The sequence below is a fragment of the Gallinula chloropus genome, assembly GCF_964237585.1.
Source record: "Gallinula chloropus genome assembly, chromosome: 11".
NCBI lineage: Eukaryota > Metazoa > Chordata > Aves > Gruiformes > Rallidae > Gallinula > Gallinula chloropus.
Window position 1 is genome coordinate 15,463,613 of NC_140096.1, and position 68,249 is coordinate 15,531,861.

At 53.5% G+C, this 68,249-nt stretch overlaps 4 protein-coding genes across 5 annotated transcripts; all 4 read left to right on the top strand.

Moving 5' to 3' along the window:
- The first annotated feature begins 2,509 nt into the window (after positions 1 to 2,509).
- LOC311195809 (phospholipid-transporting ATPase 11C-like) lies at positions 2,510 to 28,512 on the top strand. Of its 2 annotated transcripts, XM_084269236.1 has the most exons (9): positions 2,510 to 2,565; positions 3,301 to 3,394; positions 3,651 to 3,826; positions 17,556 to 17,669; positions 19,306 to 19,395; positions 23,595 to 23,675; positions 24,686 to 24,794; positions 25,402 to 25,513; positions 28,051 to 28,512. In XM_084269236.1, the coding sequence occupies exons 2-8, from the start codon at positions 3,385 to 3,387 to the stop codon at positions 25,428 to 25,430; spliced, it is 609 nt and encodes a 202-aa protein (XP_084125362.1). In that variant the 5' UTR covers positions 2,510 to 2,565; positions 3,301 to 3,384; the 3' UTR covers positions 25,431 to 25,513; positions 28,051 to 28,512. The 2 variants fall into 2 exon arrangements, with proteins under 2 accessions (XP_084125362.1, XP_084125363.1); XM_084269237.1 differs by lacking the exon at positions 2,510 to 2,565 and having other exon boundaries at positions 2,975 to 3,394; positions 3,685 to 3,826.
- A 1,085-nt stretch (positions 28,513 to 29,597) lies between these two features.
- On the top strand, positions 29,598 to 30,132 carry LOC311195762 (transmembrane gamma-carboxyglutamic acid protein 3-like; the record flags this gene model as incomplete). Its single annotated transcript, XM_084269189.1, is given in 3 exon segments — positions 29,598 to 29,802; positions 29,805 to 29,918; positions 29,921 to 30,132. Coding segments are annotated over 3 exon segments (531 nt in total).
- A 1,979-nt stretch (positions 30,133 to 32,111) lies between these two features.
- LOC311195639 (mitochondrial fission factor-like) lies at positions 32,112 to 41,856 on the top strand. The gene is made up of 7 exons (XM_084269054.1): positions 32,112 to 32,182; positions 35,051 to 35,263; positions 35,798 to 35,961; positions 36,738 to 36,826; positions 37,765 to 37,926; positions 41,149 to 41,227; positions 41,672 to 41,856. The coding sequence occupies exons 2-7, from the start codon at positions 35,074 to 35,076 to the stop codon at positions 41,801 to 41,803; spliced, it is 816 nt and encodes a 271-aa protein (XP_084125180.1). The 5' UTR covers positions 32,112 to 32,182; positions 35,051 to 35,073; the 3' UTR covers positions 41,804 to 41,856.
- Positions 41,857 to 46,534: 4,678 nt separating this feature from the next.
- On the top strand, positions 46,535 to 54,266 carry CNGA2 (cyclic nucleotide gated channel subunit alpha 2; the record flags this gene model as incomplete). Its single annotated transcript, XM_084269075.1, has 6 exons — positions 46,535 to 46,647; positions 46,846 to 46,956; positions 47,457 to 47,615; positions 51,032 to 51,139; positions 51,560 to 51,666; positions 52,843 to 54,266. 6 exons carry the CDS (start codon positions 46,535 to 46,537, stop codon positions 54,264 to 54,266), a joined length of 2,022 nt encoding a protein of 673 aa, XP_084125201.1.
- Positions 54,267 to 68,249: the final 13,983 nt, after the last annotated feature.

The window sequence follows — 68,249 nt, forward strand, 5'->3', positions numbered from 1 at the left end:
TTTGCGGCCGGGAGCGGGGTAAGGGAAGCGGTGGGGAGGGGGCCGGGGGCGGGGGAAGGGAAGCGGTGGGGAGGGGGCCGCGGGGCTCCCGGCCGCTCCTGCCGGGGACCGCAGCGGCATCTCACCGCCGTGCGAAACCCCTGGAGCGGGGAGGGCGCTGCCCGCGCTGCGGCTCTGCACGAGAAGTTGCCTTTGCCGGGGGAGCCCAGCCCTCCTTTTTTGCTTTCCCTTTCCGTTTTTCCTTACCTGTTTCCTTTCCTCCCGGAGGAAGCCCCCAAAGCCGGAGGAGGGCGCTTGGCAGTCCCTGGAAGCCTGCACCCCACATCCCCTGCCATAGGCCGGGCGAGACGCGTGGTGGCTGTTGTCAGGCTGCTGCTTCGCCCCCCTCAAATAACCGTTACAAACCCTCCCGCTGCCACATAAGCTACTTCGAGATTTCACCGTGACCTCATTTGCTTGTCCCAAACTCCTTTAATTACTCATTTTTTCCTCTTCCACAGCAAGTGTGGTTAAAGAAACCCACCGAACCCCAAACAGCCGTGTTTTAACATCGCTCCGGGCGCTCCTGGTGTGTCATTCCTGGCTCAGCGTGTAGTTATGGAGTTGCTGGTGTTCAGGCGGTGAGCATCTCCTAACGGGCGCAGCACGGAGGTTGGGGGTCCCTTTCTGGAGGCACCGGGGTGATGGGTGCTGCCCACGAGGCCGCAGCCACGGGGATGTGTGTTCATATTCGCTTCTGGTTTTGAGCGCGCTGGCTGCCTGGGCAGGGCTGCCAGGCGTCCAGCACAAGGGGCTTGTGTCGTCTTTTCTACCCTTTGGAGACAGCTCTGCAGCGGTTTTTTGGTGGGGGGGGAATGGTTAACTTTCCTGTCTGTAGGTCAGATTGCAGCTGGAGAGTTTGGGCTAGCCCTGCAGAGAGCTCACCGCCTGCCGCTGTTGTTTTGCAGACCTGGGGGCAAAGATTTCGGGTCTCATCTCTGTGCCCAGAGTTTCTGACTTTGAATTTAGCTCCTGATGCTGCACACTCCCTCCCTTGCAGGAGGCTTTTTCCACAGGCGTATCGTAAGGCATTTGGGGTATGAATCGTCTCTTCTGGAGCCACTGGGTTTGGCTAAAAGCGTTTTTAGGTGGCAGCCTCCCATGAGCAGGTACTGGCGACCCGTGGAGGTGCCTGGCTAGGCCCCAGCTCCAGGATCTTCCTCGTACGTGAAGCAGGATCCCTGTGCCATGGGTGGTCTCAGCGGTCCTGCACCAGCTCCACATCACCTCTCACGGTCCCTTGGGGACATGTACTGCTCTGGGGTGTGAGGTCCACCAGCGTGGAGAAGAAACAGTCCCAAACACCTAAGGTGGCAGGTGTCTGTAACCCCTTTGTTCAGGGCTGAAGTGATGCAGTGTGTGTTTGGAGGGTTGCTGGTTAGAGGAACAGCTCTGGGGCCTCTGGTGCACACCAGGGTGACTGCAGTTGCTGAGGATTGTTGGACACCTTTTTCCATCAACCTGCTTTGTGAGTGGTGTTTGTTATCGGGCTGGTGTGGGTGGCACAGGCTCCCCCGGCTGCGGGCAGATAGCAGCTCCTGCCATGCTGCCACAGCTCTGCCCCATCCCCAGCCCTGCGGGTCTCCCAGGAGCTGGCAGGGGTTGGGTCTGTCCCCTCTCTTATCCCGTGGTAGGGAACAGCCCACAGTGATCTCCACAGAGGTATCCCCGAGTTGCCATCTCGCCCTCGGTCCCATATGGACAGCGTGGGGCTTGAGGCGATGCTCATCTCACAGCAGTGGCGTTGCAGAAAATTCACTGCAGTTTTTAGAGGCTGCAGATTATCTGACACTTAAGATCCCATAGGGCTACTCAGACAAATGTTGTCACCTCTCCACGGCGTGGTCTCTGCCAGAGGCTCATAAATACTGACGGATATTAAAAACCCTGGTTGCAGATGTGTTGCACAACTCAGGCACGATGAATCCGACGTTATCAGTGCGACATGCAGCTCCGTTCCTCCCTCCTGTAAACTTTCTTATCCTGGATACGGTGTGAAATAGGATGGTAAAAGAGCAAGAGGGGCAGGGTGGTATACGTGGGTCTGCTTTACTCCCCCAGGGGACAGACTGCTCTCTGCAGAAACAAATTGGCTCCTGAACTTCAATTTACACCGGTGAAATCATCCTTGCTGAAAGGGGAGTTGGGCCAGGATCTCTGCGGGGACGCAGGATTGAATTGCTGTGGTAAATCCACTTTCAGGAGATACTGTCAACTTGAAATGTAACTTCAATTCTCTTTTTGGAAACAGATTCTGGCATCAGAGTCTCATTTTCAGTCTTGGGCTGTTTGTGTGGCTGCTGTGGGGAGGATGTGAGAGGAGGGCAGGGAGGTGTCCTGGTGACCAGGGGAGGGTTTGTGTCTACCTCCTTGTGCCAGGCTTCTTGCAGGACTGAGCTGAATGCTGCCCACTTCCACAGCTGAGTGGCAGGTGCCTGGGAAGAGCGGATCACTGTGGTGCTCGTCAAAGGCAGTGTGGTTTTCTTCCTTAATATCCCAGGATTCTTCTGGAGCGTATGGACAGAGGTATGTCTGGGCTGTAGCTATGCAGCATGGTTCTGTTCAAGCCATGGGGCTGGTGCTGATTTGGGCTGTTGTGAGAAAGGCAGAAAAAGCTACCAGTACCCCCCTTGTTTGCCATTTTTTTCCCCCTTTTTTGTTTTTATTTAAGGTTGGTCTGGAAGAGCCCTGGGAGCTGTCCCGCTGCTCGTGGCGCAGGAAGGCTGGTGGGTGGGCAGCACCCCAGAGTGCTCCCCGTCCTCCCAGGGTGTGTGGTGCTGGCCAAGCCCGCAGACTGGTGCCTGCCTGTCCTGGCATTCCTGCCTGGATCTCCTGCAGTCAGTGCAGGTCCTTGCTCTGGCTTTTTCCTGTTCTTGTTTAAAATCCAGGATAAGTGAGAAAATAACAAACAAACAGTCCTTAACCGGGAGTAAGATTCTTCATCGTGTGTGTTTGTGCTGTGTGTAACAACAGGACCTCAGTTGTGTTATTCCCTTTTAATTAAATCCTTTGGGGTCTGATCCTCTTTGCAGCCTGTGCCCTGGTAAATCTCTGAAGTTTAGCAAGTGCTGGACTGTTCCTGAGCTGCTGGCTCTCAGGAGCATTTGTTTGATGTAGTGGGAAAGAAGATGCCTCTTAGCTGGGTGTGCAGTGCTTGTCCCTGGGCTGGGCTTGTGTTGTGACTGTGCCTTTGCCATGTTGTAGGCTGGTGAGGATGTTCCCTTGCTGGTCTTCCCCTTGGGCTCTCCATCTCTGTTGCAGGAATGCCAGTGATGGAAGTACCCCCTGGGAAGGAGCTGGGCAGGTCCTACCTCCAGGAAAATATCCCCATGAAGACCTAACCAAATGGCAGGAAGTAAGAAACAGCCCATCTTCTCTTTTTAGAAGGGAAATAAATTCTCTGTGCCTGCGGTTGGCCATGGGGTGTAGGTGAGGAGGGACAGAGGATGCAGAGACGCAGCGTGGGGGTTCACTGCTGCTGCCTCCCTGGCCCCTGCCTGCCTTGGAGGATGCTGATTTACACTCCAATCTGTAGTTTTAGCAGCAATAAAGTCTTATTTTGGGATACAGAGCACATCTGTGATTTTCTTTCATGCTGGCTTTTTTTTTAGAGAGCGTGAACCAAACATTACTGTGTGATTACAGTTTCTGTGCTGCCGAAACCCGGGAACCACCTGGAATTCGGGAAACTTGCCTGGACTTCGGGGAACGGCGGCCGGTGCGGCTGGACCAGCCCGGCGGAGGGGACGCCCTCGGACCCGTGAGGAGGATGGAAGCCCTTACGAAGGTCGTATCAGAATTACATAAGCAATGGGGTATTGATTGTAAAGCTAAAGATTTTACCCTCGTTATTACGAGGCTTTTACAAGCTGGGGTTATTGAGCAGCCGGTGGATATTCTCCACCCTGCAGTGTGGGATAAATGTACCAAGGTCCTGGCCGAGGAGGCTATGTCTTCTGGCAAAGGGAAATACCTTTTATCGTGGTTTAATTATTCACCGTGGCTGACCACTTTAATATCTACTCTAATCGGGCCTATCACAATGGTCATAATAGCGTTAATTTTTGGACCCTGTATACTCAACAAGCTCGCATCATTTGTTAAGAGTCGGTTAGAGAAGGTTAATATTTTCTTTCTAGACAACCAACAGATGCTTTAAGAATGAACTTATAACTACTATCTTTACTATCTTGTACTATCTAGTTGTCCTTAGTATGAACTAATAACTACTATCTTTACTATCTTGTACTATCTAGTGGTCCCTAGTATGAACTACTATCCAAATTACCTCTATCCTTTACCTAGTGTGCCTTATACTGTCAGTATTACAAGCTATCAGAGTTATAAGCTATCATTACTATAAGCTATTAGTGTTGTAAGCCACTTTGCACTTTCAGTAGATCAAGTAAGCATAAAGGGGGGGGGGAGATGTAGGTAGTTAGGGTCTGGCGTTCGGAAGATGTCGTGCTGTACAGAAATCTAGGACCTTTTAAGACACTGCTAGAACCCTGCTAGGACCTTCTCAGGAATTTCTTAGGTAGCCAATAGTGTTAAGCCTATGATGTAAGCAGGAGGAAGTGATGTCATGAATGTAAGTTATATAAGGCTGTTGCAACGACCAGTAAACGCCATTTTGCTGTCCACCACATTGGTGTCTGCATGCTGATGGCCCGAGTGGCCAGAGTGTGGCTGCCGTGCCGTTACTGAACCAGGTCGCCACGCCGTGAACGGCGACACTGTGCTAATAAAAAAAGAGGAGCATAGGTAGGAGGAGGATGCCTTGAGAATCGCTTTTTCCCTCCCTGATCCAGCCACGCTGACACCTTGAGAGTGAATCTGTGTGTCCTGCGCAACAGCCAACTTGTGTAAGAAGCGCTTTGCTTTCATTAAAGTGACAAAATCCTCTGGCAAAAGGGATGGGGCTGGGGTATCTCTGTGACACTGGGTGGCAGCTCTGCTTGGAGAAACCCTGTGCTCGGGAAGAACGTGGATTTTAACCTGAATTTCTCATCAGCGTTGCTGGAATGTGTGTTTAACATCAGGGTTCCGTGTGCCATGGGCCAGTTCCCCTATAGCAGCTGCAGGCCAGTCCCTTGCTTGACCACAGAGATGACAGTGGAGGCTGAAAACTGGGAACCTGCATCTGCAAAAAGGCTCTTTAGCGAGGCCAAAATCCCTTTTACATGTCTTTACCCTGGAAAACGGGGATGCAGGAGTGCCTCAAATTCCTGTAACTGTTTCTGTTTAATGTTGCACAGCAGTCTCCTAACCCTAGCCTTTCTTCCCAGAAATAGCTCAACCATTTGGCTAAAAATAAATAAAAATCAAGCAAAAAACCGCCGCCACCCCCCCCCCCATCCAGCCTTGGACTTCATTGAAGTGTCCATGCGTGCAGCTAAGGGTTTGGAGAGGTTAGCAATCACTGCCAGGAGGGACTGAAAAGCACTGGGCAAACATTAATGGGAAGTGGTGCTGATAATTAAGCCTGTGGTGCACAGGAACTTTTCTGAGGAGAATTACAGGTGTTTTGAGGCAGTTTAGTCTCCACTCAAAACCGTTTTTGAGGGTGTTTTTTGTCTCCAGTTGGTGTTTCACTAGAGAATAACGATGGTTGTCTGGGCTGTGTGGGGAAGGTTGGGAGCTGAACTGCCTCGAGTTGCAGCTGAGGGCATGGCAATTTGCTTTTAACAGTAAAAATTGTAAAAGCAAACAGGCCATCTATTAATAGCAAGCTTTTTAGCCTAGCCTTTAATTCCATCCTGTTGCCTTTGGTTTATGCACTTCCTTTCTGACTAAAACTGCTCCTTGCTGGCTGTAACTGTTGATGTCTTCTCCAAAAACGTTCACTCAGGGGATTTTACAAGGGAGTCTCCTGTGTTGAGCTGCGTGTAGGAAGTGGGTGCTGAGGCTGGAGGGCAGCGTGGAGGCTCTCCTCAGCTGGTTGCTTTGGTGGTCTTCTGCCCAAAAGCATCCCCCGGGTCCCTTTGCATGGGGGAGTGGCTGGCAGCTCTCACCCTGTGCCTGGACAGGCTGTTTCTATCACAGAAGATACCTGTGGGTTCAGACTGAAACCGGCTGCTTGTTTCACCTCAGAAATAGTTCTGTGTGCTTACTGAGCTCTGGTCTGGGGAAGGAAGGGCTGGTTTTTGCTGAGCAGGTTTTGCTGGCGCTAGGCAGAGCGTGTCATGGGCTTGACCTGCCCATGCTCTTCCCAGCCAGCAGATCCATGGCCACACCTGGGCTTTGAGCTCTGCGGATGCTGCACAGGAGCCGGGAGAACCCTGCTGCTCACCTCCTGCAGCCTTTGCCCCCTCCTCAGCTCCCTCATCTCTTACAAGTAGACAGTATCTATTCTTCTCCCTATTTTAATTGCCAAGCACTGGTGAGGGTCAGTGGTTTTTTAGTGCTTTGCAGAGGTTTGCAGCTGTAACCTGCCGGGACTGTGTGGACACTGGGCCGGTCCCCAGCAGCTCAGGGTGCTGGGTGGTGGCTTCCAGATGGTGATGGACCGATGCCACGTGGGAGCCCCACGCCACTGGGTTGGTGCTGGCAGCCAGTGCCGTAGGAAAGACATTTTGAAGTGTGCTGTGTTCAGGCTGTGTCTTGCCTTTAGGGACACTGTGCCAGTCAGAAAGTATCCCCTGCTCACTGGCAAGGGGTAATAAGGACACAGCTGCTCATGTCGCTGATGACTATAAACCATCTCTGTTATTAGTTATTATTACTGTAAGATACTCTCCCTCCTGACTCACTGTACCTTTCCACTGGCTGGCTCTAACCCCAAGGCAGCCCTGGGTGCTTTTGATGTAACCACTGTGCTGCTGCTTGCTGAACTGCACCTGAGCAGCAAGTTGTTCACTACTGTTTACCTGAGTAGAAAATCTCCTGGCTGAGATTTTATTTGGGCAGTTTGCATTTTGCTGTTTGCAATAAACTTGACTCCAAAGCTTGTGCATGGAGCTGTTTGGTTGATTGCCATCGCCATGTCGAGGTAGGAGAGTGATGCTGGTACTGCCTGTACACCTCACAGGATGAGCAGTAAGTGACAAGCTGGTTTAAAGCTTAATTTACTAATTTGTAGCCTGGGGAAATGATGAAACTTTGTTGTTTGAAAAGGTCTCCTCCAGCCCCTGCCCTTGCCTGGCTCCTGCCTGGCAGCAGAGTGGCTGCTGGGTCAGGAAAAGCCTGTTCTGCCCTGAGGCTGCAGTGATTTCAATACATATATATATATGCATTAAATATACATGTGTGCAATATATACACATTAAATATGCATGTATGCAATATATAGAGATGCATTAAATATATATCTTTATTTTTGCTTATGGGCTCTTTCCTGGCCTTAGCCAAAATCCAGGATGCTGCTGGGTGGTGGTTGGCACAAGGCCCCACTTCAATGGCTGTAAAGTGTGTTTGGACATCAAGCTGTGTGCCCACTGCCTGGGAGGAGGAGCTGGTCATTACACTAACGAGTTGGAAGGAAACAGTCCTGGGTTAGGCTCTTCCTCCCCTCCATCCTTCTTCACACTCTCCTAGGAATGCTCCTGCCACGGATGCTGCTCACAACCAGTGCTGTGTAAAATCAATCTTCTTTAGCTCCTTATGCAATTCCTTCCACACTTGATTTGTGGTGTGTCTGTCTGTCTGTCTCTCAGCTGCCTGTTGCATCTTGCTTTCTCCAGTATTTTTTTTCCCAAAACTTGGGTTTTGGTTTTGTTGGAGAAGGAATTCCAGCCTAAGCCAACTCGGTCTAAAAGCATGCCCGATCCCACCACCCAGCTGTAACTGGTAGTGTTTGTGCTTCAGACACATTTGTCCTGTTCTGCCTTATGAAAGCTTACTGCACTTATTTTTGATCTACCTGTTTGTAAAGGGGGTTGTTTTTTTTTTCCTCCAGCAGAAGGGGAAGGAGGGGTAAGCACCTGCAAGGCTATCAGAGCCGGGTATTTAGGGACCAAATTGGGCTCGGTGGTTTTTTGCTCCCAACTTTTTGTGGCCTTGGAATGAGCAGTGCTTTGCTGTGGGCTTTTCATCTCTGAGTTCAGCTGAATATTGCAGGACCTGTAGGTGAAAGGACCTTTGGTCAGGCCCTGGCGTTGCTTTCCTGGGGTGGTATGTGGAGGGCTTGGTAATTTCTAGCTGTGTATGTTGAGAGGGTCAGCAAACAGTGTTTAGGTCTGGTCTGTCTTAAAAGTACACTCTATACCCCTAAGAGGCTTTTACAAGGCGACTTAGGTAGAAAGAAGAGGCAGTGCTCACTTGGTAGGTGTGATCTGTTTGTGGTGGTGTGGCGATGCGCTGATTTGCAAAGTGGGGATCCTGCAGTAAAGGGCCTAGAAAAGCTGAGTAAGGTGTGCACCAGGCAAGGCTAGACAATTTGAAGCATTTCTCTGGTATTGCAATCCAAGATCTTTTCAGCAGTAATAAAAATTAAGTACCACTAGACTACAGCGACACCGTGCTCTGTCGACTGAGCCACAATTGGCTTGAGAGGGGGAAAAAAGCCAACCCTTTACTGCTGGGAAATTAAATGTAAGGGGGAAAAAAAAACCCCTCTACTTTGTGAGCAGCCCTGCCATCTTTTATTGTTATTTCTGTGTAATTCTTCCCCAGTGTTTAAAGTCAAGTGGCTGCTGCCTGTAAGGACCAGAGGTGATGTGAGGTCCAGAGTTCTGCCTTGAGGTTTGGGGGGCTCAGGCTGCACAGGGGGCACCTGCTCAGCAGCAGCCCCACGTTTATGTGGGCTGCAAAGCCAAGCTTAAAACGCTACAAAGTGAAGCTTAAAATGCCATATTATTTTCTTTTGGCTGGCAGGGTGGTGTTTTGCATGCCAGTTTTGTTTACTCTTGAGTTGTGAGAGTTGTTTATTCTCCCCCCACCCTCCCCCTTGCTTCCTTCCAGCTCACCTTTTCTTATAAATGTTTGCTCAGGGAGGGAGCACAGTAAAATTAGCTGCAATGCCCAGAGGGCTGTGTTCCTTCTATCAGCCAAACTACTATTGTGGAGTGCATCACTTCCTTGAGGTGGTTTCTTCCAGTGCAATTGAAAGTGGGACTTTCCACTTGACAAGTCCCATTCCGGTAACTGCAGGGTGGGAAGAGGAGATGTGCAGAGAGAGGAGGTCTTAGTGAAGGAGCTTGTCGTGGTAACTCTTGAGTAGGAACGCCCTTATCCCAGTGCTGGTCCAGAGAAAGCAACTGATGGGGTAGGGATGGCTTTGAGTCCTCTCTTGGGATGCTGTCCTCTCCTGCGCAGGATGGGCGGTGCCGTGATGGAGCACACCAAAACCCCTCAAGCACCAAGCCCAGCATCCCAGGGCCACCTCGGACCTCATCTCTGTGTCCCAGGGGATAAGAAGAGTTCCCTCCCAGTGCCAAAGCTGGCTTAGCTCAGCACTGGTGCTCGGCCATTCCCAGACAGCATGTGCTCTGTTGGAGCTGCTCTCCGGCCCGGCAGGAACCGGAGCCAAAAGGATTTCTGGAAGATAAGGGGTGCTGGGCCGAGTGCTGAGGGTTTCTGTCCTGTCTGGGTAGGATGCACTCATCCACTCTCACAGTGGGACTGTGTCTGCAGCCCTAAGGAGCAGTCTGATTCCTGTAGTAACTCCGGATGGGCTCTGGGGTGCGTGGAGCTGAGTTTGGCTGTGGAGTGAGGGGCTCCAGTAGGTGTTTTCTCCCTCTCTTCCCTCTTTGATCTCCTGCTACTTCTGTGGAAAGATTTCTCAGCAGTGGAGCAAGAGGGGGGTTAGAAAATGGCATCTCTTACTTTCTTGGAGTAGAAAAACTTCATCTGAAGCAGTATGAGGGAGCAGCATAGCAGCACTTGGGGACCTTGGGTATATGTTGCAGGGGCTCGACCACAACCACTCTGGTATGCTGGTGTTGGCTTGGTCATCTTCCCCTCAGCCCAGACCTGCCCTACCATCTGTACTGGTGGCTGTTATATGGGAAATACAACAGCATCACTGGGGAAACCTTGACCTGGAGGTATGTGGGCTGGACAGACCTGGGTACCAGACCTTGCTTCTGGGTTGCTGCTGTGACACACACCCTGGCCATGGGGTCTGCAGCCTCTGCCCCCTGCAAGTACAGGGCTGGGTGGACTTGCCAGGGAAAAAGGAAGGAAGTTGCTCTGGGAAATGGGCTTCTTTCTGGTCAGCCAGCAACCTGGCTCTGAAATGCTGGGAAACCTTAAAAAAGGGGCAAAATGCTTGTATGTGGCAGAGGTCAGTGTAAGGTCAGTCTGAGCTGGGGTGGATAACGTGGTATTTAGGAGTTGGTTTTTTTCTATAACTGGAGAGCTCAGGCTTTCAGAGGACCAGAAAGCAATGGGAAAACCAACAAATTATAGCCCTGCTGCCTGATGCAAGCACTGACAATTGCAAACTTGGACATTTTCTTCCAGTTTACTTTTATTTTTTCCCAGGGCAAATCACTGCTCTGAAAGGGTTCACGGCACTGCTAAAATAACTGCTGTTCAGCAGACATAGGTGCACAGCTTGGGACAGGGAAGGGAGGGAGGAAGAGGTTTGAAGGCAGGAGAACCTCATTGTGTTTGCTTTGTGACCTCTGCGAAACATTTGGGCTCTTATTCAAAAGTCCTCTTTCTGTTCTTGAGCTTGAAGTGTTCCTATGGGCCTGAATTTGATATGCTGGCAGTGTGCTGGTCAGAACTTTTCTTTTGGGCTGCCAAAAATAAAAATATGCTGCCTGAATGTTAAGATGAGCAATGGTTTCATAACCCTGGCTGCCAGTGGGGCAGGGGAGGGGAAAAAAAGAGTGGAGATCCTGACAAGTTCCAAAGGTTGGTGTTTGGTTGAACAGGAGCACCAGTTTTTCCCCAAAGAGCAGTGCTGAGATAAAGTTATCCCAGTCTGGAATAATCTGCTGGCTTTGGTCTGGGTTTGTTTGGCTTCCTGTGTCATGTGTGGCCCTGACTTTGTGCAAAGTGAAGCTGTGATTAGGGACAGTGGTGTGTTTGCTGGGTAGATGCAGTACAGTGTGATTTGCGGGTAGGCTGCCTTCACGTGGAGAAAGTAAAACCACAACCAAACCAAGCTCCACACCAGAAAAGCTCTTTTTGGTGGTTACCCCGTGTGGGGTGCTCCCCAAGTCTGTAAATGTCTTGTGTGGGGAAAACACTCGTATTTCCTCTCTCCACCCTTCATAAATCCTTCAGGTAGCCCTTTCCCTGTTCTCTGCTTCATGACGTGTGTGTATCAGCTTTTATCAGAGGCTTTATTGGCCAAGTCAGCTTTTCCAGGAAACTCAGCCTTGTTGGGCTCTGCTGTTCTCCAGCCCATCGTCCTTGGTGAAGGTGACTTTCCTGCAAGCCCAAATGGTGGGACAGAGGGGCTCAGGCTGCAGCCCTTCATGTTGCTGGATGCACCTCAATTTACATCAAGGATGTGGTGCTCTGGGTTGATGATGCTCCTCTGGAGCGCAGCATCCACCACCTTGTTGTCTCCAACGGGGAGCCAGGGATGAGGTCTGGGTGTTGAGCCCCATCATGTGCTGACCATGGGTTTAAAAAAGTATTGATCCTTTTTCCCAGGGGTTCTCTTCTGCTCTTGCTTGCCCTGCTCAGTCTGGGGGCTCGCGTGGTTAACCCACCTTTGCTGGCACCAGCTTCCCCCAGCAGTCAGTCCTTGGTGGTCCTCTTTCCTCTCTAGTTGAAATATGAGTGGGAGCTTCAGCTGCAGTGGAGGAGGAGGAGGAAGGCCAGTTGAAACTTCAACTTTTTGCGTTCCCAAGGTCCTGTCCTTCCCTCTTTGGGATGAGCAGCAAGTCTGCTCCAGTGGGACGGGAGCTGGGCGCTGTGCTCACCTCCCGCCCTCTCCCTGGGGCCGATGGGCTCCTGGTATTTTAAACACAATGTTATTTGTTTTGGGTGGTGTTTATTTTCCCCCCCCTGAGGACTTGCACATGTTATCGATCCTTCCCCTCAGACTCAGGGCAGAGCAGTGGGGTCGATCCCAACCGACGGAGTTCTCTCAGATCAGATCCGCCTAAAAAATGTGGTCGGTGTGGGTAAGTGTATTCCAAGCTGCTAAATTATGCAGGTTTTTCTCAAAGCATTGCTTGTACTCACATAGAAATGACTAAGGACAAAGAGGAATGTAAAAATTGGCAAGAAAAAGGTCAATTAAAACAAAGATATTGGTTGGGCAACGAGGATGTTATGCTGAGCAACTTCCTGAGGCTGCTGGATGGTTTGGGAAGGTGCTGGTGAATCTGCAGAGGCTTTTTAGAAGGGTGGCTGTGTTTTTCTTGGTTCTTGTGGGGATAAATGAAATGGGGGCTGGAACAGGCTGCGTTGGGAGGCGGTGTGACTTTTTGCAGGCTTTTTTTGTAAATCAGGTCGTCTTCTCTACTACTTTTATGATAAATGGAACAATACGGGGAGTGATGAGACTTTGAGCTGCTCGTGAGATCTAAGCCAAGTAATATGATTTAATCTTCCTCCTGCATATATTGAATATAAGCTGTGATTTCATTTAATGTTTGAGCTTTGTGCTTGTGCCCTATAATTATCTCTGGCTTTAGCAGATGACTGGGTTTTTTTTCAGAATGCCTGTGGTTTTTATTGGCCCTTTATTTCTATGAGCTATTTGTGTTTACTTTCTGGCCCAACGATATCTGCAGCAAACACAAAAGGAGTTTCTTTTGATTAGTTAGTTCTGGTTTAGGTGTTCTCTGCAGCTACAGTAAATCAAATGGTAGTTTGGGGTTGTTTGGGTTGGTTTCTTTTTTTCCCCTGCTGCTATTTTGTTTTCTGGAAATGGGGCCAGCAGGTAGCACAGACACTTGTTTGCCATATGGGGATATAATTAAACTCTGCATTCTGCAGCCGCCCTAGAAATAGCCTGCTCAGAGCACAGGTTCACCCCTCCTGTTGAACTCTAACTCCATTAATTTTTACCCAGGCTTGCTAATTTTTACCCAGGTTTGCAATTTTTATCAAGCTGTCTGGGTCCTGTACATAGTGCTGTGGTGGGTGCCCAGAAATTCTGGAGGGTGAAGGAAGGGGAGCCTCTCTGGGAGGTGGACAGGAGCTTTGTGCTGGGGTAGGACACGTCTGTGGGAGAAGGACACGGAGGAAAAGATGGGAGGCTTGCCCAGACTCAGGTGAAGAATTTGTGGAGTGCTGTGGGCTGCAAACGTAATTCTGCTGTCTACGTAACGCTCCAGCAACTTCGAGCCCTAAATTATATTGGGTCATTAATTGCATCTGTAGACTTTAACCCTGGTCTGATGCCTTCAAACTGTACATCTTCCTGACTCCTCAAGGAAAAGTTTACAGCAAAAAGTCAAACCTCAGCTGACTGCCCATGGGCATATCGATGTGTTTAGATGGGCTTTTAAAATCTGGGTAACAAGAAAAGAGCTGCTATCCCTGATGCTGCCTCTTCAGAACTGCTGGTTCTGGCAATAAGTGGGGTTTATACGAACCTGAAAGTACAGGAAGGTTGGCTTACATCAAAACATCTTTATCTCCTGTGATTTGTGCTCGATTCTTTGCCTTTTGTCTTCCAGCTGAGCTCCTTTGGGAGAAATCTGATTTGGATGTCCTGCTGAGTGGTTGACTCACTGATGGGCTTGGTTAGGCAGGAGAAGTAGTGGAGCAGGAAGCTTGAATTGTTGAGGAAGAGACCTGCATCTTTGGGACTGGTCTTCAGGTGATGCAAACAGGATAGTGGCTCTTCTCAAAAATACCTCCTCCTCTTGACTGCTGGGATGTGTGATGCCCACCCTGCCCCCTGATGCTGCTGGAGATCTTCTGGGCTGCTGGGTGACAGTATGGCAGAGTAGCCTGTGGTCACCTACCAGCATCCCCACATCCTTATAGGCTGAAAGAACTGGGGCTGTTCAGCCTGGAGAAAAGAAGGCTAAGAGGGGATCTTCTTAATGTTTATAAATATCTCAAGTGTGGGACACAAGGGGAAGCAGCCAGCCTGTGGAAACAAGACAAGGGGCAATGGCCTCAAGTTGGAGCACAGGGAGTTCCACACCAATATGCAGAAGAACTTCTTCCTGGTGAGGGTGAGGGAGCCCTGGGACAGGCTGCCCAGGGGGTGTGGAGTCTCCTTCTCTGGAGAGATTCCAGCCCCGTCTGGACACTGACCTGTGTGACCTGTTTTAGGGAACGTGCTTTGGCAGGAGGGTTGGACTCAATGAGCTCTGGAGGTCCCTTCCAACCCCTACAAGTCTGTGACTCTGTGATCCTTGTGGCCTGGTAGGAGGATGCAGCACAGTGTCCCAGTGCGTGGTCCTGAGGCTGTGGGCAGGCTGGCACTGTCAGTCTTTATGGACAGCTCTGGTTCTCCTGGCACTCCTCAAGTCACCACAACTTGGGCAGAGGGAGGTGATCAAGTCCTGATGGGGAGGATGCAGTTGTTCTCCTAAAATCCCGTTGCCAGCTCCGAACAGCAGCAGAAACTCTGGGTTTTGCCTGCGCTGTCTGACTCCTGCACCCAGCAGCTCGGGCTTTCTAGAACCCCAGCAGGCAACAAGGCAGCTGTTTGACTTGTATCCAAGGGATATTTTCTTCTTATTTTGCCATCAGAATTACAATTTTTGATGAAAGGCAGTCGGGGGGGGGGGGGGGCAAATAATCTAAATCCTCTCCCTGCTAATCTGCATATTTTATAACTTCCCCAAAGCCTGGCAGTTACTGCCTACCTCTCCTGGGAGAGCCGTGATTAAGACGTAGCAATCTATTAGCAGTCCGGCGAGCTGTTTGAGGTGAGCTTGTCAAAATAAGAGCTTTTAATTGCTGAGCTGAGCCAGAGTCCCCCACCGTGGTGCTGTGGTGGTGGTGGTGTGTGCTGGTCTTCTGGGAAGTGGAAAGAGATGGAGATGTGTGAAGCTGTCCTGCTGCTCAAGTGGCTGCGCGGTGGGGTGGGCAGGAGAATGGGAAGTGAAGTGGCAGGAGCAGTGGGAGTCTGGTTAGAGCGTGTAGTGAGGACTTCTGCCTTCGCCGTGGCCACTGAGGGCTCTGACATACCATGGAGGGGGTTGCTGGCAGCTTTGTAGGAGATGCCTCAAAGGAGTAACCGAGGAGGAAGTGAGGGGTAGAAGCCCACCTAGGAGTTGTTGGTGATGGCTTGGTGGAAGAGCAGTGGGCTGGGTTAGCTGACACCGCACCAGGATTTGGCTCCTCTTTAGATGCTCCAGAATTTCCATGGCTAACTGGTCTTGCAGGGTAAATACTTGTGTGTATCTTTCTGGGAGTGTTTTAGCCAGAGCTTTGCAGCTTCCGTGCCAATGCTTGTGTTTGCCAAGCCCTCACCCCTCCGCTCCTTCCCCTGCGCTCCACCCAGGCAGGGAAGCTCTGCCCAGCCTGGAGGGATGCTCACAGGCATGCCTGGCTCCAGCTCCTCCCTGGGGACAGGATGGGGGGCTTGGGGACAGCCTCTCGCTGCCCCAGGGCAGGGTGTCTAGACCTGTCGCTGCCACCCCCAGCAGATATGTCAGGGAGCCTTTTTTTGGTGTCTCTAGTTCAGATGATGCGCTGTTTGCTGCAGGGAGTGGTGCTGAGGCTGGGCCCGGGCTGAGGTGCTGGCATCCCCAAGCTGGGAGCATGTGCCTGCCCAGTCTGTGTTTGGGGAGCCAGTGGTGTGCAGTGGAGGGGTGCTGGCGGCTGCTGCTGGTTCTGCATCATGCAGGGATGCTGGAAGCTGTATTCTGCTCAGTGCCTCTGGAGGTTTGAGGACAGCTATAGTGGGAGTGGTCTGCACACCAGACCGGGTTTAGGCATCATGTAAAAACACTTCTCTAATTTTAAAGATGCTGTGGATGTGGGTGGGGAGAAGGGAAAGGAGATGCTGCTGCTTTCTTCGGGCAAGCCCTGCTCCTGGTGCAGCAAGATCCATTCAGCTGCTGCTGTTCCAGGTACGTGAACGGGGTTGGCTTTAATTTTTATAGTTTATTTTTTGTAAAGCTGTCCCCAAGCAGCAACTAATCCCAGGTGTTGCTGTCTTAGTGTGGTTGTGTTCAGAGGACCTTTTCTCCAGCTGGATTTGGCTTGCAGGTTGATGGACTGCCTGGGATGGCCCCTTTGGACAGCCTGGCTGTTGAGCTGGACCCAGGGCATGCCAGGAGCATCCACCCATCCACGCTGAGCCTGCGATGGGCAGCTGATGTGTTCTAGCGATTTGGCATTTTTGGCACCTGCCCTGGTGGGGTTTCAAAGCAAACAAGCTCTGGGGTTGAGGATTAATAAGACTAAGCAGAGCATGAACAGTATCCGCTGGTGTTTTAGCAGCCCTGCTGCCTGCTAATACCCCTGAACCATAAGCAGTGACAAATGTCTTCCCAGCTCATGCTTTACAATCCAAAGCCTCAAGTCTAAGAGAACCTTAGCCTGGCCTAAGAAGGCCCATTTTTTCCTCCACTCCATCTCTTAGTGGGCATTTTAAATTGACTTCATAATTCAAAATTCAACCTTGCAAAACGCTTCCTGGGGTCTCCTCCCTTGGCTGTGAGTGTCTGTGGCAGGGACGCTTCATTACGTGCAGAGTGGATCTCAGACTGTTAAACTATTGCAAAGTTTCATTTCCTTTGAAAACAGACTTTTCTGATCCACCAAGGACCTTGTGTGTGCTGGGCAGCCCAGAGCTGGAAGCTGATGGAAATAGAGCCCACGGTGTTGACCCAGCCACCTGAGAGCCTTCCCCAGGGCTGCAGGCACAAGTGCTTTTTATAATGACATCATAGGAAGTTGGAAACTTGGTATTTGAGTTGTGTTTAAGTAGAAGAGCATGTTACCTTTGGTATATTGAAGTGTATGTTTACTCTGTGGCGTTTAACAGGCATTCCATGGGATTGGGAGGATCTCTCTTTAATTTCACGGGTGCTGTGACCTCCCCTGGGAAGCCTGCAAGGGCTGTGGGGATGGCAGGGGCTCTGCTAGAGCCCTGTGTTGCCAGTCACAAGTATTGCTCATGCAAGGGATGCTCACCTCCTACAGAGCCACACTGCTTCCCCTCTGAGCTTATTCTGCTGTAATTCCCATCATCCTTGCCCCGGCTGCTGCGGAGCAGAGGGACTGTTGTCAAGCCCCCGTGACACTAGGTTATCATTCACTTGTGACATCTCATTCTGCCTTAAAATAAGACCCCAGCAAGATGCGCTGGCATCCCCAGCACCCTGCACATCTTTGGAGTTTGCGATGTGAAACAGGCTGCTTTGTTATTTCTAGTTTGAGCTGAGATTTATAAAGTAGCAGAAGTATAATTTCTTTTTAATTGTTTTTTAAAGTTAAATCCTAGGTCGGTGTGCACCAGTGTCTTCCACCATTTTGGGTGGAAATGAGAGTTTGACAGGAGAGCAAGTGTGAGGGAGGGTATGGTTTCCATCGTCCTGGGGTCCTGGAAGTGAATTTCTGAGGTTCCAGCTGCTTTATTTCAGGTGAACAGCACGGTGTGTTCAGGAGCTGGAAGCTATCACTACACATATTTGACCTTTTTTGAGCTAGAAGCTAATTTTTTCTCCTCTTTCTGATTGCCCTGACAGTGTGCTGGGGAAGAGAAGCGGGTTGGTACACGCACCGTGGTGCTTGGGCACCAGCCGGTGTTGGACACGTATGTGGCACAGAAGCTCTGCGACAGCAGGATCGTCTCCTCCAAGGTGAGCTCGCTCCACGTGCATTGTGTGCCTGTATTTCCTCCTCACAGCTTCACCCTCATTTTATTTGATGGCTGGATTTGAAACTGAGAAACTCTGAATCCCCCAAGGATGGGTGTAAAGGTCCCTTTACAGGTGGAGCAGCCCGGTACGTACCTCGTACCACAGCTCCAGCCTCATTTCTTCCAGTCAGTCCCAGTGGGGTGTGTATGAGTTCATTTCTCCTAGGCTGAATGAGGATTTTGTGGGTTCTTTTTTGTGTGGAGTTATTTTTTCCTTGTTTGGGGTATTTCTTGGTGGGTTTGTTTGTGTTTTGATGTTTTCTATTATTCCCCTTGGGAAGAAAGGGGAGGGTAATTGTAATACAGCACGAGCAACTCAGACTCACAAAAGGGAGTGGGGATTATTTTATAAATGGACAGAGAAATAAGATTTCCCCTATTTCATTTAATTTTTTTTTTGCTCCATGGGATTTTTCTCTCTTGAGATAGGACAAAAATAACCATGCCATGTTTATCCCTTTGGATGAAAGGGGAAACATTCGTATGGTACTAATGCAGCTTTTGTTTATGGTGGAAAACTGTGATGACACCCATCTGCCTTCTGCTTCGCTTTTTTCCATGACATTCATGAAGCTATTTCAAAAGATTTGAAACCAATTCGAGGAAAATATCAAACAAGTGGCATCTGATCTTGTCAACACAGCTGGATACATATTATATTGCTTAGGATTTGTGATACTCAGCGTATAGTTAGGCTTCGGTTTCACCGAGGTTTTCATGTTTCTGTGCTGTCTGAGTTTATATTGAGGAGAAGTTTTGAGTCTAGCAACTTGTGTAGCATTCCCATTGATGTTTCCCTGGCATGCCAGAGACGTAGAGTCTTCTTACCTGACCAGTGTCATTTTGAATTAAGAGGACGTTGGTCTTGAGACTTGGCTGTTTATTATTCTCTGCTTACTGCAGTCAGACTGAAAGATCAGATATGAGACCCATTGTTTTCCATGTTGTTCTTAAATCCCACACGTTTTCTAAAGAAAATGCTTCAGCAGCTGCCTTAAAATGATAACAAAACACATCCTGATAACAAATTTGTGAGTGCAGCATGGTTTATTTTTAATAGAAGAGAACTCTAAAGGGATTTCTGGAAAAAAACCCAACCCAAACCTCTGCACTGCGCATTGCCTCTTCATTAAATCATGTCTCTGCAGACATCTATCTAGAAGTTGTTTGCTGAAATGGATCGTGTTGTTTTTATCTCTTACCCTTCACCACCTCCAATCGTGTGGTTTGGGTTACGTGGACCAAAGATAGTTCCTTCCTTTAAAGCACAGGAACTAAAACTCTCATGTAGCTGTGAGATACTTCCAAATGTACAAAGAACCAGCAGCGAGAGCTGGAGCTGGAAGCTGAAGTGGGAGCTCAGTGGCATCTCAGCATCCTACTGCTTCACGCTCTGGGTTTTAAAGCTGAGACACAGAGCACACGCTGGGGTTTCTCAGGCAGCTCGCTGTGGTGCTCCTTACTGGCTTAAAGGGAAGAACTTTCCTATTCAGTGCAAATACTTCCTATTTTATAGCCGAAGTCCCTGGTAAGCCCTGTGGCTTGGTCAGTTTGTGCATCCCCCTCTCTCCCTGCAGTACACCCTCTGGAACTTCCTCCCGAAGAACCTTTTTGAGCAGTTCGGAAGAATCGCCAACTTTTACTTCCTCATCATCTTCCTCATGCAGGTAAGAGCCTTGCTGCCAAGGGTGGGTTTTATTTATGTACTGGTGGTAAGAGCAGTTTGCACAAGGATTGAGATTCAAAACTGACTCTGGTGCTTGTAAGTGGTGGGTTGTGGGGGTTTGTTAATTGGAAGTTGTGTTATTCTGACACATGGCTGGAGGCATAACAACAATTAAAATATTTGGGCCTGTCTGAGATTATGTTTGAACAACTGATGAAGCAATTATAAAAATAGCTTCACTCTTTTAGCTGTTAACATCCTTCAACTGGTGAAAATACATTTGACATGATGGAATTAGGATCTAGTTTTTGGTCATCTTTATTACTTCTGCATAACCATGTATTTTTCTGAAGTTACATTTGCATATCTTCGTTATGATGAACTTCAACGTGAGCAGGAGAGGTGGGCTGTCAAAATATGTTGGGGCAAAGGGAGATGGGGAGAATCACAGCAGCACGTTTACTCAGCCTTTGAAATCCTCTACTCAGACCTGGGGCTCAGCACACGTCCTGCCCTAGGGCTGAAAATGGGCATCAAAAACTCTGTCCTGGCACACAAAATGGCACCACTGCAACTATCCTGCTCTTAGCTGGCTGCTCCGGGGTCTGGGTGGTTCAGGTCTGGGGTATCCCTGAGCTGCATGTTTCAGACGAGCATCTAAAGTGTTTTATGCTTGCAGTGAGGAGCTGCAGCTTGTAGTCATTTCAGTGGCTGCCACAGAAATGGGGGATCCCAAGATGCAGGGGCTGTGGATGGCTTCTCTTGGCAGTGTTACGTGAGAGGTGGATTTACCCTGGCATCAGCTGGCTCTTCCCCACCCCTTGACTTCCCTGGCAGGGCTCCGTTTTGTCAGAGCGAATTTGTAATTTGCCTTGAACTGAAGCGACGCCCTGGAGCTGGGATGTCCTTTTTGTGGAGCTGGCTGTTTACTACATGGCATTATTACATTCTATCTATTGACCCTCTGGCCATGCAGAACACGGGATATTCTTGATTTATCCTTACAAAACTGGTTGCAGTTTAGCTGCTTACCCATCTTAGGTGCAGGTGAGGGAAGAGCCTGGCTCTTCCTTCTTTGGGTGTATCCTGTCGGTGTCTCTAAAATCAGGAAGCAACCCTCGTGCTCTATTAGAGGGGGAAAAAAACCCATACCCAGCCAAACAAAACCCAACCTGACAGCACTAATACACTTGCTGCCCTGTAGACTAACCGGCTGCCCCTGGGCAGTTGTCATTCTGGAGACGTCACTTGCCTTAAAAAAAAAAAAGGTGCTTAAGGACACTCCATTTATTTAACATAGCAAGGCTTACACCTTGATTAATGGCACCTAGAACTTCAGTGTTGGTGCTTATCTTTAAATTACTTTAATAGAATCGCCCTACACGCTGCATCAGGTGTGGAGCATCACAGGGCTTGGGGAACGGCGTGGTGCATCTGCTGTACCTGCTGCTCAAACCCTGTATCAAAATGTCTGTTGCTCTGAGACTCCAAGTTCTGCTCTTGTTTTAGAGGGAGGAAGAGAAACTGTGTGTGTTAAACGTAAACCACCTATTAGTGCTCTGACAGGGACACAAATAGCTGTTTCTTTGGTTCACCTAATGTAGCACTGAAAGGAAATGGAGTAAGAGTTCCACCCCTCCTGCCATAGGCAGGGACACTTCTCACTAGACGAGGATGCTTGAGGCTCCATCCAAGCTGGCCCTGAACATCTCCAAGGAGGGGACATCCACCACTTCCCTGGGCAACCTGTGCCAGGGCTTCACCACTCTCATAGTGAAGAATTTCTTCCTGATATCTAATCTAAATCTGCCCTCTTCCATTTTAAAACCATTCCCCATCGTCCCATCTCTACATGCTCTAAAAAGTCCCTCCCCAGCTTTCCTGTAGCCCCTTCAGGTACTGGAAGGCTGCTGTAAGATCTCCCTGGAGCCTTCTCTTCTCCAGGCTCAACAGTAACAACTCTCTCAGCCTGTCTTTGTAGGTCCCTTCCAACCCAAACCATCCTATGATTCTATAAGTGGCTTACCTGGAGTAAGTGCAGTCCAAGTATCTTTGTAGACAGACCAAGCTGATGGCAGTAAGCTAATTTAGGATCTGCCAAGAATGAAAAATACCTGTTTTGACTGATGGAGATGACTTCTGGACTGTGGTCTTCAGTCTCCTGAACAATGAGCTAGGAAGACACTGTTAAGTAACAGGAGAGTTGGGGTTTTTTTTTCCACTTTAAGTGGATCCAAATTAAGCTGTTGAAGTCCTAAACCAGCCTAAAAATAGCTTCAAAGGAGTCAACCTTTGTTCTGGTACATTGCGTGTATGTCCCTCAGATTTCCACCAGCTGGGAAGGGGAAGAGCAGGATCCAGCCATGGGATACACAGGGCTGCACGGGATGCAACCTTCAAATACCCAGGGCTTGTGTGGACAGAAATTGTATCATTTATTTAAACAAATACAATTGAGTCTTGTCTAGTGCAGAGAGCTCTTCCTGCTGGGCATCAGGAGGTCCTCTCCCTTGCCCTTCTCAGCTAAAAGCCAATGTTCCTCCTGTATTTTCAAGATCTGTCCAATTTTTGCAAGATAACTTTTGTCTCACTGGCTTGAGCTTCTATTGCTGCTGCTCCAGTGAGTGTCCATCACACGCTGTGTGAGAGGTGTCCATGTGACACAGGGCACCATCCTCATTCAAGGTTCCCCCTCCAAAATCTGGTTTCTACTAGACTTTCTGTTTGTAAACATTTTATACCTATTGGAGTGAGCCAAATTTGTGTTCCTGGAAATATTTATTGTGTTTACCTTGGTTTACCATCAAGCTTTTTGACTTGTACACCACTTACCTGTCTGCTTCGTGGGGTGTATCTCTTCCACCTCAGTATCTTCTGGCTCTTCTCTTGTGGGGCCCAATAGTGCAGGGTAAAACTGTAGTGTATGGTGTTTCACAGAGCTAAAATTGTCCATGTAGCTTCCTCCCAGCTGGTAAGAGCAGTCCTGTCCTTAACACAGCATTTCACAGGCAGCCTGAAACAATCAATATACAGATGCTGCTGTTTGTGAGCGTGCCAGGGAAGCGCAAGCAAGTGGAGGGAGACAAAGTCCCTTTGTGGGGACACAAAGCCTTTCTGCTGAGCTCCCCTGTCCCTTTCATCACAGCCCTCACCATCTGCCTCTCGTGCTCCTGTGCTCTCAGGGACAGCAGGAAAAACGGCCAACCTAGCGTGCCTTGGTTTGGGAGGTGGGGCAAGGGTGCAGCTCGTCCTCCGCTTGTGTTATTCCCTCCAGGTTATGAACCTGTTTTGCTGTTCTCACCCTCAGGCTGAGGCACAATACAGTCAAAAGAAACCAGTTTCCCAACAGTCCAAAAGTTTAATTAACGATGGAGGGGCTTGGTGTTTGCTGCAGTGATGGCTTGAGCACCACACTGAGCTCAGGAAGGATCCAGCTCTCTGCCCCAAGGCTCTTGTGCAGTTGCTGTGCTTAAACCGTGGTCTGAACTCCACGTTTGAAAGCCTAAAGGCAAAGTGTGGATTTCTGTTTAATTTAAATATTCCTGTTTTATTCTGCGATATATTTCATGGGTAATTTGGACTGGTGTGTGTTGCTCTAACCTCTGAGTGTCAGTGGTTTGAGATGACTGGTACCGTCATCTCTCTCAAAACCACCCATGTTTTAGGGTTCAGATGTGCCCAGTCTTTACTGCCATAGAGGAGAAACAGCTTCCCTGTGGCCGAGTGAGAAATGGGAGTCATTTTTACACCAAGCATTGCTGCTGTCTCCACCCCATCCTCCTTCCCCACCTTGGTTCTTTCCAGCACACCCTGTGGTGGGTGCAGGCTGACTGGCAGCTACTCTTGGAGTAGTTGCATCTGTGTAGCCCATCCCCAGCATCGCACTCATCCAGACTTTTGTTTCCCACTAGAGGAAGCTCAAGTTTACCTTTTAAACTACTTCTGATAGGGATTTTCCCACCTGAGGGCATCCTGTGGTCTTCAGGAGGTGTTGTAGTCTCCCTGAGATGGAGGAGAGTACTCTCAGGGGTGCCTGTGTTGGTCATTCTCTTGTGCCCCTTCCTCCCCTTCCTCCTCTGCTGGGCTCTGACTTACCCCAGTGAGACGAGCACGCTGTTTTCCTCCATTAGCAGGGTTTCTGTTTCTTCTGCTGCCTGACAACCAGTTGTCAGCAATACATTGGTTTTTTTCTCTCTGCAGGTGATAGTGGACACCCCAACCAGCCCAGTGACCAGCAGCCTCCCTCTCTTCTTTGTCATCACCATCACAGCTATCAAACAGGTACATACAGGTGTTGGTGTGGGGAGAGGAAGATGCTCTCTGGGACTTGTGGTACAGAAAACGATGAGCCTGTGTTTGAATGCAGTCAGAAGCCACTGCTTCTGGTGAACACTTCTCAGAAGGTCAGACATGCACACTGCTGCTTCCCGAGGAGCCCCGTGCTGAGTGTGGCTATTGATCTCCCTCATGTTTTGGTGATGTAAGCCACCTCTGTGTGTAAGCAAGCCAGGAGGGTCAGGAAGGGTTACCGCTCTAGTTCTGGCTTTACTCGAATCTTTCTTCCCTATTTAGAAACGCTCTCCCGAGCCTTTGCAGAGATGGGCTCCAAATAAAGCCCACACATTGCTCCTGGCTGGTAAAAGGAAGGGACAGGTTCTGTTCAACCCCTCAGCTAGTCCCCAGAACACACAGTCTTCATCTTCTTGTGGCACTAAAAGCCCTCTTCCCTCCCATCGTACGCACATGTGCCATTAACAATTTCCTCTACAGAAGAACTGAACAATGAAGGAAGTTTCTTCTGGAGAGGCTGGGAAGGGAGAGCTGGAGTAAATCCCAGCAGCTTCAAATCGGGATGTTTTATCCTTTCAGTGAAGACTGCAGAGGAAGAGTCTCGTCCTGCGTTACCATAGGGAAGAGTTTCAGGGTGCTAAGTGTGTTATTCCTATTATCAGCCTGTTCTTGCCAACACTGAGAATAATAGAAACATGTTACAGTAATTGAGCTGCTTGTTGCCTGCACTGCATATAGATTATTTTTGTGTGTTATTTTAATCTGTTCTGAATCTGTCAAGTATGCATATGAAGCTTTTAAAATGAATTGATTCAGTCTGAGCTACTCTGGTTGATGTTTTGTCAGGCATGAAGGAGGTCTGAGGAAGGACTGCTGAATTTATTCTTCCCTTGTTTTTAAAAAAAAACCCACCCTCTCCCTCTCTCTCCATCTCTACTCATCCTCTTTCGGTAGCTTACTTGCTTTCTTATGAGCTTGTGTTGCCTTATTTGTATGCCTAGGGATGTGAGGACTGGCTGAGGCACAGAGCTGACAACAAAGTGAACGAAAGCAACGTCTTCATTGTGGAAAAGGCAAAGCAAGTGCAGAAAGAGAGTGGAAAAAATCAAGGTAACTGGTAACAGAGAACCCAGGCGTGGTTATCTGTGGAGCCGATGGGGACACGAGGGAGTGTGCTGAGGAGGTGAGGGGCTGGGGAGGAGGGATGTGCTATGGTTAGAGCTGCCCTGGTGTGCTGACTTTCAGAGGAGATGCTCAAAGAACCGTTCCTGGTTACGAAGCGAAGCTGCCTTTGATTGCTTTTGAAAAGCTGTCTCACAAAAGCTGTATCTGGGCTGACAAGTGACAGATCTGTCAGCGTTTTGCGCTTCTCTGGGACAGGCAGTCCTCTTCTATTTCCAACTCTCCCAAGGACACCAGGAAAGTACACTAGCTGTGACGTTAATTTATCACACCGCACTTCAGACAAGTACAGAGTCTTTTGCTTCGTCAAGATTTAGTGGAGAAATACATACTGTGCCACACGGGCACGCTGAGCTGGTGCTGGTTCGGGTTAACCCATCAAGTGTGGAGTGATGTTCAGGGACCTGGGCACCTCTTCAACCCTATTTTCCCTTTTAGCCAAAGTGGTTTCTCTCAGGCTTTGAGAGAAACTAAATTCATCTCCATCTAATAACAGCTGAGATGGCTTTTCATGTAAGTGTTTCCTTTCTTCCAGGTTGGAGACATCGTAGAGGTGAAAGCTGATGAGACCTTCCCCTGTGACTTGATATTTTTGGCTTCGAGCAGCACTGACGGGACCTGTTACGTCACTACAGCCAGTCTCGATGGTGAGTCCAGTTTCAAGGTGATGGGGATGGATGGGGTGGTGTTTGGGAGCTGGTGCTCTGGGGTACTCGGGTGCCTGGAGCTGCCACTGCAGCCAGCGCTTGTGCAGGCATGTGTGTGACTTACTGGAGGGTGCTCCTGTGGAGCCCATCCCCGCAGCCACATGGCTGGGATTACAGCTCCTCCCTCTCTCTGCTCCCAGTGCATCAGCACCAGAGTGCCCTGGGGATTGTTTGCTTTGCTTTTTATCTCCAACAGCTGTTTCTGCTGGCGCTGCCACAAACTGAATCGATCTTCATCAATGATTCCGTGCTGCCTTATCGCCCGTCATGGGAAGTGTGTTAGTGTTCCCCTGCTCGGCCATGAGGTCTGGCGTGGCCACACAGCACTGCCTGTAGCTGCTCCAGCTCCCTGCCCACGCCTCTCCTGTTTAGCTGAGCTTTTCCATTGAGGTCTGGGACTTTTTTGAGGCAGTTTGTCTAGGTTTGCTTGGGGAATATTTCACCAGCTTGAGAAAAAACATCTCCTCTGGTTTTCTTTTTCTCTTCTCCCTTAATCAAGCAGTGAAATTTAGTATTAGTCTTGCTCAAGATTAATCACAAAATTGTAGGAGTTGGAAGGGACCTCCAGAGATCATCAACTCCAACCCCCTGCCAAAGCAGGGTCCCTAGGACAGGTCACACAGGTCGGTGTCCAGATGGGTCTTGAATCTCTCCAGAGAAGGAGACTCCACACCCCCCTGGGCAGCCTGTCCCAGGGCTCTGTCACCACCACTGTGAAGAAGTTCTTCCACATATTGGTGCAGAACTTCCTGTGCTCCACCTTGAGGCCATTGGCCCTTGTCCTGTCCCCACAGACCATTGAAAAGAGTTATTTCCCCTTGTATCCCACACTTCAGATATTTATAAACATTGATCAGATCCCCTCTCAGTCTTCTTTTCTCCAGGCTGAACAGCTGCAGCTCACTCAGCCTTTCCTTTATTCATTTTCATACCCTTCTGCTGGACTCTCTCCAGGACATCCCTGGCTTTTTTGTACTGGGTAGCCCAGAACTGGACACAATACTCCAGGTGGGGCCTGACCGGGGCAGAGCAGAGCAGGAGGATCACCTCCTTTGACCTGCTGGCCACGTTCCTTTTGAAGCACCCCAGGATCCCATTGGCCCTCTTAGCCACCTGGGCACACTACTGGCTCATGGCCAACCTGTCATCCACCATGACCCTCAGGTCCTTCTCCTCTTCAGTTCATTTTCTTTCTTTAATCCACTATTCTCTAAAACAAAGAAAGAAACAACCAGAAAAAAATTACACCAGGAGACAGAAAGATGTGGTTGTGTTTGTGTTTAATAAATATTTATGCAGATACCAGCAACTGCAGCAGAAGTGGAAGATGCTTTAAAATGATGAGATTTATTCTGGCATGCTCTGAAGTCACTGGGAATACCGTTGTTGATCTGATACATATTGTGTGGGGTTTGTGGTTTGTCTCTTCATGGGCAGCTCTTGGTGCCTGAAGTCTTGTGCAGGGAGCTGGTTCCACTAGCAGAGTGGGGCTCCCTCGGTCTGTGGGATCCTGTCAGTGACTGGGAGCTGTCTCCTGTTTCTTGATGAGATGAAGATGAGTTGGAAGGGGAAGGAGGAATAGAAAAGCAAGTGCTGTTTGGGGAAATGGCTTGAATGTTGGGAACCTGGGTTTGGTGCAAAAGGAGGGCGAGGGAAGCGCAGTTGGGTACTCGCCCAAACTTGTCTGCACTCACAGCTGCTGCCTACCTGGGGGGGCGGTTCTGGTATTGGGGGCATGTCAGGTCGAGGTATGGGAAAGGTGCCTGGTTAAGGGAAACCAGAGCAGAGTGATAAAAAGGGTTTGTCCCCTTTGTGGTCACCCTGCATGCCAGAGGGGGGATGTGGTGGTCAGCACGTTCCCCCTCCTGTGCTCTCTGGCTGTCCCTCCCCAGACACAGGTGTGTGTCATGCTGCAGAGATGCAGCCCCGGGGTGTCCCCACACACTGGGGGTCACAGTCTGCCCAGGCCTGCCTGCCACAGGGGCCCAGCAGCACCTCAGGAAGCGCAGCTGGATGCAGCGACCCAGCCCTCGCTCCTGCTCCCCCTGCCTAAAGCTCTGACCTTTCCTGAGTACCAGTTCTCCATCTGGTGTGGGAAGACTTGGAGAGGCACGAGGGGTCAGTGCTGAAGCTGTTGGGCCTTGGGAAGTCCCCTGTGCCCTGTGGACAGTACCTGCTCAGGTGTCTGCTCTGTCTGCCAGTTGGGGATCCAAGCTGGAGATGGATTGGCAAGGCTCTTCTTTCCTGAAAGCCATCACTCTTCTGCTCTGGTCCCCAGGCGTGTGGGAGCTCTTTGTGCTTTCCATGTGAAAGCAGGGAGGGAGCACTGCCTTAGCTTCTGCCATTCTGCCATTTCTAGGTCCCTGAGGGAATGGGCTGTGGGGAGGGGTGCATGCCTCCACCCCAGCATGCTTTCAGACAGGGTGTTGCTCGTGATACTTGTCTGCCCCTGTGTCTGTTTCTATTTTCCACCACAGTGGCCAGTTCAGCGTGGCAAAGCAGGAAGGGGTCAACTGATGGATCTGCAGGATGGAGAAGACCCTGACAGTGAGATCTGCAGCCAAGCTTGTTGCTCTGAAGCGTGCTGAGGCAGTTGGAGAGAGCTCAGACTCAAGTGCTGAGGTGGGGAGAGTTGCTAACACCAGCCTGATGAAGGCAGGAGGCAGAGGAGGTGAGGCCAGACTTCTCCAGCAACAGATGGGACATTTATGGAACAGATAGTGTGTCTCTTTTGTCTTGTTCTGGAAAGGCTCAAGAGAAGGTTGGTCTGCCAACCTTCCTCTCCAGCCAGGACAGCCCTCCTCCACTGCGAAGGCCAAGGCAAGCTGATTCCAGCCCTCCTGTGAGATGTCCTCTGTGTCTCTTGAAAACTCTGCTTTGATTGTCCTTGTAAAAAAAAAAAGACAAGAGAAAGTTTTGCATAATAAAGGTAGTTCTGAGAGGAAGCCTCTGACTCTGTCATTCACTCCCTCACTGCTCTCCATTCACACCTCAGTGGTTCAGCCCAAAAAGCACCTGATGCCTCCAAGCACGGGATGCTGGGATGGTGTAGTTAGGTGCTTATGCTGTGGTCTTGTCCCTGCCTTGTCATTGACAAATACTCTTACAATACCTTGTTGTACTCTTAGGAGCAGGATGCACAGAGTCACAGATGCTTTGGGTTGGAAGACATCTCAAGGACCATCCAGACCCAACCCCTCTGCCATGGGCAGGGACACCTTCACTAGGCCAGGTTGCCCAAAGCCCCATCCAACCTGGCCTTGAACACTTCAAAACATGGAAGGTAAAGCAGAAGAAAACCTGCTCCCAGTGAAGGAATTCAGTAGCTTTTCACTGACTGTTACATTTGATCTTCACCAAGCTCCTGATGGAAGGAGTATCTGTGTTCCAGCCAAACTGGTCTCATGGCAGATCCCAGCTGTCCCCTTGCCTTGAATCTGCTGATGTTGCTGCAGAGTTAAGTTGGTTCATCTGGTTGATCCAATGGAAGGCTGAACCTGAGGGCTGAGGAGGCCAATAGGTTCCTGTGGATCAGCCAGCTGAACTGATTCATGTTCCTCAGCACGGCTTGGTGGGAAGAGATGGTGCCAGTCTGCAGCTGAGTGTGCGGAGCTGCCTTACAGAAACGCTCTCATGAAATGTGGGGGGGGGAATGTTTGTGTGGTGGAAAGGTCGTGCTTTGTGTGGAGTTTCTGCTTTCTGGGCAACTGCTTGTTTGCCTCTCCTGTGCTGCTGTAGGTCCTGGTAGGTACTTGCTCCCTGCACCCCTTGGAGATCTTCCTCCTGCAGAATGTGGGGGAAAGGGAGGCTTGGAAAGGGCTGTGCCTCTTGTAGGCAAGAAGGTGCTGTTCCTGCTCAGTCTGGCTTCTGTGGGAAGATCTGATGTGGGCAATGTAGCTTCTCCAAGGCTTTGGGAGCAGAGGAAGGTTTGTGAGGCCTCTGCACCAAAATGCACTAAGTGGTCAGGGGGTCCTGGTCCCACCTGCAGTGCCTGACGTTTGCTTCTCCTCTGTTCCTGCTGCAGATGGAGTTTTGGAAGGGCTACACCAACTCTGTCTACTCTGTCAAGGAGCCTGGGCACAGCACAGAACACTCAGATGCGATGTACATGGTGGTGCCCCTCTTGGGAGTGGCTCTTCTCATAGTCACTGCTCTCCTCATCATCTGGAGGTGCCAGCTTCAGAAGGCCACCCGCCACCGCCCTTCCTACGCCCAGAACCGTTACCTGGCCAGCGGCCGGGGCGCAGCCTGCCCAGGGTCATGGTGCACCGGGAGCGGTTGCAGAGCCAAGGGGAAGCCCAGTGTCAGTGCGAAGCCAGCAGCCGCCTGGCTGGAGAGAGCAGAGCTGGGGCACTCCCCAGCAAGACAGCAGCCTCTACCCACGGGAACATTCAGTCTGCTTCCTCTCCAGACTGTCCAGTGCCACCCCCCCACTGTCCTATGATGAGATGACAGGCCACCCAGAGAGCAGTAGTGGTGAAGAGACCAGCAGCTCCTACAATGAGCCACCACCCAAGTATGAGGAGATCGTGGCTGCTGCCTCTGTCACGGGCAAATAGCGGGTTTGCTTCCCCCCTGCCTCTTCACACACTCATGCTCACCCATCCATCCACAGTCATTGTGCCCAGGACCCCCTGTTGGGTGCCAATTGGCACCCCGTCTCACCTGCTGGTGCCACCACACGATGGCCTTACCCTCTTAACCAAAAATAGCTGCCCCCAGTTGGGGTGAGGCTGGGCTGTGAGGATGGCTCTGGATCCAGGCAGCTTGTTCCTGGCTCAACAGGGGTCTCCCCATGGTGCATTTGATCTCCTCACTTCCCCCTCGAACAGACATAACACTCCCTGTTATTACAATGGCCTCACTGCCTCCCTGGGGTGCTGCTCAGCCTTACCCCACATCCTCACTAGGTCCCACTTTGCTGTTTGGGGCTCTGATGAGGAGTTGGGGGTGCAGGAGGGGTGCAGCAAACTTCAGGCCATCCCCACAGTCAGATTCTAGGCTCTGTGTTTGGGGACAAAGTGCCTCCCCTGCGTGGATGTGCTGCCAGGTGGGAATGGGAAGCCCAGTCCATCCTGTAGTGCCTGTAGCGGCACTTGCTGGTCCGGACCCAGCCATGCCAGTGGGTCAGGAGTAGCCAAACCACGTTGCACCTGACCACGGGGTGGTTGTGCTGCCAGGCCAGGGCAGAGCCCAGGTGCTTTGCTGTGGGACCAGACTGTCCCCTTTTCCTGGGCAGCTTCTTTTGGGGTCCAAGCAATGGGGCTGTCCTTCCCCAGTCATGCCTGATGGGTTAAAAAGGGGGTTGTGGCTCACCCAGCCCTCAGGAGTAGCACTGAAACTCCCAGCACTGACATCCCTTGGTGTTCACCCCAGCACCAGCCTCTCCACCAGCACTGAAAGGCTACTGAACATCCATCAGCTGCCTGCAGCATGCTTGGTCCCAGCGATGCTCACACAGCAGGTACCCTCAGCCCACAGCTAAGGCTTGCCCAGCTTGGGCATTCCTGGGGCAGGACGTGTGGCACCTTGTTTGTCCCCTCCCACGCCTTTTCTCTGCCTTTTGGCCTTAGGAAATTGGGGTTATGGGAAGGCCTGACAGCAAATGTCAGGGTCAGGGCCTGGAAAAGACCAGAGGGAGACAGAAGGGCATTCTGCATCCTCTGTCTTCGAAGCTCAGTCATTATCCTGCAGTCTGTATTCTGTAAAACTTGGTATATTTCTGTACAAAAAAGGTATTTATTAAAACCCCCTCACTGTCTGAGCGGCACAGGGTGGCTTTTTCCCACGGGGGGTGGAGGGGAGGTGTTTTACTGGGCACAACTGGATTTCCACCTTGTGGGAGTGGTGGGGCTCAGCTCTGCGGGGGGATGGAGGCAGCTGGGGGTGGTGGCACTCACACCCACCCCAGGCACAGCTGCAGCACAGTCCCCAGCCAGGAGGGAACCACCTCTGGAGACAGAGCCTGTGCTGATGCATCCGACAGGATCCTGCGACTTCCCCGGGCTCTCAACGAGAGCTGGAGCGTGTCTGAGCCCTGAGCGCTCTGTAGGGGAAGTGTGGAGGGATTTCCTGCTGTCTGAGGGGATTTAGGTGCACAGGTCTTGCTGCTCCTCTCTGTGCTCCTAACCCTCTCAGATAATCCCCTTTAAATAGCAAGCCGAGGGCAGCCCGGGATTTACTTTAAGCCCTTTCAAAACCAGATTTTACACTCGGGTCTCGGGCTCCGTCCCCACTCGGGAGCGTTTAAAACTCCTGCTCATCCCACACGGATCGTTCTACGGCTCGGGGCTCCGCGGAGAGGCAGGAAGGGGCGGCACCGCCACCGCTCCCCTGGGCACCGGCTGCGGGGGGCCCTGCGGCGCGGGCTGTCCCGCCTGCGGACACCGCCGGGGCGGGAGGAGCTGGGGAGGCTCCTGGGTTCGCTCCGGTCCCCCTCTGGTGCCCCCTGCCCCCGGCGCGGCGCTGATGAGCCGGAGCTCCCTAATTGCCGCGGCTGCGGCTTTAAGAGCGGAGGGCGGGGTGTTTTGGCCGGCACCGTCCCGGCTGGCAGCTGGGGCGGCTGTTCGCGGGCCCGGTGGTGGTCTGGGTCTGCCAGGAAAAGGAGCAGTAAGTGTGTGTGCGCATCCCCCGCAAGCCGGGGGGTGCCGGGGCTCGGCGGGCGGCTTCCCCAGGGAGGGCACGGAGCTTCCCGTGCGCTGGAGCCCCGCGGCCGGCCGGCTCCTCTCACGCGTGTCCCGTGGGCTGAGTTTCGCCGGGGTCCCGTCCCCCCGGCCGCCCGGCCCGGGGTTCCTGGAGCGCTTCGCTCCTCGGTGGCGGCCGCAGCGGGGGGCAGAGGGCTCGCCCGGGCTCCGCCTGACCGGCGGCGCCCCACGGCCTGGCCCCGGCCCGGCTGAGAGGCGCCGCGTCCCGCCGTGCCGGGACGAGCTGCGGCCCGCGGGCGGAGGTGAGGCCCTCTGCCCTGGCAGGGGCAGCTCGGCCCAGCCCTCCGCCCCGGGATGGGCGCTGGGCCGGGGTGGCGGCCGCCGCCTGCGGGGACGGAGCCGGGAAGGGACGGAGGGGACCAGGGACCGGGGTTTCCCTCCCCAGGGCAGGCTCTCCCGGGCTCAGATCTCCTCCCAGGCTCGGGGTGCTGTCGGTCCCCTGCTGCTGGAGGTGCGGGGGGTGCCGAAGCAGAGGGGAGCAGCACCCTCACGCTCCCCTGCCAGAAAGACCCCTGAAGAAAGTTCAAGGAGCAAATCCCGCTACCAGAGCTTTTTGTTCCGACAGCGGGTTTATTATTAATTTTCTCTTCGTGTCTTGGTCTCTCAGAGCTCCTGTCCCAGCCCCTCTGCTCCTTGGGAGCTGCAGCAGGTTCCTGGGTGATTAGAACATGAACCTCTCTGCCCTCTCCTGACTGAGTGTCGCTGATAGGTGCCGGTTTCCTGGCGAGCCAGCAGAGGAAGCCGTGCAGGTTGTTCGCTCCTCTAAAGCACCAGGAATGTGCAGGAGAAGCCCAGAGTTCTCTCTGGTTGCGGGCTGCGGGGCTGAGTGTTTGACACGAGTTTCTCCTGTGGGATTGACTCTACTCTGGGACCATCCCAGGGTTTATGGAGCTGTCCCAAGACTTGATGTTCCCCTCCCAAGTGGGGTTTCCTGCAAAGAGCCGCTTTCTGTGAGGTTTTGGGAAGAAACTCTGTGTGTGTGTGTATGGTGACACCTGCAGGTTGGTGACACCCGTGCCAGGATTGGGTCTGTGTGAGGCAGCCAGGGGCTGCTGGTTCCCCACCACCCCCAGCACCCCCAGCAGCACCTCTGGAGCAGCCCCGCTTCCTGATCTCTACTCTGCACGGCTGGAAGCCGGGAATCCCTGCGGATGACGTTGGGCACTTTTCTGCCTCTTTAATAACAAGCTGTTTATTGGCCGAGGAGGAGGGAGCAGCGTGAGGCAGGTGATCATGGGGAGCGCTGGTTGTTGGGGATGTGGAGCCGGTTCTGCCACCCTTGTGTACCTGGGGTGACAGGGCCCAGCTGGGATCCGTGTGGCATGTCTTCCCAGAGTGCTTCCCGAGGTTGTGCTGCTGCTCCTGAGGGATCTCCTGCTGCTCCTCTCCCCTGGGTGATATCCCAAGGGCTGGCAGGAGGCTGGGGCAAGCCAGAGGGTCCAAAATGCCCCTAGAAGGTGGTGGTGGGCAGCCCTGGCTGCTGCTGGCTTGGAGCAGCCTGGTGTGTGCTGGAACACAGTGATGGAATCCCAGCTGCTAAATACAGTCCCCGGGCAGATGTGCTCAAAGAAGGCAGGGCCCCTGCATGCTCCTGCTCGCTCACTGCCTCCTCCTGTGCCCCCCACCTTAAGGAAAACCTCTGCCCCTTCGGCTGGGGCTGTGCTGGAGCAGGTTGCCCTCTGTTATGGTGGGATTTTTGGCCTGGAAGCCAAGAAGGGTCCTTTATGGGCATGGTGAGCTGGAAGGGCTGCAGCAAGGGAAGTGCAGGGGCACTCTGCCTGCCAGTGGCCTTTGGGGACGCTGGGGTGGTGCTGGGGTCTGGCTGGGCTTTGGCAGCCCTGGCTTGTTGGAGTTTTCTCATTGGCTGCTGCTTTTTTGAGAAGGAATAAGAAGTCCCTGTGCAGGGAGCTGGGAAGGTGTTTTATTTTCTCCTCTCCCAAAAAAAGTCTGTTGATCGCCCTCTGCTCATGTCACTCAGTGAAAGTGCTGGGACATTGTGGCCCCAGAGCACGTTTCAAAGCCCTGGGACTTAAAGGGGAAACTGAGGCACGGGGTGGTTATGCCTCCTGAGCAGCTCCAAAGCCCCACTGGAGCAGTGAGCGCTGGGTGCTGTGACCCTCCTTGGTGCCTGTCCCCTCCTGGGAGAGAGTGGAGCCAGAGCTGGGCTGAAGAAGCTGATGTGTGTGTTTCCCTCACCTCTGAGAAGCTGGTTCAGCCTCTGGCAGTTCTGCTCAGGGGAAAGTCCATCTTGCTTAGCTTGGTGGGGGTCTCTTGAGGAGCTGGGTGCTGGGTTGGGCTGTGTGTGGAGAAGGAGCTCAGTGCTCAGTTTTTCTGTAGCAACCTGGAATCTCACCACCAAAACATGTAAGCTTGTTTTTCAACAACCTGACTTTGCCTTGAAGGTGAACGGACACACAGATGGGCTCCCAGCCCTCCAAAAACCTTCATTCCTGGATGGAAAAGAGTTTTATTTTCTCTTTTACTGGTTTTTAGGGTGTACTGAACCCCTCTGCTCCCACAGCGTGGTGGAGCTGTTGCCCATTCCTTGCTGTCAAGCGAGGCAGTAGGTGCTCAGCTCACACTTTGCTCACAGGACACAGAGCTTTCCCACTCTCTCACCCTGCCAGGCAGCAGTTATGTCTGTTGTTTGGGTTGTTTCTGCCTGTTTTAGCTGCCTTACAGCCTGTGTGTCATCCCTGTGCAGATGCTGTTTAGGAAGAGCCTCTTGCTACCGTCCCTGCTCAGCTTTCTCTCCCTCTGTGTGAAACCCCAGGGTGCTCAAGGCAATAAGAAAAGATGTGGCCGTTTTGGGACCTGAACCGAGTGCACTGTGACCTGCTCTTCACAGAAGCCATCAATCAAAGGATGCAGGTTCCCAACAGGCTGAAGGTAGCAGGTAGCTGCAGACCTGTGGATGAGGAGCGAGTGCCAGAGGATGTCCCTCCTTCCTTTCGGATGCACATCCCTGATAAGATTTCTCTTGCAGGTAATGTCCTGGGTTGTCTTTTGGGGTGGCTGAAGGTTGCTGGGGCTCCACAATGTCTTGTGGGATAGGATCCCCTTATAAAGTCCCCAGTGGTTTGCTCTATGAGAGGGCAGGGACAGATATTGTAGTCAGCTTTCTTCTGAAAGCTAGAACAAGGTGGTGGAGGGCTGACTGGGGAGAGGAGAGCAAAGGGGACCAATAGAAAGGAAGAGGGCTCTTGACTCCAAAAGGTGAGGGAGATGCCTTCATGTTTTGCTCCTCCACATCTCTTTCCCTCTTGGCCTTTGGTAGGCTCCAAACTGTCTCTGTGTAAAACAGCTCCTAGACCTCACTGTCCTGCACCAGTGTGTCTGTTTTTTTCCAGTCCACACCTCTCTGGGCTGTCTTGCAGCTCACACTTCTGGGACATGTTACCAGAGTTACATCAAAAACCAACAGACATGGGGTTGGCTCGCCTGTGTGGGTGGATTTCTCCTCTCTCCTGTCCTGAGGGCATTTGGTTTGATTTAATTCTTTCCTCTCTTCTCTCTGTAGAAGTATCAGATGCCAGTTTGAGGCCAGTCCTGAACCAGCAAAGGAAGATCCCCTCTGTGGTGGTGCACGTGTCCCCAGACTGCTCTGCCCAGCCCTCACACCTCAGGGAGTTCCCTTTTCTGCACCCAGCCAGCAGACCGGGCTCCCAGAAACGCAGACGACTGGTACTGTATTGAGAGTGTCCAGGGGTCCTGTGGGAGGAGGGGGGAGCAATCCCAGTGTTGGGTTTCTCCTGAGGTCGGATATCAGCCCAAGCCAGAACTCTTACTCCAGAGTGCTGCCTCCTCCTTGGAGTCCTAGGAGGGAGGGTGAAGGGATGGTGGGATCTTTCTGTCCCATAACCAGAACATACTTGGATGCTGGGACACTGATTCAGCCAGAGCACCTACTGCATTTTGTGAGCAGGAGGTGGGCTGAGTGAGATGCAATCCCCCCCTGCAACCTCCTCCTGCTACTTGTGAGGTCCCTTTTCAACCACTCTGTCTCCTGGATGAGGTATGGGATGGAGCCGTTTCCCCATCGCAGGGTAAGTGGTTCTGGTCTGAGCTGAAAGCAGATTTCAACCTTGTATGAAACTGACCCAGAGAGTCCCTGACACGGGCACACAGAGGCTTGGTTTGGCTGCTGGAGCTTCTGGCCTGCCTTCTCAAGTGCTTTCAGCTCTCTGAGACCCAAGAGCCATTTTCCAGATGCATGAGGCTCAGGGGTTTTGATCTGAGGGCGAGTGGGATGAGCAGCTGTGACTCGGGGTGCTGGTTACCTCACCCTGCTTGGAGCACGGCTCCCCTCCTGCTCCAGCACGAGCTCACCAGGTTGGGCACTCCCACGGTGCTCCCACCACTGAGGGCTTCCTCCATACTGGTGGTCCTGGCAAGGCACTGGGCTGGGCTTGCCTTGTGCGGGTTCCCCTCACTCATGAGGTTGTGCTTGATGCCAGCAGGGCCACCCCAGCAGCAGGTGCCGGCGGGAGAGGACTCCAGGGGACTGTGTCCAGCTGGCCTCGCGCAGCCCGGGACAGCAGCACGAGCGGTGAGCAGTGAGCAGAGCCCAGCATGGGCTGGGCACCAGCATCTCCTGCCCTCTGTGCTCCTGTGGGGCTCTCCAGTGTCACTGCCCTCAGGTGGGGGGAGGTATCCAGGTCAGGGCAGCCTGGTGCCCTTGCACCAGAGAACCATGGCTTGTGGCATCAGAGAGGTGACCAGCAGGCAGTGTTGAAGGCAGCTGCACCATTCCCCAGGGTGATGGGCTGTCTGAGATGCACGTGGGGAGAGCACATCCCCTCTCATAGCAGGCTGCTGGTCCTTGCCTGGCCATTGGGCCAAGAGGACCCTATTGCTCACTCTGGCTTGTTGCAGCCTCTCTGGCTCTGCCCATCCTCCTCTTGGAGCTTTCCAGTGTGCTCTCCTGCTCCAGCACCAGCACAGGATAGAGCTGGAGACTGTGGGCAGGGGACCACTGGCAAACAAGGCACCAGAGCTGAACTGGGTTTCTGCAAGGGTTGGTGGAACTTGCAGTGCCTTGCAGGCAGGGTGGGATAAGAGCTGCTCAGTTTGTGAGCAGTAGCATGGTGGTAGTGATCCCCTGCTCACAGCCTTGGGCTCTGGAGTTTCTCCAGTAGAGAAATGGTCTCTAACTTAATCCCAGAGAGGAGCCACTTTTCCCCCTGTAAGTCTGGGATTATCCTGGTTGGTAGGAGAGCTGCCTTCTGCAGCCCCTGTGCAAGGACCTGGTGAAGATCTTATTGTCACTCAGCTGTGGTTGGCTTTGGAGGAGTCCGGCATCTGCCTCTGAGCCTTGGGGCTGTTGGAGGGGGTTCTCCCACCTGGTGATGTTTGGGTTCTGGGTGCCAGTGGCACCGGTGATGCTTGGAGCTGCTGAAAAGACAAAGGGCACTGCCAAACACCAGGCTGTGCCTGTGCTCTGCAAGGCCAGGAGATAGCAGGCGTGTGGTTCTGTGTGCCCCCCAGGCTGGAGGGACTCCCCTTGCCTGCACGCAGCGCCCCGCTCCCCCTCCTGGCAGAGACGGGCAGGATCTACTCCATGCAGAACATCTTCCAGACCATGTACCAGCTGGGCCAGGTGCTCTTCCATCATGTTCGAGGCTCTCTGCAAGGCCCAGTGCCCTTCAGGTGACTTCAGCCCGTCTTAAGCCATCCCTGTGCCTCTGCAAGCCCTTGCTTTTGCCTCACTAAGACACGAGCCAGGCACGAGCTCTGTAAGCTGCAGGCTGCACAGAGAGGGAGCAGGATGGTCCTGTGTGGCTGGCCAGCTCCAGGTGCCTGGCCCAGGAGCTCCTGGTGCAGCCAGCCTGGGTGCACCCTGCTAACCCAGCCCAGCTTGTGGCTCCTGCTCAGCTTAACACGGGTCCCAGGGGCACTGGTGTGTTTGGACACTGCCTGGGACGTTGCTGGGGTGTCAGCTGCTCTTCACCCCTAAGCAAGTGCTGCCTTCCCTGCATGTCTTGATAGGGTGATGGAGAGAAATGTGTTCTGGACTTCAATTCCCTTCACAGACCTGGCTCAGGTCCTGTGCCCAGCACAGGCTTCCAGCACCTTTGGCTGTGGCACAGAGTTACTCGTCCCACAGCTGATGGTTCTGGCCAGGGCACAGGGTGCCTGGGTGCTCGCTGGAGCAGGCACACAGTGACCTCGGTGTCTCCAGACCTGCTGGAGCTTCTCTCTCTGCTGCACACTTACCTGTGCCAGTGCAGTAAATGGAACGTGTTCACAGACATTCTTGCGGCCTTAAGGTGTCCCCACTGCTCCAAGGCTGCTGAGCACCCAGAGGAAGGTTTAAACACTTCTCATTCTCCTTGAGCAAAGCCCTCAGGCAGAGAGGGAGGGGAGCACAGCATCCATCATCCCTCTGTCAGTGGCACGTCCTGCCTTGCCTCCCCAGCTGGTGCAGAGGAGCAGGCAGCAGACCTGCCTTCTGCCTACATCTGATGCAAAGTGGTGTCCTTGCTCCTAACCAGGGTAGGCTGACTCTCTTCAAATTTGCTTTTATTTCCTTTTTCTGTTTTTTAAAATTTATTTTAAAACCAAACTTAGGGCAGACCAACAGATCTCTCAGTGGCCACGTGAGCCCTTGTCTTCCTTCCCATCAGCAGAGGCTTAGGCTGTGGCACCATGAGAGGTGGTAACTTGTGGAGCTGCTGTAATGCAGTGGGGTGAGTCCTGGGCATCTCTTGGGCTCTCTTTTGGATCCTTCACATCACTTCAGATGCACAAGACATGTTTTAAGGCATCTCTGATATGAAACCTTTGTATCCCTGTGCACCAGTACAAATAAAGTGACTGATGGGACTTGTTTGTCCTGAAACTTTGATAAGAGTCTACTCTTGGACAGAGGCTGGGGTATTTGCCTGATAGTGACCTCTGGAAGGGTATGACTAACAAAAGGAATCTGTAGCCTCTACTCTAAAGGGTGTTCACCTGTATCAGCTGTGTCTTTTCAGTCCAGAGCTTCTGTCTGTGGCCCCTTTTAACTGCTCTGTGTTGGGGAAATGGGATTTTCTTTCTCCTGTGGCTTTCATTTTACACCACAGCCACGTCACCTGGAGGTGGTACCTCACAGATGTGTTTTCAGGCAGAGATTGGCTGAATTTCCAGGCACTGTTGGCTGTCTTCAGCGAGATCAGCATCATGTTGGAAGCAGGGCTAGATACCTGCTCCTCCCTGGGGTCTATGAAGGAGCAGTGTGAGATGCTTTGTAACCCCTATGGCATCAGCCTGTGCAAGGAGTCACAGAGTCATGAGTCCAACCCCCTGCCAGAGCAGGCTCTCTAGGACAGAAAGGTGTGCCCAGGGGAGCTTTGATGGTAGGAGAGCTGATGTAGGGCTAGCCTGTGATGGCTGGGACAGCAGGCAGAACGTAGCAATTCTGATTGAATTCTTTATCCTCACTGTGGATCAGCTTTACTGTGCAGCTCAGTGCTGCCAGCCCTGCAGCAAGGCCCCATCTCCAGGGGATGCCCTGGAGATCCATGGTCTGTGTTGCCAGTGCAGCAGCTAATCCCAGTGGTGGCTGCTTTGCTTCCAGGGATGGAAGGAAGTGGTGTGTGCTTAGGTTGCTTGTTTATGTTTTGAGTTGGAGGTAAAAATTTGCCCTGAGAGCAATAAGTGATGGAATTGGTTTTGTTATTGTCAGGGGGCTGGGGAGAAGTGGGCTTGTGGCAGCTGGAGATACTGGAGAGGATCAAATCCCTATGTCAACATCGTGGTTTAGCCCTAGCCAGCAGCTGGGTACTATGTGGCTGCTTGCTCACCACCCCTCACCTCTCCCCTCCCTGCCCTGCCCTGCCCCTCTGGATGGGGAAGAGAATGGGGAGGCAAAGGCAAACCTTGTGTGTTGGGATAGGGACAGTTTACTTGGGACAGTGCAGAGAGGGGGAAATAACAGCAAAAAGACTTAGAACAAAATACACAGAGCTGGGGGGACATGATGAAACTTCTCACCAGACAGCACAACTCTGGCTGTATTGCTCAGAGCTGTCCTGAAGCCAGACTGGACCATCCCAGAGCTTCATGTCCCAGAGCTGTGCTTCCCTGACCAGCCCCCTTTTATTCTGAGTGTGATGGCATGATATGGAACACCCCTTTGGCCAGATTGGGCCACCTGTCCTGGCTGTGTCCCCTCCCAGGTTGGTGCCCCCCACACCTCCTCTTCTCCTTAGCAGGGCAGCACAAGGAGCTGAGAAGTCCCTGACTGCTGGGCAGCAGCTAACCCATCCGTGTGTTACCAGCTGCTGGAAAGGAAACTAACTCCATCCCAGCAAGCCCAGGACCCTCTTCTGCTGCCTGATGAGCTCAGATAGTTCCCACCAGTGGGCTCCTCCCCTTCCGATGTCAGTGAGATCATCCCACCGTTCCACAGTGGCCTGTGGGACACACTGACCAGCCTGGCTCTAAAGAGGCTTTACCCACCCCCCAGTGAGTTCCCCTAGCTCCAGAGAATGGGTGCTTGGTGAATACTGTGTTTGCTCTCTGGGCTTCTAAAGAAACACAGGCATGAGGTTTGTTTAGGTGGTGTCTGTCGTGGCATGTGCTGTATGCTGTGTGATCATTATGGGATGCATGGAGGCATGGTGTAAACACGCATGGTGGGGTTAAGAAGAGGTGAGTAGATGCTGTGCTGGTGAGTAGATGCTGTGCTGGTGCTGTTTCCTTTCTCTGGATGGGCACATCCTGGGCATGGGCACGCTGCCTGCATGGCTTGGCTCCTCCCAGCAGCACTGGGTGTGAGGATGGCACCTCAGCAGGAGTGATGGTCTGTCTGCACTGGGGGTTGGTCCCTTCTATGGGGGTTGGACCCACCACTATGATTCTGTGACCTCTGTTTCTCTTCCACAGCTCCCAGGAGACCAGCCCAGGCCCCGAGAGTGCTTTGGAGGAGGTTGGGGTGGCTGAGATGGCAGCAATGAGAAAACAGGTGTGATGGGATGAAGGGCTGGAAACGCTTCCTGGGGAAGCCATAGGAGGGTGGTGAGGAGGCTCTGGGGGTCTGTTGGCTGGTGGTGCCAAGTTGGGCCCAGCTGATGCTGCTAATGGAGAAGCAGGTGAGGAGTTACATGTGTATTGACCCATCAAGCACCTACCCTGAGGGGCTGTAGGAGCTGCATGAGGCAGCCAGACCCCTCCATCTGCTGGCAGCACAGGGCTCAGGTGGGAAGGACCTTCCCCTGAAGTGTGTGCTCAGAGCTGAGGCACCACTGCTAGCCCTCCCCACAGACAGCTGCTGTCCTAGACAAGGAGGACCTGAAGGAGATGGCAGCTCCCATCCCTCCATTCCTTGCTGTCCCACACCTCTGGGGGTGTAGCCAGTGTCCTGCACTTGGCTACAGGGCTGACAGCAGCCCCACTGCTTCCCTTTTAGCTGCTGAGGATCTCGGGGAGGCTCTGTGTGCTGGAGGAGCAGCGCAGCGCCTGGCGACAGAAGGAGGCCCTGCTCTGCTCCGTGCTGATCTCTGCCTGCCTCATCAACACCTGGCTCTGGCTGAGGAGATGACTTCCTGTGCTCTGAGTTCTCCTGCCCAGCCCTGGCAGGGTGGGTGAGGGCAAGGAGAGAATTCTTGCTGCTTTCAAACAATGAAACTACTTGTTTCTTCCTAACTCAACCTGCTCTTCCTACCTTAAGCCATTGGAGATGTGTGTCCTCTGGGCCCCAGCTACAGTGAAGGTGCCAGTGCTCTCCCATGCTCTGGCATCAGAGGTGGGCGAGGGAGATGGTGAAGCTGGACCTCCTGCCTCAGCAGCTGGAGATGGGTGTTGGGGAGAGGGGCTCTGCAAGGCCTGTGGCCCAGTGGGTGCAGTCCCAGGGCTGCAAACGCTCTGTGTACACCAGCAGCCACCTTGTGTCTGTGACAGGGCCAGTGGTTGTGTTGGGAGCTGCTGGGAAGAGCCTGGGTGTCCTGAGAAACTGGTGACTGGTAAAGGTGATGTCTGTCCTGTGGAAAGCAGAGAGGGACATGAGGAGATGCCAAACCAAGGCATGGGTGGGAGGAGATGCAAAACCAAGGCACTGGGTGTTTGTTTGCACACATGGGGTCCTGTTACATTCAAGACTGGTGGGGCCAGTTCTCTGACCACATCACACCTTGGATAACTCAATTCTGGCCCCATAAAAGTCCTCAGCCAACTGCTGTGGTCTGTTCCTCATCTCCCACCATAAAAGCTTGTGTGGAGTGGTTGAGTGTTTTTAAACTGCTGGTAGCTTTTATCTTCATCCTTGCATAACTGCTCCTTGGTGGAGGCAGTACTACCAGTTCCCCTGTGCCACAGCTCCTGCTCCAGGAGGAGGTTAGGAGCTGGGAGCTCCTGTTCCTGCAGCCACTGCTCTGCCTCCATCTCCCTGGCTCCCGGCCTGCTGGAGGCAGCTCAGGGTGGTTTGCAAACGTTCAGATCCAAAGTGACTGTTGCTGAGGTCTGGGCTTACCCAGGAGCTTGGCTCTGTCCCAGAGAGATGTACATGGGAAACCTCCCCATGGTGCCTCTGGAGACCGTGAGGCCTCGTACCAGCAGCGATGGCACCCGACAGGCCGTGGAGAATCGCCCGTCTGGGCAGCAGTAGGTATTTGTCAGGCTGCCAGTGCTGGAGGGAAGGATTGCTCCCAGGTCTGCTGCCAAGCTGGAACTTCAGGGATGGTACAGGAACACAGGTGAGGGGAACTCTTGGCCCAGATGGTCTTTCACTAAAAACAAGCCCAGTTCAACAGCCTTGCCATTCCTTTCCTGGAGTTTAGTAGCACTTGGATCTGAGGTAACTTTGAGATGCTTTTGGTGGCTCATCCAGCACATCAGCTGGAGTCGTGCTTGCAGGCTCTGGGGGCAGGATTTGGCATGGCCTGTCTGTTCCACCAGTTAGTAATTGTAGCTGGATCTGCAGGTCAAACACGTGTCCCAGTAGCTTATTTACAGACATGGATGCTTGGCTGTCTTCTGCCTGCAACTGTGTCAGGCACCTGGGGCTGTAAATCTGGCAGCTGGACACTGACTAATCAATACCTGTCCCACGAGTAATTTGAGTTCTGAACCTGTGCCCGACAGCTGAGCTGAGGTTTATGGCAGGTGAGAGATGGGGTGGTGTGGGGGGGTTGGGGTGCTGTGCATGGCAGGGCACATAGAAGGCACAGTGCAGGGGTGGTTCCTGTGCCTTGTGGCCCAGGGATGTGGTTACCTGGGGACCTTACACAACAGGTCTGCATGAGGAGGTTGCCACTGTGCACCAGAAGGTGCACACAGGTTTGGGAGGAAGCTTGTGGGTTGTTCTTTTTAAAGCTGTATTTTAAGGTGGGAAGGGCTGATACTCTGGGGCACACATCACCTTCAAAGTGTGGACTGAAGGTGTTTAGAGGTGATTAAACTCTGTGTTCTCAAGGGCTAATTACTGGCAGGTTGTAGGGGGCAGAGAACAACTTTTATGTAAGGCATAAATCCTGGTGTAACTCTGGAAACACTGACCCATAAAATGTCTGTTTTAATAAACTCCTTGTGTTCTGGATGTGTTGCTTCTACCAGTGGATGGGAATGGGTGAGGTTAAATCCTTGGCAGCAGGACTCTGGTGTTGGATGTTCCAGCCACACACACTGAATCGGATGCGGGGTTCCTGATGCCTCTGGAGCAACAGGCTGCTTGGCCCCCACCCATGGCAGCTGCCCTGGAAATCCCTGGCTGAAGGAGGAGAGTTTGTTGTTAACCCCATCTCTGCTGGGGTGTGATGCTTTTATTATTCCCTTTCTCTCTTCCCCGCCTCCTCCTCCTGGTTCTTCTTCATCCCGCGGCAGCGCTGGTGTCTCCTGGGGTCACTGCCACAAGGATGCCTGTGGAAAGGAAAGCGTCTTCTGCTCGAGGCAGCTGGGAGCTCCTGGGGTTCCTGTGGTGCTTTGGAAGGTGGCTGCAGGCTGGGAGGTGAAAGGGGAACATGTGCTGGGTCTGTGGCATGGGCACAGGAGCAGGGTGACACGTCCCTTGCTGCTGGGTGCTCACCCAGGCAGCTCTGAATGCTGCTGGCAGCCCTGGCCAATGCTGTGGAACTCCTGTTTTCTCCTTTGGGCTCTCTGCTGCCTGGGTTTTCTGGGAGATAAAAAGAAGTGGAATTTAAGGCTTGTGGGGGGTGGGGGAGGAAGGTGATGGTGAAGGGTCCCCTGGTGCTGGTGGTTTCCAGTCCTGCAGGAATTCACTGCTTCCTTCCTGCTTTGGGATGCAGTGTTGTTGCTAACAGCTTATCAGAGCGTCTCGTGACCAAGCCCTACATGATCATCTTCATGCTCCTCAGCTCTGTGTGGTGGGATTCCAGGTTTGGTCTCCTGCTCCTTGAGCGTGAGGAAAGGTAACTGGATGGGAGGGTGTTAAAGGGTGGTGGCTTCTGTGAATTCACCATCACAGCAGTAGGAGTGGCACAGCCCTCGGAGCAGGGAAATCACCACCAGCTTTGCTCTTCCCTAGGGCAGAGGGAGGGGAGCAGAGGCAGGTGATCCTTGGGCATCCCCTTGCATGGCAGGACCTGAACCCAGCCGGGGATCAGCCAGCTCTGCCTGTCCCCAGGTGGACTATGAGCCTCTCCAGAGGTTTGCTGGGGACTCAGGAACTGCTGGCTCCAGAGTTGCTCAGGGGGGCTGCGATCTCCAGCCAGTCTCAGCCATGAGACATGTCTGGGGTCCCTCTGAGTCACTGAGAAGGTGGCAAGGGGAGAAGAGGATGCGCAGGTAGGGAAATGGAGCATCCCTGAGCAGCGTGTTTCCCTCCTCCCCTTTCATCCCTCAGACACAAAGCTGGCTGCTATTAACTCCTCTGAAGAGTGCCCTGCCACTCAGGGGATGGGTGTGCTGTGGTGACGAGGTGCACACACACACACACGCATGTGCATCCTCCCTGCACAGCCCAACGGCCCCCCTGCCACTGCCAGGGTGCTGCCTGGCCACCTCACCTGCTTCTCCCTGGTCGGGGTAGAGGAGCAGGAGTGTCAGCAGCAGTGCTGGTGCTGCCTTGGCTCTGCAGCTCAACACCTGGGTGCTCCAGAGCCAGCCCAGGAGGCTCCTGGGGGAGGGGTGCTCCCAGCCACCCCTGCTAACCCGCGCTAGGCACCAGCCAGGAAGCTTCAGAGGATGCCAGGCTGGTAAGTGGACAGTGGTGGCTTCTTGGCAGCGGCTCTGCTGCCTGGGGAGGGTGTCTTGCCGGGTGTGATTGTGTGTCCCTGTGCACGTAGCGTGGGTGTAGCCTTTGGTTGTGTTGGTAGAGGTCTACAAGGCATTGCTTTCCTCCAAGCACAGCCCTGGCCATGGGCTGCACCGAGTGAGAGAACAAGCAGTGTGTGGTCTCCAGGAATCCGCCTCATCCGTGCATTGCAGGTATGGGGGGGGGGCCTGCTGTGCCCTGGGGGGAGCAGGCAGGGCTGCTGGAAGGGGAATGGGCAGCCTAGGTAGAGCTGGGCGATGCCCATGTGTCTGTAAGTCTGTGTTGCTGTGAGGTGCTTCTGCACGGTGTGGTCTATATTAGGGTGCAGCAGAACGGTGCTACACGTGATGCTGGGGCTCAGCAAGCACCATGGGCATCTTTTGCTTTTTAAATAAACAAGTCCTAGTGAAATCCCACCTTTAACAACTCCACAGCAGCCATCGTGTTTTAATGTGGGGTCTCCACTGCTTTCTGACAGCAGATGGTGGCTCCTGCCAGCAGAAACCTCAGCAAGGCTCCTTCTAAACAGCAAACATTAATTTCCATCACGGGAGATTTCTGTGGTGATGAGAGGTGGGGGCTTGCTGGGAAGACCACCAGCTGGTTGTAGTCCCCTGGGGAAGGAGGGCGGTTGCTCGGGTGCATCGACAGCATCTCTCTGCCAGGGCTGACCTGGCACCTGCATCCCTTACGAGTCTATTTTCCTATCCCCTGGCAGGCAGTGGAGCTGAGAGCTGTGGCCTTGTTGTTATGGCAGGGCTCGCTGGGGATGCTGTTGCCCCGGCGATGGCTGAGGAGCCTGAACCACAAGGAGAGCATCTTTCACAGGCTACGGGCAGAGGCAGAATCTCTTGGGGAGGGTGAAGTGCTCTGCAGGACTCTTACTGCACTGTCAGTGATGGCTGGTGATGGAAAACATGGGGTGGGCACATCCCTTGGGGTTTGACCCTCTTCCTATGCTGTGTCTTATCTCTGTGTTCCCTGCACGGCTCGTCTTGTGGCTGCTCTCTGCTCTTTGCAGGTCTCTGGGGCAGGGAGTGTGCCCATGGTCTTCTCACCTGGAGGATGATGGCCAAGAGTAACGGTCTGCACAGCTCAGTGGCCAACTGCCAGCCCTGCCAGCCCCCCCAAGCCCGAGTGGAGGGCAGTGCTGAGGGGACGGAGCTCAGCACCAGGAGGTCAGCCTGGTCCCTGGTTTGGTTGAGGGAGGCAGCGATGGGGCAGGGGAGGGTGAGCTCGGTGTGTCTGCTGAGACCTGACAAGGGCTGGTCTGTGAAGCCAGAACTCAGCTGCCTGCTTCCTCCAGTTTGTCTGGCTGGGGGCGGGTGCTATGACTGCACAGTGTGACTCTGATCCCCCCCTTTTCCCCACTGCAGGACCTCTTCAACCCAGGATGGCACCTCCTCAGAGCTGCAGAGAGGGGATCCCCTGGATAGTGGGGAGCAGCTGGGTGCCTCTGCTTTCCAAGGCAGGGGAGCCTTGGCCAGGTACCTGTGTGTGCACCACGGGCCTTGAGAGAGCCTGAGCTCTTGTGCCTGGCTTTGACACTGGGGACTTGAGTGGGGTCAGGATCCAATCCTGCTGCAGGGTGTTTGAGGGGACCAGCATCTGTGAATGCTGCTCTGGGTGTCCCAGTGCCCACAGAGAGGGCTGTGGGAGAGGATGGCTCCATCACCTGTCCAGCCCCAGGGAGGGCTCGGAGGCTCCTTTCCCTTGCAGGCAGCCCCCACTGACTCTGCCCCAGACATTCCTGCCCCTGTGGGAACAGCAGCAGGATTGAGGAAGAAGCTGTGGGACTCTGCCTGGGTGGACTCTCTTGCTCATGTAGTCTTGGTCCCACCCCATCACTACAAGGAGGGGAAAGGAAATGTTTGGGCTGGAGAGGGACCCGTGACCTCTCAGCTGTAACCCCCCTGCTTGCTCTCAAGCTTTTGCTTTCTCCTTGCTCCACAGACACTTCCTGACTCTGCCTTTCTCCCCTGCCCAGGATAGTCCGGCTGGTGCTGGTGCTGAGGGACTGGGCCAGCAAGAGCCTGCACGAGGAGCAGCAGAGGCCAGACCCCTTCCTCGAGCGCTTCCAGGGCCCCGAGCTCGGGGCGGTGGCTGCTGGTGCTGGCAACGATCTAGAGGATGAGGAGAACAAGAAGTAGGTGCCCTTCCCTGTGGCCCCAGCCATCCTGCCCCGGTGACAAGCCCTGCACAGGGGCTCCCAGCAGTGATGGCTACTGGTGGTGGGGGGGGGGGTGGGAAGGAGGGAGTTGGGATGCAGTGGCAGGAAGGGTCGTTTCTCTCATCTCAGCCTGGAGAAGAGAAGCCTGTGGGGGGACCTCACTGCAGCCTTCCCATCCCTGAAGGGAGCAGAGAAACAGGAGGGGAATCAACTGTTTAAAAGGGTAGATAATGGCAGGACAAGGGGGATGGAGTGAAGCTGAAAGAGGGAAGGGTTAAATTAGATCTTAGGGGGAAGGTTTTTACAGAAAGAGTGGTGAGGTGCTGGAACAGGCTGCCTAGAGAGGGGGTGGATGCCCCATCCCTGGGGGTGTTCAAGGCCAAGTTGGTTGGATGGGGCCCTGGGCAAACTTGTGTAGCTCCAGGATGGAGGTTGGTGGCCCTGCCTGTGGTAGGGGGTTGGAACTGTGTGATCCTTGGGGTCCCTTCCAACCCAGACCAGTCTGTGATTCTATGGTCTCTGCTCCTGTCCTGGCAGCCAGCCTGGCTTTTCCCGGTGGTTGTGCAGGCACACAGGGCCTGGTAGTCTGTCTCTGTGGAAAAGACTTGGCCTGTCCCTCACCTGTGGGGTCTTCTCTCCTCTGGCCCATGCCCTGGTAGGAAACACACATGACATGGCTCCTGACAGCTCACAGTCCTCTCCATTGTCAGAGCAGTTCAACACTAGGGTTGGCATGAGGAGCCAGCCCTGGGACTGTACAGGGATGCACCTTCAGCTTGTTGCACGAGGAGCTGGGGACAAGCCAAGGGGTGGGGGGTCTCCACCCAGGAGACCACAGCAAGCACAGACACATGGGATTTGCCAGCCTCATTCATTCATTCATCATCTGCAGGATGCAGGGAGATGAAGGGAGCCTGTTTGCTGCCCGTGCTCCCCCCAAGAGCAGCCACTGTGACTGAGGCTTTTGAAAAGGCTCTTTCAAATGCAGCCCTTTCATCTCCTCAGCTCACACTCCTGGTGAAAAGCAATAACCTGGCTTTTCTTCTGCTGGCTAATTAAAGGGCAAAGCTCATGGACTACTCTAGACCCTACCATTATACATGGTAATTAAAACACCAAGCAAAGATTGTTTTCTGTAGGAGAAAAGTATCTGAGCCTTGTATCTGGGTCTTTACTGGTAATGGGAAAAGAAGTCCTGCCCTGAGAGGTTAAGGGGAGCTTGTTAATTATCAGAGGGAGCTGAAGTGGGCCATGAAAGGGCTGCTCAGTGGCCATGGGCTCCTGGGAACATGGTGGTGACTTCTGCTGTTGTCTTAGTCCTCATGCCCAGGGGTAAGAAAACCCCCAAGTCTGGCAGCTCTGGACGTGAGCTGCTGTTCATGGCCATGGGAGCCTCTGTGGTTGTGGGCTTGGGTACAAAGCCTTTGGGGAGGGGCAGATGATTCTCTCTTCCTGGTTTTCCAGCCCTGGCCCCTCTGTCAGTGTGATGTTAGTGACTCAGGCCAAAGGCTGTGAGAAACACTGGTGATGTAAACCTGAAACTACCTACATAATTAACCCCGTTAGGAAGGTTCCTAGTGCTGGTGGGTGTTACAGCAGTCCTGGCTGGCTGCAGGTGGTCCATGCTTCATGTGTCAGTGCTGTGTGTCCTGGGGAGCAGAGTCCCTTTGTGAAGTGAAGTTGTGCTTCCTGAGCAAAAGATAAATGTTTTTCGTGGGGACATGGACCCCCTGCCTGTGGCTCTGCCCAGAGAGCAGAGACCACCTGCTGCTGGCTGAGGGCTGGTCCCTGTGCCGCGGGCACCCTGGGTGCTGGTGCCTCTGCAGCTGGGGAGGAGGCTTCAAGGCAGAGGCTTTGCTTTTGAAGCTGTCACAGTAGGGTGGGCACAGAGAATCTGTTGGCAAGGGGGGTGTGTGGTTTTTCCTGTCACTGGAGGGGGTTTTGCGTGTTCAAAAGCTGAGAGGGAGGGCAGGAGGGAGGGGGAGAGGGAGTTTTGCCCTACCAGGCTGCAGCAGAGTTCCTCTCCCCCAGCTTCTGCAGTGAAACCTGGCGACTGGAGCACACACATCCTGTCTCCGAGTCCCGAGGCGAGCGGGATCAAACGCTTGGGAGCAGTTCAAAGCCGGGCCCGGGACGGAGCAGGCCGCAGGCAGCTGCGAGCAGCGTGGCGATGGCAGCCTTGCCGTGATGGCCACCCCTCCAAGTCGCTGCTCTGGGGCTTGGGCATCCCCTCCTCATGCTCCCACCGATCTGCAGCACGCTCACTTCCCTTCCTGCTCCTAATTAATCTTCTCTTAAGATCTGCCTGGCACCAACCCGTGCCTCCTCTCTGTGAGGCAATGTCACGTAACGAGAAGGTTTCCAAATACCTTCTTCACCTCTGTTTCTGGCTCTGCCCCTGGGGTGCTGTGTGCCTGTGGGCCACCCACTGCCCCTTATCGTCCTACAGTCTCCTCTTCTGATACATTACTGGGCCCAGATTTGGGGATAAAGGTGCTTAAACAGTGCTGAGTGTTTTTGTTCTGGGCTGCAGGAGTTGGTTTGAGCTTACGGGCTGGGCTTGTGCTCAAGCTGCAGCTTGGTTTGAGCCAGTCTAGTGCAAGGGATGAAAGATCACAGAATCACAGGGGTTAGAAGGATCCAGAGATCACAGAGTCCAACCCCCCTGCCAAAGCAGGGTCCCTAGGACAGGTCGCACAGGTCGGTGTCCAGATGGGTCTGGAATCTCTCCAGAGAAGGAGACTCCACACCCCCTGGGCAGCCTGTCCCAGGGCTCCCTCACCCTCACTGGGAAGAAGTTCTTCCCCAGATTGGTGTGGAACTCCCTGTGCTCCAACTTGCAGCCATCGTCCCTTGTCCTGTCCCCACAGACACTGAGAAGAGGCTGCCCATATCCCCCTGTGTCCCACACTTTAGATCTTTATAAACATCCATAAGATCCCCTTTCAGTCTCTTTTCTCCAGGCTGAACAGTCCCAGCTCACTCAGCCTTTACACATAGGGGAGATGCTCCAGACCTTTAACCATCTCTGTAGGCTCCACTGGACTCTCTCCAGGAGATCCCTGTCTTTTTTTTTTTTATCCCAGGGAGCCCAGAACTGGACACAACACTCCAGGTGGGGCCTGACCAGGGCAGAGCAGGAAGGGAGGATCACCTCCTTTGACCTGCTGGGAACGCTCCTTTTAATACCCCCCAGGATCCCACTGGCTCTCTCAGCCCCCAGGGCACACTGCTGGCTCATGGCACCAGGACCCCCAGGTCCTTCTCTGCAGAGCTCCTCTCCAGCAGGTCCTCCCACAAAGGATGTGGCTAGGATGGTTTCTTCCAACCCTATTTTCTACATTTAGCCTTATATTCACACATTGCCAGCTCTGGTTTCTCTCTGCTTCCAGGAAGAAATGGTGGTTCTTTGTGGTGGACCCTGCAGGAGACTGGTATTACTGCTGGCTGGCTGTCATTGCAGTCCCTGTCTTCTACAACTGGTGCTTGCTTGTAGCCAGGTGAGTTGGGAGGTTGTTGGGTCCCCATGTCCTCTAATCCTCCTGTTCACCTGGTTGCTGTGGCTTAGCCAGGATCAGACAAGTGACACTGGTGGTACTGGAGCTGGTGGGAACCTAAAGGAAAGGGACCCCTGCTATGACTGACTTCTGCAGTGCAAAGGCAGAGCATCCATCCTCTGGCCATGGTTGGAAAGGACCATGGCTTTGTGGTAAAGCTGCAGGGTGCATTCAGGAGGTGGCTTCAAGACATTGCTTTACCTAGGTCAAGGGGGGTTTAATTTCTAGGAGAAGAGGAGCAAGTGGCCAAGCTTGGTTGTAGAGATGGGTGCCTGGAAATCACCCTACATTTGGTGGTAATCGTTGGAGATGATATGGAGATTTGTGGGTCTCACCACCACTATTTTATGACTCTTCCTCCAGGGCTTGTTTCAGTGACCTGCAAAAGACCTATGTTGTCATCTGGTTGGTGTTAGACTACATCTCAGACTCTATCTACATTGGGGACATAGTGATCCGCCTGCACACAGGTAAGTGGAAGAAGCATCATCCTGGCTTGTGAGTGCTCTGCTTTAATGCCCTAAAGTGGAGATGAGCTGCAAGGGGGAGAGGCCCAATCTACAGCCCCATGCAAAGGAGGGCTTTGTCTACCTTGGTGCTCACTGGCATGAAGCATTCTCCAGAGAAAGAGTCTAATTAAAAGATCTGAGAAATGGAGTAAGTTTCAGAATGGAAGATTAACCGTGCCAGTTTCAGCCTCACCTTGGAGTCACTGTACCACATCACCTGCGTTACCATTAGTATGCGGGTGTAGCTGAAGGTCTGTGTCTCCAATTCTGCATCAGTTCAGCTAATGAAATATCTACACAGACAAATGGGGGAATTTAGTGTTCTGGGAACGCGGCGGGTGGCTGTAGGTTCTGTCAGGACTGCAGTAATTCACAGTCTGGGAGGATGGAAACCTTTGTGTCCTCGTTTCTTTGCAGCAGCAAAGTAGATCCCTAAGTGGTGTCTTAGGTGGCTTTTGCCAGAGGAAGGGCTTGAGTGGTAACAGAAGTGTGTGAACGGAGTAGATTGGGTCAGGCCCCACCTGGAGTACTGTGTCCAGTTCTGGGCTCCCTGGGATAAAAAAAGACAGGGATCTCCTGGAGAGAGTCCAGAGAAGGGCTACAAAGATGATTAAGGGCCTGGGGCATCTCCCCTGTGAGTAAAGGCTGAGTGAGCTGGGTCTGTTCAGCCTGGAGAAGAGAAGACTAAGGGGGGACCTTATTAATGTTTATCAATGTCTTAAGCATGGGATGCAGGGGTAATTAGCCAGCCCCTTTTCAGTGTCTGTGGGACAGGACAAGGGGCAATGGCTGCAAGTTGGAGCACAGGAAGCTCTGCACCAATATGCAGAAGAACTTCTTCCCAGTGAGGGTGAGGGAGCCCTGGGACAGGCTGCCCAGGGGGTGTGGAGTCTCCATCTCTGGAGAGATTCCAGACCCATCTGGACACCAACCTGTCCTAGGGACCCTGCTTTGGCAGGGGGGTTGGACCTGATGGGCTCTGGAGGTCCCTTCCAACCCCTGTGATTCTTTGAACTGGTGATGTGTGGGTGACCCTGTGTGTGTGTGCACACGTGTGCATGGTGAACCATGAAATTCTCAAAGGCTGCAGAAGAGGTGAACATCAGCCAAGATAATTCTGTCGTTTCCCTCTGCTAGGTTTCTTGGAGCAGGGCCTTCTGGTGAAGGACCTGAAGAAGCTATGCAACAACTACATCCACACCTTGCAGTTCAAGCTGGATGTGCTCTCCATCCTGCCCACAGACCTGGCCTACCTTGCTGTGGGGTTGCACTGCCCCGAGCTGCGTTTCAACAGGCTGCTCCGCTTCTCCCGCATGTTTGAGTTCTTCGACAGGACTGAGACCAGAACCAGCCACCCCAACATCTTCCGCATCAGCAACCTGGTTCTTTACATCCTGGTCATCATCCACTGGAATGCATGCATTTATTATGCCATCTCCAAGGCCATAGGCTTTGGAGAGGACACCTGGGTCTATCCCAATGTCACAGACCCTGAATATGGGTATCTGACCCGGGAGTACATCTACTGTCTCTATTGGTCTACGCTGACTTTGACTACCATTGGAGAGACCCCTCCCCCTGTCCGGGATGAAGAGTACCTCTTTGTGATCTTTGACTTCCTCATTGGCGTGCTGATCTTTGCCACCGTCGTGGGGAACGTGGGATCCGTGATATCCAACATGAACGCCACGAGGGCAGAGTTCCAGGCGAAAGTCGACGCCATCAAACACTACATGCAGTTCCGCAAGGTGAGCAAGGACTTGGAAACCAAAGTTATCAAGTGGTTTGACTACCTGTGGACCAACAAGAAAGCAGTAGATGAATGGGAAGTCCTCAAGAACCTCCCTGATAAGCTAAGGGCGGAGATTGCCATCAACGTTCACCTGGAGACGCTGAAGAAGGTGAGGATTTTCCAGGACTGTGAAGCGGGTCTGCTGGTGGAGCTGGTGCTGAAGCTGCGCCCTCAGATGTTCAGCCCAGGGGACTACGTTTGCCGGAAGGGAGACATTGGGAAAGAGATGTACATCATCAAGGAGGGGAAGCTGGCTGTGGTGGCGGATGATGGAACGACTCAGTACGCTCTGCTCACTGCAGGAAGCTGCTTTGGTGAGATCAGCATCCTCAACATTAAAGGGAGCAAAATGGGCAACAGGCGCACAGCCAACATCCGTAGCTTGGGCTACTCTGACCTCTTCTGCTTGTCAAAGGAAGACCTGATGGAAGCAGTCACGGAGTATCCCGATGCCAAAAAGGTCTTGGAGGAGCGTGGCCGGGAGATCCTGATCAAGGAAGGGCTGCTGGATGAGTCGGCTGCAGAAGAAAACATGGAAGGGATGAGCATAGAGGAGAAGCTGGACAGGCTGGCTTTGAACATGGACACACTGCACACCCGTTTTGGCCGGCTCCTGACAGAGTATGATGATGCTCAGATGAAGCTCAAGCAGCGCATCACTGTTCTGGAGTCCAAGGTGAGGCAGCAGTATCTGGAGGACTATTTCTCTGATAGCTCTGACAGTCTGTTTGAGGATGAGGAGAAAGCTTTACCTCGTGGGACACAATGAGGGGCTGCAGATGTCCACTACATGACATCTGGCCTTGTGCTGAGACACTGTGTGCTATTTCACAAGGCAGATCTTCTGGCTGCCTTGCCAGGGACTTTTCTCAGGTCCTTAGCATTGCTGCTACCACTGCCTTGGTGACAGCTCCTGAGATAGCTCCAAATCAGGGGATTGGCCTAGCTCCTCCTCTGGCCCATTCTTTTTCATGTTGCCTTGATTTGAGACCTTGGAGTGAGATCACTAAAGAGAGGAGAATGGTTAATGCCACTGCTAACACTTCCTTCCAGCTTCTGCAAAAGGTCTCTGCCCATCACACCTCCTTCCTTACGTGCTTTAACAGAAGATGAGATGTGAACCCTACACAGAGGGGTACCTGGGCATGCTGACCTCCCATGTGTGTTGAGGAGGCACAGTCATGGAGAACAGAGCCTGCTGTATGCCACCTCCCCATCCACACAGGAAACAAGGAGGAGAAGGGCTTTGGAAGATGCCACGTTCTTTGCAGATGACGAAATGACCCTGATGAGAGTGACCAAGACACAGGCCAGGCACTTACAAATGCATTTTGGGTCTGGCCTTTGTAACTCACTTTGGTCTCCACTGAGTGTCTGCAGACACCCAGCCTGATGCTCCTCACCTGTAAGGTACTAGAACTCAGCTGACACAGCTCCAACCTGGGCCTCTTATGTCTGCACATGGAGGAGCTTGTGTGGGTCACTGTCACCCATAGGTCACCTCTGCCACCTGTGATGAGGCTGGATATCTGGCTGGAGGGACAGGCAGCTGCCATCCTCCTGCCTCTCTTGTCCCTTCTCCTGTATTTGGTGCTGTCAGATAGCACCTGGCATGGGCAGCTCAGCACCCAGAGCACTGTGTGTTCCTGAGCCCTCCTGCTGTGGAGGCAGCATGACTTCATGTGGGCTATGGCTGTCTGGCATAACCAGGGCAGGACAGAGGCACAGCCCCTGGCTCACCGGCCCCACAGCTTTTAAAGGATGAAGCAGTGGTGGGGCCCAGCTGTGCTGGTATCTTTGCTGTGGGTGGCTCAGGGAGAACAGAGGACACGTTTATTTTCTCAGGCAGTGGGGTTTCTTGTATTCAGTGGGAGTTTGGGAGCTTTGCAGGTCGGTTGCTGTCTGGAGAAGTGAGCAGCAGAGCCGTGGGGACACGTGTCAGGGTGAAGACGGCACCAGCAGAGCTGAGCCAGGCTGTGCTGCAGCCCTGCACCCCACATGACGTGAGCAGGGTCTGGGTGAGGGGGGCAGTGTGGGAGAGGCCACAAAAGCCCCCCCAAGCAACAGCATCCTCACACAGGCAGTGATGTCACCTGCACCCACCAGTCCTCTGTGTGTGCTGAGACCTGGCTTCTGCCATGCAGCTTGGCCTGGTCCATATGTAGGCATCTGGGGCATCTTACTCCTGACTGCTGGCTTCTGAGCAGGAGAATGTTGGATGGAGAAGGGAATTTTGGAGGCATTCCTGTTCTGGATCAAATCCAGCCACTTGTTTGGCTAAAATAATGGGATGACACAGGGGGGGAGGTATCAACCCAGAAAGGCTGATGGTGGAAAACTGAGGGCACCCCCTCCAGCCTGGGACTCCTGCTTTGCATCCTGGGCGAGCATTTTCCTCTTGGAAGTAACTGCCTTGCTCTTTGGGCTTTGTCATTTTCAAATTAAATGGTAGTTTAGTTTGATTTTTTAGAATTCCTACTGCTCAGATGGTGTTGCTTGAAGATGAGGTCGTTTCTGTCCTGCTTTCTCTCCTAAGGCTGAGACCCCTGGCTCCCGGCTTCCCCTTGTCCTGGGATTTGCTGCTCGTTCTTTGCCGGCAGCGACACGGCATCCCAGGGCCCGGGGTGAAGCTGGGGAAGCTCAGCCGACACGGCATCCCAGGGCCCGGGCAGAAGCTCAGGCTGGGCGTGAGGAAAAGGTTCCTCACTCAGGAACTGAAGGTTCTTCCCAGCCCTGTCCCTGGAACAGGCTCCCCAGGGAAGTGGTCGCCACACGGAGCTTCTCGGCGCCCGAGGAGCAGCGGGACGAGGCCGCCAGCCGGGCGGTTTAACTTCGGGTGGCCCCGGGAGGAGCGGAGCGGGGGGCTGGATGCTGCCGGCGGGCGCCTTGCGGCTCGGTGGCTGCCGAGGCGCCGGCAGAGGGAGCCGTGCGCCGCGGAGCGGGGCCGGGGGCTGCGGGGGCTGCGGCGGGCGGGATCCGGGGCAGCTCCCGGCGCGGGGGTCGCATCCGCGCAGCAGCTGTGGGGAGCCGACCCGCATCTTCTGGCAACGCCACCCTGTTTGCCAGCGGAGCTGCAGCTCCGCTCTGCGGAACCGGAGCCTCTTCCATCACCCCGGCGCTTCTCAGCCCCCTTTAACCTGCTCCGAGACCCCCCCCCGCTCCTTCCCCCGCCTTTGTGGGCCGGGATTGGGAGCCGGGAGAGGGAGCTGGGGGGGGGCTGGCCGGGGCAGCAGGTGCTTGTGCTCCTCTTGCCCCCCTCCCCGCCCATCCCCTGACAGGGCAGCTCCTGCCTCTGGGCTGGGGAGCTGCTGGCGGTTTAGGGGATATTTTCATTTATTCCAGGAAAAACAACATTAAAAAAAAAAGTAAACCGACCTTCCCCCCTCTCCCTCCCCCCCTCAGCCCATTTTAATTCGAGATAATAATCCTCAGGAAAGTGGAAGCCTTCAGACGAGTTGCCCCCGAGGATGGCTTTGTGAATCCGGAGCAGCTCCGGCTCGCTCCCTCAGGGCGGAGAGCCAGGAAATCAGAGGCTGATGAACCGCTTGACAGGCCTGCTAATGAAATTAGCAGCAGCTCCGTGCCGCTGCCGGCGAGCGCGACGGGCAGATGCGGGAGGGAAGCGTGTGGGGGAGCAGCTGCGCTCCCCGAGTCCCCAGCAGAGCGGATGCAGATGCAGGGCACGGCAGACGCGGCTTTGGCTGCTGCCCCTTTCACAGGTGGTTTTGGCCCGTACCTTTATGGAGGGTTCTCCTGGAGGTGGGGGGCAGGGGGCTGCTAAAGGCTGCTCCTCGAAGCTGCCACCCGGGAGGAAAAGCTGAGGGTGCCCACTGTGGTGGTGTGAGATGGTATGAGACTCTGTGTGCCCACTGTGGTGGTGTGACATGGTTTGTGATGGTATGAGATGCTGTGTGCCCACTGTGGTAGTTTGTGATGGTATGAGACACTGTGTGCCCACTGCAATGGGATGTGATGGTCTGAGATCCTGTGTGCCTGCTTGGTCTGCTCAGCCCCCTGCAGAGACCTGCCTGTGCACCATGACATGTGAAATCACTTTGTCCATGCACTAGCGATTGTTCCCTTCTCTCTGAGCCCTCCCACTGCAAAAAACAATCCCTCTGCAACAGGAGCTCTCTCAGCTGGGGGTGGGAGACATCAAATGTGAGCAAATATGCTGCTGTCCAGAGAAGTCAGACCAAGAGGAGATGGGGAGATGTGTGTTCCTCACCAGGCAGTCACCTCTCCCAGTGCCACTGGACCAGGGAAGCCCCTGACTCCTGCAGAGGCTGCGTTCCGCAGCACTGCTGCTGCCAAGGGTGAACCTTCAGACCCTGCCTGGCTCTATGGGAGCTGGGGGCAGGAAAGTGGCCGGGACTCTGAGTGAATCACCTGTAAGTGCATCGTGTGGCGCTGGGCCTGCTTTCCTCCTCCTCCTCCTCCCTAAGTGCTGCTTCCAGGAATCAGATAATCGCCTCTGGATGATACCCAGCAGAAGGTGTCTCACTGGGAAGTGTAAGTACCCATTTCACAGCTGGGGGGATTGCAGAGAGCTTGTCAGGGCACAGCGGTGACAACTTCTGCCTCCTGGCTGCCTGCTTGTTTTTCTTCAGGTGTTCATAAAGAGCCCGTTCTGGTGACTCTCAGCAAGACCCAAAATAACTTCTTTTTCTTGGACAGCAGGGCTGGAGACTGCAGCCCAGGAGACCTTCTGGCTTTGCCTCTTCTCCAGAGGTAAGTTGGGTCAGCAAGCTGCAAGCAGGGCTCCTGTAAGTTTGGACCGCTGGATTTTAGGATTGCAGAGGGTCTGACTTTGAGCCCCAGGTCTGGTACGAGGCCTGAAGCCTCAGAGCCTTGCGGCACAGGAGACTCAACCTGGTGAGAACATCTGTTGTGGTGTGTGTGTAGTGCTGGGGGGATAGCATGGAGCTCAGAGGTTGTGGGGATGCTTACCTCCTGGCTCACTGGTTCTGCTGTGCAGCAGGGAGGTGGCAGCAGTACAGCTGCTCTTGGAGCTGCTGAGCTTTGTGAGAGTTTTCTCCACTGGGCTCAGCCACTGCTGAGATGGGGTCTGGCTGTCCAGCCAAGGTGGTGTGAAGCAGTGGGCGAGCTCCAGCCTTCTCTGTCCTCCTGACTGCATTGTGTGTGTCTTACAGCCTCAGCTGGACAGGAGTCTCTTGAAAATCAGGAAAGATTAGAGGCAGCTTCAGGCCCTCCAGCATTGGCCCCTCCAAGCATTCCCTGGGTAGCTTTGCCTCCCCCCTGCTCCTGCCTCCTCTGCACCCAAGGGAACCATGACTGGTGCTGCCTTCCCAGGAGTGAGGTGCTGCATGCAGAGGGCTGCCAGGAGCAAGATTTCCACCCATTCTCTAGGGCCTGGGATGTGGAGGTGGTGTGGAAGGTCACCAGACTGCCATGCAGCTGTCTCCTGGAGGGGGGGTTGGCTTGCTCATGATCATTTTTGGATCATTTTGGACCATTCAGTCACCCTTGTCCTCTCCCTGCCACAAGTGACATGTTTTTCCTGGACCCGTTCCTAAACATTGTGTTTTGGTCTCAACCACATGTCACATCATATCTGCTGGACTAGGGGGTGGAGGAAAGGGGGAGGGGGGGGTATACAGCAGAGACTTCAGGCTTATCCTTCTGGGAACTAGATAAAGCCTGGAGCAGAGAGTGAATCCCTCTGCCTGCGTGGCTGGACCACCTGCAGTTGTAGCAGGACCCTTGATCTCCTCCAGCACTTTGATCCCTGTATGTGGGATGGGATGGGATGGGATGGGATGGGATGGGATGGGATGGGATGGGATGGGATGGGGGGTGCACCAGTGGAGTGGCCACTGACCCTCCCTCTGTGTCTGGCTGTGCCCTAGGAAGAGCTGCCTGGTGCTGTGCTGGGTGGGACCCTCTGTCATAGCTTGGGTAGGGCAGGCTGATGCCTGGGGAAAACAAGGTGAGCTGGAAGAAGCAGAGGAGCAGCATCCTGCCTCTGTGTGTGTCTTCAACCCCTCACAGCTTTCCCTGGAGCTCAGAGGAAGCCCTGATAACACATCAGGGAGAAGTTCCTCACTGGGCCCGTGCTGTAGATCAAGCCCTTGCTGAGGAGGCTGCCAGGGCAGCTGTGAAGGTATTTTACTCTGGCTCTTCTCTGGGAAGCTTTTGGAGTGTACCCAGAGCCAAAGATCCCTCTGCAGCATCACCCTTGCTTCTGAATCTTCAGATGGTGATGTTGCTTGGGTACACTTTGTAATCTAGGCTGTGGTGGCATCTGCTTGGTGTGTATGACCAGAGAGATGGGGACAAGCTTTCAGCCCCAGTTTCTGGCTCTTTCCTGACCCCATGAGGACAGCTGTTGGCAGCTACAGGAGACTCAGGGGTGTGGAGATGGTGACATGGGTAATGCAGAGCAAGAGAGTGCCAGTTTCTCCCCCCATGGGTGGCTGTGGGTACTTCTAACTCTTGTTGAGAAGTGAGGATTCAGCAGCCACCTTCCTCCCCAGACAGACCCACGCTGGCCAGGCACAGGCAGCCCCAGCTCCTGTCCCATCCCAAGTACCTTCCTCATCTAATGGACTGTGTGCTTCTACTGCAGGAAGCCTAGCCCCAGCAGAGACCTGAGTCCCTGCTGACAGGCTCCATCTCTCACACTCCCGTTCCCACGTGAGCTGCAGGCACAGACTTTGGTGCTAAAGCCCATCTTCTCATAGCAGAGAGTGTTCTGTGGTGTGCAAAGCTGATGAGCTGTGGACCATCTAGACTGGAAGAGAGTCCAGTGAAGGGCTAGATAGATGATTAAGGGAGTGGATCATCTCCCCTGTGGGGATAGGCTGAAAGAACTGGGGCTGTTCAGCCTGGAGAAAAGAAGGCTGAGAGGGGAGCTTATTAATGTTGTTAAATATCTCAAGTGTGGGACACAGGGGCACATGGGCAGCCTCTTCTCAATGGTCTGTGGGGACAGGACAAGGGGCAATGGCTGCAAGTTGGAACATAGGAAGTTCCACACCAATATGGGGAAGAACTTTTCCCCAGTGAGGGTGAGGGAGCCCTGGGACAGGCTGCCCAGGGGGTGTGGAGTCTCCTTCTCTGGAGAGATTCCAGACCCATCTGGACACCGACCTGTGTAATATGAGCTGGGGAGCTGCTCTGGCAGGGGGTTGGACCCGATGATCTCTGGAGGTCCCTTCCAACCCCTGCAATTCTATGGTTTTGTGAAGTTGTGTCTGGGTTTGCTGGCTCCAGGCACTGTCCCAGTCTATGTGTTCCCAAGTCACAGAGCCAACACCCCCACTGTGCCTGCACCCAGCGTCACAGATGGGGAGGTCAGAGGGGACTACAGGTGGTACCTTTCAGTGTGCTGTGCCACTCCCATAGAAACACAACCCATCTCTGCTCTTCCTCCCTCTCAAGGCTTTTGGCTGTCCCTTAAAACTACCTGGGGTATGCCAAGCTTCAGTGAGGGTTCACGTGGACCAGATGCAATAGGAATTTTGGAGGCTTCTCTGGTAAAGCAAAGACCCCAGTGTCTTGGGGGCAGTATGTTGTAGGAGAAGGATTGTTAGAGCAGAAGAGTCTTCCTCACTGGCAGAAATCACAGGGAGCAAGGATACATCCCTCTGGAGCACTGCAGCCCTGCTGTTCTCTCTTCTTCCAGGCCCCTCACCCCTCTCTCCCCCCTGGCTCACTCCAGATAGCTTTGAATGCCACATGAATCGATACCTTTAATTAGCTGCCATCCCTCATTTCTGCTTTATTGCTTGGGTAAGCAATTAAAAGTGAGTGTGTTGTGGTGAGCTGTTGCCTGGGGTGGGCTCTAAGCACAGGCTGCTTCTTGCCTTGGAGAGGGCTGGGAGGCTGCCAGGCATGGGGACAGGGGCTGGGGGGTGGGCATGCAGAGGTGCTTGGCAAATGCCTGGCTTGTTTGGGGTGCTGGGGGCAGCTGGGCAAAATGCTGCTGCTTGAGATGAGAGATCTGAGTCCCCCCGTCTCTCTGCAAGGTGGCCAAGCTCCTCTGTATCCCCGCCCCCCCCCCCCCCCCCCCCCATGGTTTTTATGATGGGGAAAGCCTCTGGACTGGGAAGGGGCAGCTGGTGTGGGCACACAGAGGGCTTTTTCCCAGGGTTAAGCAGCCCCACACGATGTCAAGTTTTGGGACTGAATCTGGGGGGCTGCCAGGCTCATGCCAGCCTTCATCTGGCCCCAGAGGGATCCTAGGGGAGGCTGCAGGAGGTGGAGCAAGCAGGGATGAGCCCTGCTTGGGGTTGGTGTTGGGCTGAGCTCTTGCTGGCAGCTACCCTGAACTCATCCCTTTCTCAGCCCCAGCTGCCACAGGGGGATGTCTTCTGCCCCCAGAAGGTGTCCTGCTGCTCCCCATGTATGGAAGCAAAGGGGTTCCTTTCTGCTCCAGGGGCTCAGCATGCTCTCAGGAGCTTACATGAACTGGGCACTGGTGAGGCTGCACCTCGAGTGCTGGGTCCAGTTCTGGGCTCCTCACCACAAGAAGGGCATTGAAGTCCTGCAGTGAGTCCAGAGAAGGGCAACCAGGCTGGGGAAGGGGCTGGAGGGCAAATCCTCTGAGGAGCGGCTGAGGGAGCTGGGGGTGTTCAGCCTGGAGAAGAGGAGGCTGAGGGGAGACCTTATCCCCACCTACACTGCCCTGCCAGGAGGGTGCAGAGAGGTGGGCGATGGTCTCTTCAGCCAGGGGACAGGAGATGGGACAAGGGGCAATGTGCTCAAGCTGTGCCAGGGCAGGGTCAGAGCAGATGGGAGGGAAAAGTTCTGCCCTGGCAGAGTTGTCAGGGCCTGGCACAGGCTGCCCAGGGAGGGGGCTGAGTCCCTGCCCCTGGGTGTGTTTAACAGATGGGGAGATGAGGTGCCCAGGGATCTGGTTTAGCACAGGACAGGGACGGTTGGACTCGATGAGCTTAAAGGGCTTTTCCAATCATGTGATTCTGTGATATGAACCAGCAACGTGCTGCTGTCTGTGTGGGTAGAGTGATGCTTTCCCATGGGCAGCCTTGTCCTTTGCAGAGGTTTAGAGCCTCCCAGTACCACCTCTGACCTGGGCTGCTCCTGGGGATGTGGCTCAGCTGCCTGGAGATGGCTGATGCAGCCAGTCCCCTGCTCCTGCCTCTGCAGCCAGGGTGAGATGAGGGCTCTGTGCTGTTCCCCTGGGCTTTCCTGGGCCAGGGCCCTTAACGCCTGCCTGGGACTGGGGGCTGAAGGAGCCTTCAGGAGCCCCAGTGCCCACGGTGGGGGGTTGTGCAGGATGGGGGAGCTGAGTTAAGTCTGTGCCCTGACCCACAGCCGTCGCTTTGCAGTGGGGAGCTCTGCAAGGTGCTGGCTCTGACCCTGCTCCGGGCAGGGTCTGTGAGGGAGGTGGTGTGGAGCCCTCAGGAGCGTGGCAGCTCCCCACCTTCCATCCCACCCCACAGGCAGGGCAGGACTGAGGTGTGTTAGCTGAGCTGGGGGACCTTATCTACCAAAAGCCAAACCATCCCTTCCTAAGCCAAACCAAGAGCCCATTGTTAATCTAATTAAAGCCTTTAACAGCACAACCAGAGGTGCAATGAGGGGTGGTTGTTGTTACTCCAGTGATGCTGACAGCCCATTGATCCCACAGATACTGAACAGAGGCGGCAGCAGCTGCCCTGCCCAGCTGCTGTGCCAGCAGCAGCCAGTACTCCCCTGTGCCCCCAAAGCTGGGCTTCCCCCTGGGTGCTGTGGGACAATGACCTGGCACCCTCCGGATCTCTGCCAGGAGAGATGTGCTCTTCACTGTGGGAGTTTCTTCCTCTCCCCTGAGCCCACCTGGGGCTGGTTTTGGGTGTTTCCCAGCAGGGTCTGTGCTGGGCTCTTTCTTTCCTGCTGTGAGGTCAGGTGGCATCTGACTTGACTAAACCTGGTGCCCTGCATGTGTGCAGGGCCTCTGCTCTCTGATGTTCCTGCTACCCCCAGGAGGGATTTTGCTCAGCTCCCAAGTTTGCATTGCCATCCAAGAGCTGTGGGTAGCGCTGGGGTCTCTTGCATCATCTGTCCTCACATCTTTGAGGCTTGGGCTTGTGATGCTGCCACTGCAGCTTACTGTGTGGCCTTAGCTGGTTCACCCTATCCTTGGCTAAGGACTTTTTAATCATTTGCTTGTATCACAGTTAGGGACAACTGGTGCTATATGTCACAATGAGCCTTCTCTACTCCTCTCCTTACCCAGTGGTCCTTTCTCCCTCCTACCTGTTCTCCAGTCCCTTGGCTTATGGGTGTCCCTGGGCCACCCTTTGCATCCTCAGTGAACTCATGGACAGGCACTAGAGGAAAGGCACTGAGGTGCTGGAGCGTGGCCAAAGAATGGCTGCTGAGGGGACTGGAGAGGAAATGTTCTGGGAAGTGGCTGAGGGAACTGTGGCTGTTCAGTCTGGAGAAGAGGAGGCTAAAGTGAGACCTTATTGCTCTCTACAGCTACCTGAGAGGAGCTAAGGTGGGGGCTGACCTGTTCTCCCCAGTGACTAGTGATAGGACAAGAGGGAATGGCCTCAAGTTGTGCCAGGGGAGGGTTAGATTGGATGTTAGGAAAAACCTCTTCACAGAGAGGGTTGTCAGGCTTTGGGAACGGGCTGCCCAGGGAGGTGGTGGAGTCTCCATCCCTGGAGATATTTAAAAGACAGTTAGATGTGGTGCTGAGGGACATGGTTTAGTAGTGGATGGCAGGTTAGGGTGACAGTTGGACTTGATGATCTAAAGGGTCCCTTCCAACCAAGACAAGTCTATGATTTGCTGAGTTGCAGAGCCCAGGCATGTCTCATGCCCATCTTCTTGCCCCCTCAATGAAACTATAAATGATCTTTCTTAATAACATGTGCTGACAGGAGCTCTTCTTGGAGCCTTCCATGATGCTGGCATGGGCATGGGTTGGTCTGGGTCGCAGCAGCTATGGTCCCTGCTTGGTGTTGTCCTCCAGCAGGACTTGCAGGGGCAGAAAAAGTTCTTCACCATTTCTTCACGGTATTTGGGGCTGGAAGAGGACCCCACACCTAGAAAAGAGCCTCTCTTGCCCGTTCTGCAGTCTGCAGGTGACACAGGGGCATGTTCTCCTTGAGAAAAGCCTTCAGGAGCCCTGCCATTTCCCTAGGCTCTCCTCTGGCAGCTCGCAGGGAGTCTTATTCCTGCTCCACCCCTTGTGATCCCTGCAAATCTCACCATTATCTGGATGCTCCTATATTTGGAACTGTTCTCTATCCTGCTACCTAGATAATGTCTGCTTTGAGGTTTCCTGCTGTGGCCACCTACCACAGCATCTCCCTGGCAGTAAATGGGATGATAAGATTTCTCCTACGTGAAGTTCTGCCTTGTGCTGCTGCTCTTTGGTTTTTGTTGGTATTTTGTTGTGGGGGGGGGGGGTTGGGTGGTTTGTTTGTTGTTTTTTTTAATAGTGCACTGGTCTTGCAGGGAAAACTCCATTAGAAAAGTTAAAAAAAAAAACAAACTAGTTGAATGCAAAACCTTGAATGTAGCCAGGAGGCAAAATGTGGTCTGACAGTTCCTTTGGCTTGTCAGAGCCTCTGAGTGATGGGTGCCAGTGGGCTGCTGTCTTTGAAAATGACCTTTTTTGAAAGACAAATCAAGGGAAAATGTCTCAGGAAGGGGGAAAAAAAAGCCAAACCAACAAACCAACCAGCAATTTATGGAAATCTTTCAACTGCAGAGCAGTGGCAAAGGTCCCCTGTAAATTGGCCTTGGCTTGATTGCTTTCTGTCAGACAGGAAGGGCAGAGCTTGTGCTTTCTGTGAGAACTCAGACTTAAGGACTTGTTTGCATGGAGCAGTTGGCTGTTAGTCCTTTTGCTTTCTCCAGCCTTGGTCTCTGAGCAGGAGGATAGTGAGACTCTGCTGCTGGTACCCCAGAGACATTTCCTAGCTGCTCCTGCCCTGGTTCAGGTTAGAGACTGACCTTCAGAGAAGCAGCTCTGCAGAGAAGGACTTGGAAGTCTTGATGGACAAGTGATCCATGAGCCAGCAATGTGTCCCTGTAGCCTAGAGGGCCAATGGTATCCTGGGGAGCATCAAGAAGAGTGTGGACAGTGGGATGAGGAAGGTTCTCCTCCTCCTCCACTCTGCCCTGGTGAGGGCACCTCAGGAGTTCTGTGTCCAGGTCTGGGCTCCCCAGTTCAAGAAATACAAGGAGCTACTGGAGAGAGTCCAGTGGAGAGCTAGGAGGATGATCAGGGGACTGGAGCATCTCTCATGAGGAGGGGCTGAGAGAGCTGGGGCTGTTTGGCCTGGAGAAGACTGAGAGGGGATCTCATCAACACTTGCAAATACCTAACGGGCACGTGTGGAGGGGGTGAGGCCAGGCTCTCTCCAGCAGTGCCCAGTGACAGGAGAGGGGGCAACAGGCACGAACTGGAACACAGGAAGGCAAAGGATGGTCTCTGCACCAGTGTCTTGGTTGTTGCTTCCCCAAGCAGGGGCAGTCTGGTACAGACAGAGGACTGGAGATGGCAGCTTCTCTGTCCCTGAGCTGCTGTGGGCCATGAGGTAGCCAAGGCTGAGCCCCAGGATTTCTACCACTCAAGGCTGTTGTGACTCAGGACAAGCCTGCAGTGCTTTGTCCTCCCCAGCTCTGTCCTACAGAAACCCCCAGTGAAACCCCCTGAGCTCTTCCAGGGATTCCCACCATGATGTGTACCTGTCCCCGCTCCTGCATCATGAGGGGATCAGGTTTGGCAGCTCCCTTGGCCTTATTTCCATGGAGCTCTGTGTTCCCACTTCAGCCTTTGTCAGCGTTCCTGGGAGCAGTCATCTCCCACTGGTGGTGGGATCAGGATCTGGGGATTCCTGGGGATTTTCTGAGGCCCCAGTCTCACTCAGGAAGGGCACTGCTATTTCTCCTGGCTTCCCAGGTAAGTCTGTGCTCTGCATCTGCACTTGGCTAGCTTCACCTGGGGAACAACAGGGCGCTTTACAGTTATGAGCCATCCTTAGGAAAGCTGCAGTAGACACAGGAATCTGACAGCTGCTGAAGAGCCAGACCTACCTTCTGTCCAGAGTCTGGGTTTCAGAGCCTGCCCTGCCCACCACAGGGAGCTGTGGTGGCTGTTGGTGAGTTGGAGCCTCTGTTTGTGCTCCACCCAGCTCCTCAGCAGAGGGCAAGACAGTCTCTGACTGCTAACCTTCACAACAAACTGATGTCCCAGTTGTTTTGGGTGTCCTTCTAAACACATTCCCCAGTGCTGTCCAGGGATGGGGCCTCTGGCCTGCCTGGTCCCACAGAAAAGCATGAAAGTACAGACCAGACCCTCTGTGAGAGTTCCTGGGGAGGGGTGCCTGGGCAATCTGAGCATCCATCAGCTTGAGCCCCCTGAAAAGCAGCTGTCTGCTGAGTAAGGAGGGACTTCATTCACCTGCTCTGAGACAGAAAATCCTTCCCCTTGTTCTGCTTGCCACAGCATGGCCCACGTTAACGATAATGAGTTAATGAGCCAGGGTAAATGACAGGGCTTTGTTCTTGGCCTCCTTTTTTATTTTTCCCAGTTCACCTTTAAAGACATGAAAGGTGAAAATCAAACAGAGCAGCTCTGAGGGCACAGCTCCATCCTCCCCCCTTTCCCAGCCTGTCTTTCCCCCTTCCATCTGCCTTTCCCTGGTCCCTGCTTTGCCTGCCACAGCCCGCCCCAGCCAGCACGGAGAGCTGTCGCTGCTGGCAGAGACGCCCTTATCTCCAAGGGTATGGCTGGGGCTCTGGATTTGGAGATGGCATTAGGAACCAGGTCCTGACTAATCTTCCCCAGCAAGCTGTGGCGCAGCAGGAGTCGCAAGGCAGAGGGCCCAGCGCTGCAGGTCGGGTGGCTGCTGCCTGATTTGTATTTACCCCCCTCCCAGGCACAGTCAAGGGGCTGCTGCAGCCCTGCCAGGCAGTGTGTGTGTGTGTGTGTATGGGGGGGGGGGGGTTTCTTCTTGACAGAACCCAGCTCTGTGCTGCTTACCTCCCACCCCTGCCCAGGAGCTGTGTGGGTACCGCAGGCTGCCGTGCTCCCCTGCTCCTCACTGAGGAAGGGGAGATGTGATACAGGAGGCTGGCAGGAGCTGCAGATTGTAAAACAGGACAGGTGTGCCACGGTGAATCCAGTGACAGGCAGAGATAAGCACAGAAGAATTAGATGGATGGATAAGAAGGAGGGATCAATAAACCGAGACTAAAGATAGCAAGAGAGCTGCACCGGGGCTGGGGACAGGGAAATAGATGTTGCAGCCAGAAAGATCCTCGAATAAGAGAAACATCAAATGAGAGAGATGAAGCTTAGAGAAGGGTCATTTTAAGTGCACTTCACTGCTGGGCCAGGATTATGCCAGACAATACGTGTTTAATGCTTCCTTGTTTTCTCTCTCTCTCTCTCTCTCTCTCTCTCCTTGTTTTCAGCCCCTGGAGTGGTGGGATGGGAGCAGCTCTGCTGGCTCCACTCTCAGCTGCTGGATTCAGACCTCCCTGGTAGAGTCAGCCCATTGCATGTTTTTGGAATAATCCTTCCCCAGGCACCAGTTTAACCAGTGAAAGGCTGCTTGGAACAAACTCATGGATCCAGGGACCTAACTCTTGCTCTTAGGGTCTCTTGGTACATCGGTGTGGGTCACAGCCACGTGCCAGATTCCTCCTCCTCCCTGGGCATTTGCTTAAAGCTATGAAACACTGAAGGTAATAGAAGCCTACTGCTTCTCTTCAGGTAACCTGGGAAGCCCAGCTAGAGCAGGTGTTCCCCTCAGCAGGC

Bases quoted from the DNA above. Each gene is read 5' to 3' on its own strand.
- LOC311195809 (XM_084269236.1), top strand. The intron at 3,827-17,555 runs GTCGTATCAGAA...TTGCCCTGACAG, and splicing joins GGATGGAAGCCCTTACGAAG to TGTGCTGGGGAAGAGAAGCG. The intron at 24,795-25,401 runs GTAACTGGTAAC...CCTTTCTTCCAG, and splicing joins AGAGAGTGGAAAAAATCAAG to GTTGGAGACATCGTAGAGGT.
- LOC311195639 (XM_084269054.1), top strand. From the start codon at position 35,074: ATGTGGCCGTTTTGGGACCTGAACCGAGTGCACTGTGACCTGCTCTTC. The intron at 35,264-35,797 runs GTAATGTCCTGG...TTCTCTCTGTAG, and splicing joins TGATAAGATTTCTCTTGCAG to AAGTATCAGATGCCAGTTTG. The intron at 36,827-37,764 runs GTGAGCAGTGAG...TGTGCCCCCCAG, and splicing joins CCGGGACAGCAGCACGAGCG to GCTGGAGGGACTCCCCTTGC.